This window comes from Gekko japonicus, unplaced genomic scaffold (genome assembly GCF_001447785.1).
Source record: "Gekko japonicus isolate JY-2015 unplaced genomic scaffold, Gekko_japonicus_V1.1 scaffold316, whole genome shotgun sequence".
NCBI lineage: Eukaryota > Metazoa > Chordata > Lepidosauria > Squamata > Gekkonidae > Gekko > Gekko japonicus.
This window is the reverse complement of record NW_015169784.1, coordinates 332,441-404,529: the sequence shown is the minus strand read 5'-3', so window position 1 is coordinate 404,529 and position 72,089 is coordinate 332,441. Positions and strand designations below refer to the sequence as shown.

The window sequence follows — 72,089 nt, the reverse complement described above, 5'->3', positions numbered from 1 at the left end:
GGGGGGGAAGAGAGAGAATGGTGGGAAAGAGAGAGACTGGCCCCCTCCCCGCGAGTATCGCAGGTCCCCCCCTTGCCTTCCTCTAATGCAGTGGTTTCCAACCTGGGGGCCAGGGAGCAGGGGTCCACAAATCCATATACGCATCAAGCATTGCCATTTTTATCTCTTTGTCATTATGTATTTTCTCTCTTTTTTGGTATTTTTGCATTTTGCTTGCGTGCATGTGTGTGTGCCCATGCCCGGAAGTCATGGAGACCTCTGGCAACTCCTACTGGGACATGGGGTACATTCAGAGAAATGGCTTGATAGCCTGCCTCTGCCTCCCAGCCTTGGTATTCCTTGGAGGTCTTCCATCCAAATACTTGCCCGGGTCAGCCCCTATTAGCTTCTGAGATCTGACGAGATTGGACTTGCCTGAGCTATCCAGGTCAGGGCTTAATTATGTACTTTTTCAATCAATGGAGCCAGTTTGGTGTAGTGGTTAAGTGCACAGACTCTAATCTGGGAGAACTGGGTTTGATTCCCCACTCCTCCACTTGCAGCTGCTGGATGACCTTGGGCAGGCCATATTTCTGTCAGGCAGTTCTTGAAAGAGCTCTCTCAGCACCACCTACCTCACAGGGTGTCTGTTGTGGGGAGAGGAAGGGAAGAAGAAGGAGAAGAGGATTGGATTTATACCCCACCCTTCACTCAGAGTCTCAGAGAGGCTTACAAACTCGTAAGCACTAGACAACAATGGAGACATGTTGGGATTCTTTTGAGTAAGTCAGCAGCGTAAGTAGTAAGAGACTGAGTCCATGGTGTGTATTAAAATATAAAAGTTTACTATAAACCTAACATGGCGAAAAGGTACACAGGATATAAAATAACAAAGAGCTAATATGCCTACATCCTTACAGCTAAAAGGTAAAACGGGAATGGCCGGCGTCTTCTTCCACAAAGAGAGAAAGAAGAAGCCAGTATGCTAAATACTTGACACATTGGTTTCCAATCAGACTAGCAAGTTAGCTCCAAAGTTGCAAACAAACATGTGACTTCCTGTTGATCATAACAAACATCATTAAGCCTGTAAATACTGAAGTGTTTTGACTTGTAACTCCCAACAAGACATCTCATAGGTGACATATGAATCTTTAAAATACAGACGGTTAAATCCAGGACTTAATCTTATGTATTACATGTCCTTTATTGCATGTTCTTTGTTCTAAAAAGGAAGTGTTTTTGCTAGGGATGTCATCCTCCAGGTGGGACCTGGGGATCCCCCAGAATTACAACTCATCTCCGGACTACAGAGATCAGTTCCTCTGCAGAAAATGGATGCTTTGGAGGTTGGACTCAATGGGATTGTACCCCACTGAGGTCCCTGTCTTCCCCAGGCCTCATCTCCAAATCTTCAGGAGTTTCCCAACCTGGATCTGGTAAAAAAACCAACAACAACCCCCATCTCCTGCTGGTGGCCAGTGGGGACCTGGCAACCCTTATTTTGGCACCTTTCCCATCTTTTCGAATGAATAGGCCATGATTTACCATTTGATTGTCTGGTTGCTTTATTATGATACTGTGTCTGACTCCAGAGATGGATTGTCTATTAAAGCCACCGGGGAATGTCTCAGTGGGCTGATGCCCTGGGGGATCGACCCCATACAAAGTGGGCAGGAACCAGCACTACCACAAGCTGGCTGCCTCCATGAAGCGGATGGGAGCCGCTGCCATCACAATCCAGTTACCCCTACCCCACACAAGGCCGGTGAGCAAGAGCCAGTAAGGGCCGGGGGCGGGAGCCTTTCCAGAGCCATTTCTGCCTCCCTGTCCGACCCTGCCTGCCTCAGATAGACAGCTTAGAATGTAACGTTCTGTCGGAAATTCTCTATGGCCCTCAGTATTAATGGCTGGATTATAAGTGTACAGAAAATTGCTCTCTTTTCTAAACTGGCTTACCAAAACAGAATTACGAATTGAGAAGAGAGAAGGGCTGGTAATTTTACAGAAAGGGGGGATTTGTTTAGAACAGGGGTCCCCAACTCTACTGGCCTTACAGGCACCTTTGGACTTCTGACACAGTGAGGTGGGCGCAGCCACAAAATGGCTTCCACAAAATGGCTGCTATAGGAGGTGGAGCCAGGCACAAAATGGCAGCTGCAGCTTACTTTCAGCCACACAGTGAAGATCCTTGTGCAGTCAGATTTTTACAAATCTGCAAAGCCAATCAAATCTCCATTGACCCCCCCCCCCAAAAAAAAAGCCTTGTTTGGCAAAAGCCCCACTTGGCCCTGTCCATTTTCTAAAAAAACATGGTGGGCACCAGGAGAGGTGTCAGCAGGCACCACGGTGGCCGTGGACCCCACATTGGGGACCCCTGGTTTAGAATATTTTCCTACCTAACCAGGGGTTTTCTTCTTTTGTTTTTTTAAAACTTTGCAATAAATGTTCCTTTTGTATATTTCCTCCCTTTTCTTTTTTCCTCTCGTTAACAATAAATATACTTTTTAAAATATTATAAAACACATAAGGTTGAAGCATCAGCCTGGGAAAATCCTTGAGACTTGGGGGCCATTCCAGTGGAGAGGAAAATCTGGGAATTTGCCTAGAATCTATGGTATACCATAGAGTCTGCCTTTTGAAAGGTTGAAGCATCAGCCTGGGAAAATCCTTGAGACTTGGGGCCGTTCCAGTGGAGAGGAAAATCTGGGAATTTGCCTAGAATCTATGGATGCAAAGGTCTGTATAGAGTCTGCCTTTTGAAACAGCCATTTTCTCCAGGGGAACTGATCTTTGTTACCTGCAGATGAATTGTAATTCCACCTGGAGGTTGGCAAACTTATTGAAGGGCACATGACAGCCTATCCTTGCTAAGGTTCATCAGGTCTAGGGCTGCTCAGTGTCTGTGGAGGAGACATTCAATTGCCTAAAGCTCCATAATGAAGAGAAGGTAGGCCAGCAGCACCATAATTAAGTAAATGCCCCATTTACTGTGGGCTGTTCCCAACTGGTGATGAACTGACAAAGCAAGCTGAATAATGTAGATATTTGTACTCCTTCTATGTTGGTCTTATATTCGAATCCAGTGGCACCGTAGAGACGAACAACATTTTTGGAAACTAAGAAAATAGTATTTTAAAAAAGAGACAAAGAAAAATTTTCAGAGTATAAACTTTCAAGAGCCAAGGCTCCCTTCGTTTCTTCTAACAAAGGAAGGAGCTTTGACTTCCAAAAGTTTATACTCTGAACATGTTGGTCTTTAAAGTGCTACTGGACTTGAATCTAAATATTCATACTCGAAAGGGACAGTGGTACTTTCAGACATGCTACATAATGCCGTTTCAGTCCACTTCAGTGACTGTTTGCAAGTGGGTTTTGCCATTTCACACAGTAAAATCCAGTTGCAAAGTGCACAGTGCCATGGAAGCTTACTGGGTGGGTGGCCCCATTGGGTCTGTCACTTACTATCAGCTTTTCCTACATCACAGGACTGTCGGTAAAATGGAGGAGAGGAGAATGATGTAGGCTTCTTTGGATCCCAAATGGGAAGGAAGGCAGGGTATAAATGAATGAAATAAAAAGTAAATACACAGAGCGAGCGAACCATTTTGTGTCCCTATTGAGCCCCAGGTTAATTATATCAAGTCTGCAGGCAATTGCAACTCAGCAGGTCTTTACGGGGTAGCTATGCATCTAAGGAAGTGGGCTGTGAGTCATGAAGGTTTATGCGGTAATACATGCGAATGTGATAAAACGCTTTCTAGTTTTACCTGCGATGGCCTAACACAGCCACCTATCTGGAAATGGTTCCAACTGTTTTTTTTGTCTTTCATCTATCCAAAAAAAAGACTCTGTGAATTTTTTTTAAAAAGGGAAAACCAAATTAGTTTTGTGTTGGGTTGTGCAGGAGATCAACCTGGTTGGTTTTACTGATGCATTTTTGTTTGGTTTTAATGGTTTTTAATACGTGTTTTTATTACGTTTTTAACCACCTTGGTGGTCCTGATTAATTTTATAAATTTGCAAGGAGCTTGTTGGTGTTTTTTTTTTCTAATCCCCCCCCCCAAGGAGGAGCATTCAAGAGGAGGGTGCCCCGCCACTAGCTTGAAGCGGTACAGTCCGTCCTCAACTATCTACCACCTAATTCTGCTGTGTGACCCAGCTGAGCTTGGATCCGACTTTAATGTGTGGCAGGCAAGGCAATTTCCCTGTGCAATTTCATACGAGCTGAGCTTGGCATCCCATTTAAACAGCAATGTGCGTTTTGTTTCCATGTCAGATAGCTGTAGCCCTTGCTGATTCTCTGCTGGCATGCCAACAAAGTAGCTACGTGTGCTTAGCAGACACTGCAGCACCATTTAAGCAAGGCACTGAATTTATGCAAAGCCAAGCAGGGAACTTCTCTGCCTTACCAGCGTCATATTTAAAATTAAATCAGGCCTTTACATAGTCCAAAAAGTCAACGGTGTCAGGATTACAACAAAGCAAGGCCTGCAAAGTGAAGAGCTGCAGCTGTCGCTCAGAGGCCGAACAGCTTGGCATGCAGAAGATCTCAAGGTGCAATCTCCAGCATGTCCTGTTAGAAGGATCAAAGGCAGCAGGTGATGTGAAAGACCTCAACCTGAGACCCTGCCAGTCAGAGTAGGCAATACTTCAATAGGCCAATGGTCTGTCTCAGTATAAGGCAGCTTCATGAGTCCCTGGTGTAGTTTAAAGTCCCTCCAAATGCCCTGCCACCGTTACTGTTCTCTCTTCCCCTGTAGACAGAGGCTGTTTGTGAGGGTACTGAATTCCCAGGAAGGTGGATAAGAACTGATTTGTAGTGCCAGCTTTGGGGCTTTGGATATCCTGTTTATTTGCTGTATTTATCCCCACCCCCTTTTCAGCCAGATTGGCTCCCAAAGTGACACAGAATTAAATTCTATCACCATTTTTAATTAAAGCCAGATGCTGAAATTCACAGGTTCTCTTTTGTTGTTGTTGTTTTACACAATGACAAGAGGCTTCGCTGAATACTGCAGCACCAGCTGGGACTTTGCAGAACTCTTGGGAAATGGCGGCGGGGGGAAGATCCCAGATTTCAGGCCTTCACTCTCAGCCCTGCCTTCCAGCCGGTCTCGTAGCTTCTAATGGCTGGACCCCCTACACTGTCCCTGCTGGATAAAGGCGTCCCTCCTGGCAGTGTGGATCAACCAAATAAACTGGGTATCACAGATGACCTTTCACAAGATGGATCCTAGAGTTCTTAAGGCCCGGTGCATTTTGCCACATCCCTCCTTGGCAAACGATCGGGAAACTGTGCTGCTGTCAGATAGCCCTGCATGGGAGACCTAAAGGTGAAATTGCGCCCATAGGGCCACCATGCAAAATCGCACACAACACGGAAAACTTGCGGGCAGGGCTTAGCTTTCTTCATACACTTTCTGTACGACATCTAGTTGGGTTCAGACAGTACTTTACAAAATATGATACTGAGACTGAGCTGCAATGTCCCAGGTTCCATTCTTACATCAAGGAAACAGCAAAAGGGGGAAGAAAACAACCACAGAAGCAAGTCAGGAACCTAAAAGGTTGAGCAGCTAAAACACAGAACAAAATACATCTATTTATTACAAAATGCACAGTAACTACAGATTAAAAACATAAAACACAAAAAAGCAGAATGTAGATAAAAACAGACAGGTAGTGGGTATCACATTACATCCACATAAATAAATGTAAGTTGCATGTACAATAACTAAGACCAAAATATTGGTTACACATACAATAACCACTAGACCAAATGTGTTTCAGCCCAGAGGGCCTTCTTCAGTGGTCTAAATAATAACCACACGCACTAGAGATGTAAAATATGAAATATCTACTCCAGGCCAGGTGAGTTGTGTATAAATCAAAAGAATAGTGTAGCCCAAATAATAAAGTATTGATGTCAGTTAGGTGTGCATATTTTGAGGAGCCCACACCCATCAAAGATGATAGCTTTATACAGCCATTCTGCCCTTGGCCACTGCTGTATATTTGTTGCTGTATGAGAGAGCCAATTTGGTGTAGTGGCTAGGAGCACAGATTCTAATCTGGGAAAACCGGGTTTGATTCCCCACTCCTCTGTATGCAGCTGCTGGTGAGATCTTGGGTCAGTTACAGGTTCTCTCAGAGCTGTTCTCTCACGAGCAGTTCTCAAAAGAGCTCTGTGACGACCCCTTATCTGGGGAGGTCTGGTTTCCCTTTAAAAGTGTTATTTATTTTGTTCTACTAGGGTATATCCGGCTGCTACCAGGAAATTTAAGGCTTTCCAAACCTTTATACTTTACTTTTGCTATTACTGGGTAGGTAGGTCGAGTGTAAGGCTTATGAGGTACTATATGGTCCTAAGGAAGTATTTATTTCAGAGTTGGCATACTTGAATAAAGAAGATTTATTAAAATAATTCATAAATAAAAGAACAATGTAACCAGTAATGTGAATATTTTCAACAATTGCTTGGTGTATCACACACAATATGCTCCTTTACTGACCCCTTTCAGGTAACTTTGTAACCCTTTAACTCAAGGTCATATTAGTTCACTGTTTTCTCCAGTTTATCAGGACCTATAACTTGTCTTCAATTTAACTTTCATTTATATTTTCCTATTCTCTCAGAACAACCTCAGCTGTTCTTAACTGCTTACACACAGAACTGCTTCTAGCTTCCTTCATACACAGAACTTAGCTCTTATCTCACACACAAGACTGCTTCTCTTACAGACCTCAGAACGAACTAACTTATCAACTGTCTTCATCAACTGTCAAACCTGTAACTGTCACTCCTGACAGACATACATATTCATCCACTCATTTTCATTTCTAAAATCCCTCCCCCTCTCTGTCAACCACCAATCATACCACGCTTGCTTCTCTCAAGCACTCTAGTCTACTTACCACCGTCATGCAACTAAACTTTTAAAGACACACACACACATATAAAACAAGGAATCATTACAAGCTCTATCAAGCTCAGAGTTTCGTTTGCCATGGTATTCTTTGTTCTTGGGTTCAGGGATGCTTTGACTGACCCGAAGGGGGGGGAGGGGGATGTGTCTGAGTGAATGTGTGGGAATGTGCTTTGCTAGACGCCTGGAACTGTTTTTTAAGGAGCCTCCCGAGAAGGGGAATGTGTCCTTGAAGCCTTTACTTCCAGGAGTGCTGTCATAAAGTACTGTGAATTCACAGGTAGGAGGGGGGATGGGCATGCAACAGCTTGGTGGGACGAATGAATGGGATGATTGGACGGGGCAATGGGGGGCAGTTCGAAGTGGGTATAATATTGGAGTTGGCGCCAGTAATCATTCGTTCTGACACAAGTTGGCTTATACCTGTCACCACTTCATATCTCAATAAACAAATCTATCCAAAGAGTGTTGTTGAGAGTACCGTGTTTCCCCGAAAATAAGACACTGTCTTATATTTATTTTTTTCTCAAGAAGATACACTAGGGCTTATACCACAAATGCATAGAAATCCTGCTAGGGCTTATTTTTTGGGTAGGGCTTATTTTCGGGGAAACTGAGTATGTAGGGGGGGTCTGACAGCCCTCTCAGCCCCACCTACTTCACAGGGTGCTTGCTGTGGGGAAAGGAAGGGAAAGGAGATTGTAAGACACTCTGAACGCCTTCGGGTAGTGAAGGGCAGGGTACAAATCCAAACTTCTCGTCCTCCTCCTCTTCTTCTCCTCCTCCTCCTCCTCATGCGATGTGGATGTAATGTGATACCCACTACCTGTCTGTTTTTATCTACATTTTACGTATGTTTTTAATCTGTCGTTACTGTGCACTTTGTAATGAATAGGTGCATTTTGTTCTGTGTTTTAGCTGCTCCATTCTCACATCAGCCATGAATTATTAAGAGTGTGTTAGCCTCCCCCCTACCCCGTCTGTGCGGCCACAAGCCAACGCAGCAGGATCCTAGCAGGGCGAGGCAGATAAGGATTGCAAGGTGAGATGCATGAAGCTCTGAACACTCCAAAGCACAACGTAAATGCTAAACACAACTGGGATTATGGCTCCTTTAAAAGAGGGACATCTCTAGAGTCCACATTCAATGGCTTCAGTTTCCCCCGGAAAAAGCTGTTCTTATCTCAGCAGCTGGGAAACCCCAAAGAGCTGCAGTTTAGCTGATAGGGATCCAGCTGTGTAGAAGATAACAGCACAAGTGTTCTTCTCCTCTCCCTTTTTTTTTTTTGAAGGGCCTTGACAGTCTGGCAAGGGGGAAGGGCTTCCGAAGCAACAACTGCCAAGAAAAAGCCAAGAGCCGGCACACATCTGGCACCTGCGGGGTGCTGTTTTTCAAATGACTCCCTGCATTCCAGTCATTTACAAATGAAGCATAGGCTACTGAAAATGCAATCTTTAAGTCCTTTATTAACACTCCAAAACATCACGTCCTAAAAGCCAGAGGGCATCTCCCTTCCCCCGCAATACAAATACACAAACAGGTAAGAGGCACTCTGGGAATACAAGGGGAAAAGATATGCATAGATACAAAAGAACTGTTCATGCAATTATAAAAAAAAGGATTGCAGAATGTTCACAAGCACCATTAGAAAGATCCAAGTAAATAAAGATACAATCTGTATTAGCATATTATGATTGAACAATAAGGTTATAGTTCATGCACACACCTTACACTGCGGGGGGGGGGGAATACTGGATAACGGCTAGAGCTACAGCTTATAAAAGCCCACTTTGTTTCAGTCTTATACGTGCAAACTGTCTTCCCAAATAAATAGGATTACATTTCAATGACACAGATAACAGTCTCCTTAATTTTAAACATAATTGCCTCTGGGGTTCCTTTCCAGGTTCGTTAGGCAACAGGATATAAGGAGGGAATGCTGCCAAGAGAAAGAAGCAGTCTAGTCATTAATACTGACAACTTTTTAATCAATAGACGTGGTTACCGAAGTAGAACATTGCGGCTTACTGTCTGTACTTCTGCAGTTACGTAAGATGCCAAATGCCGGAGAAATGATTTGGTGGAAAGCCTGTTACATTATTAATCATAGCTATTTGATTGTCTTCAGGTTGGTTGAAGCATACAAGTGGCCTATTATCCATCATATTTTATGCAAGTCACACACTGGAAAATGCAGAATGGGCTTCCTGAGAATCTGGTTTCAGTTTCCTTTTCGGTAAAAGTTCCTAGTCCTCACTGTATTGCAGTACTGAAGATGTGTAGTCAAGAGGTTGGAAGGGGTTGGGGGCATGTCACTTTTGTGCACTGCACAATTCTCTCCTCCCACCTTAATGGCCTGTATATTAAAATGTAAAGAATGCCAGAGGACATAATTCAGCCTGAGTCATGGATTTGGAGGTTCACAGCATACAAAACTAAGTGCAGGCTACCAGCATGCTTGTCCTTAAGTAAGACTTTGTGGGATATGGCAGAATCCACGATATGAAAATCATCTATGTGCCCAGTTAGGAATATCAGCCTCCTCCTGGCAGCCTATCATTCAACGGGCCTCTACCAGCCCCATAAACGCAGGGTACTTGGTTTGTGGAAATGGTGTTTCCTCCACGTAGCCCTCCAAAAATTATCTGCAGAATATCTGTCCTTCAGGATACCCGGAAATCCAATTGAGCAATCTGTGTTAACTAAGCCCACTGCATGCCCACTGTTCTACCAGCCACCTGCGCATGAGACAGATGATGTCAAGGGGTGGTCGGTAGTCCACTGTAGTTTTACAGGCCTGTCTGAGCCTTGCAGTCTGAGCCTTGGGCTACCAACCTCCAGGTGGGGGGGATGGAATTCTTCTGGAATTACAGCTGATCTCCAGATTACAGAGATTCGTTCTCCTAGGGAAACCAGCAACTTCTGAGGGTGGACTCTAGTATACTTTAAGTTCTAGAAAGGCACTGAATCCTAACTGAGCTTCCTTGCCTCCCCAAATTCTGTCCTCCCCTGACACTACCCCAAATCTCTAGGAACTTCCCAAGCTGGAGATGGAAACCCTAGCTTGGCTGCACCTCAATAAACAGCAAACATTCCCCCTATCCATGTTTGCGACCTGTTTATGGATCCAACTATCTTCCAATGCTGCCAGAAGGCTGTGGGACTCTAAAACTTGGAAGGGCCACTGATGATCTTGCTCTCCCCCCAGACAGCGTCCCCGTCTGAAATGCATATTAAGGCTACTCTGGGCCACTGGAAAATTAAGGCAAGGGGGAGAAAGAAACCAAAAGGAACGGCTTAATGCATGACTAGGTTATTGAAGAGTGGCAGCCACACTGGGAAAGCTGCGTGCCAGTATATTCCCATCAAGTACAACTCCCAGTAGTTAAAATGCTATGTTTTATGCGCTTTAACATACATAGAACAAACACATTGATAGTCTTGATTACCAAGAAAACTACACATTTTGCCAAAGACATTCAATACATAAGGAAACGCAAGCAGCTAATTTCCATATCTATCAAGTCATAGCTAAATATATGTTCTCTCACTTGCCTTTTCATTAAAATTAATGTAGTTCTAGGAACAGAGCCTTAATTCAACCTCAGAGCTACTGTTTCAGAGCATGCACAAGGCCCTGTTCATATCCTGCTTGTAAGATTCCTCAAAACATCTGGAGGGTCATTGTCAGAAACCGGATGCTGGATTAGATGGACCCTTGGCAGAGTCTGGAAGGGAAAACTGTCATATGTCTGTTCCCTTGTATTCTATCACTGGAACAGCTCTCTCAGTAGCAACTGCCTGAGCTCTGTAATCCAAGCAGAGTCAGTGGGCTTAGAAGGGTGCTAGCCCTGCTTGTGATAATACTAGAAATCCATCAACTGTAGTTGCCAGGGACTGGATCTGGGTGCAAGCAAACCATGCTGCCCACCACAAAACTCCCAGAACAAGTTCCTTTATTCACTAGAGCTTCTTTTCAATTTCACAGAGGTAGAATGCTAGGAAGAACCCAATAGAGCAACCAGCCCAAACCCCAGCCTGGAAGAGGGATATCCTGCATATAAAGTGGTCTGCTCACATGAATCTGTGTTTAAGGAAGGAGATACCAGAGCTTTCCCTATCTAGCAGATATCACAACTGGGCAACTGCAAGTAGGATGTTTCCCCATATGTCAGATCATGTAACACCATGCCCTGTTGTTGGCCCTCCAGAATAACAGGTAGCCCACTATATGAGACAGGACACTGGACTAGATGGCCTCTGGTCTGATCCAGCAGGGCTCTTCTGATGTTTTCCTGTCTCCAAAATATAACCTGCACTCCCTGCTTCAAAAGAATGGAGTCCGAATCAGGATGATTATATACCCCTGCCATTCACTTCCGGTGTCTAGCAAGCAAAAGTTTTCAGGATCCCCCAAACACGACCACTTCTGGCTAACCGTTGCTGATGGTTTCATTCCTCATTTGATTGTCTGAGCTAACTAATGGGTGCTAATGGACTCACAACGACTGCAGCCAGAGCACAATGATCAAGCCCATTTCAAGCAGGGAGAACTTTTCTTTTGCAAGTTTTTAGGGCTTTTAGCACACAGATGCTAATAGCTTTCAGAGCACTTAAAAAGGGGGGGAATAAGAGCAATGTATCTTCCCACTCGTCAGTTTCACTATGTGTCGCTTATTAAAGTCATTGCTGTGATTAGTACTGTTCGAGCTGCCAACTATGCAGATTTTCATCTTGTCAGAATTCACCTGTGTGCAGTAGCAAGCCAGCAACTGCAAACCAGCAACAGCCCAGGACACTGACTTGCAAGCTGCAGGTGTGCAGTAGTATGTACACAAGTGGTACTCCCCCCCAACTTGGCTTGAGTACATAGAATCATAGAGTTGGAAGGGACCTCCAGGGTCATCTAGTCCAACCCCCTGCACAATGTAGGAAATTCACAAATACTTTCACAAATATTCCAGGGCACACATATTCACCCAGTGGCAGCCAAGCACCACTTAAGATGCTGTTTGGCTCTCGCTCTCTGACAGCAACCCTGTAATTTGGGAGGGCCCATAGCTCAGTGTTCCAGCACATACTTGGCACCCAAAGGCCCCAATCCCCACTACTTCAAGTTAAAGGGCTCTCCGGTAGCAGAGCTGGGAAACACCTTTACTTGCCCAAGACCTTGGAGAGCTGCTCCCACTAGGCAATAATGGGTGAAATACGGACTGATGGTCTCACAGGGCATGACAGCACCTATGTTCACATATGTTCAATAAATGCCTTTATCGGATTCCCTTTCCAGCAAGAGGTTTCTTGCTTCTTCCAGCACCTCACATTTATCTGCAAGAAACTGACATCTGCAGCCCAATCTCCTAGCTGGTCCCCTTTAAAAAAAAATAAAAGAGCACCTAATAATCCTTAAATGCTTTCCCATCCTACCCTCTCTGCTCCCATCACCACAATTAGAGGGTGGATTTACTTAATTTCCTCTCCCCCACGGTTCTAAAAACAGTTCTGCACATTTCTCTTGCTCTCTGAATGGTGCTGCAGAACACTGCTGCATGTCAAACAGATTAACAGGCTGTGACAGGAAGCCTTCTCCCCTCAAAGTGCTCTCCTTGTTTACATCAGAATGCTGTCCATTTATCATTTATGATCTGGTGGGGGCAGGTCTAGGGTATGTAGCTTGCTAATACTGGCTTCACAGAAATACCCGTGTGTGTGTGTGTGTAAGTGGCTAGGGCAGGAACTAGGCATATACATAAGAGTCTTGCCGCCCCAATTCAGCTGCAAGGCAGACTACCTCTCCTTCCCCCCCCACCCCCCAGTACCTTCCCCAGATCATGTCGCAGCAAAATTACGAAAGAAGAAGACAACAGGTTGGATCCAGACTAAATTTGGCATCAGTGGAATGGAACTTCCTTGCCTCTCTCCTCCAACTGCAGCCCAGTGGTCGCCCACTAACACTGCTGCTGCAGGACAGAGTGACAGGAGAGGAGTCTGCAGCAGGGAGGAGGAACAGGCAGAAATCGTAAATTTAGGCTGGATTGTAGCCTGAACGAATTTAGTCCAAAATTTGAGGGTGGAAAGTGCCACCAAGTCACAGCCGTCTAATGGCGACCCACAGGGTTTTTACACAAGAGATGTTCACAGTTGGTTTTTGCCATTTCCTGCCTCTGCATAGCGACTCTGGACTTCGTTGCTGGTTTCCCATCCAAGTGCTAATCAAGGCTGACCCTGCTTGGTTTCCAAGATCTGATAATATTGAGCTAGCCTGGGCCATATGGGACAGGGCTGAAATTTAGCCCAGGGTTCCCCCCCCCCCCGGAAGTGGATAATTTCACAAAATGCCATTTTTTAAATCCAGTTCTACCAAGCTGTTTCTTAAAAACAAAGGGATCCTAAGAAAAACAACCCAAACCCTGTCAACTAACATGGTGATAGTGACACTATGCCACACTGTCACTCTTCCGTTTCCTCCTGGAATGAAGCGGCAGATGCTACAACAGAACATGAAAGGTCATCTGCCTCATGCTTTAACTACCATGGCTTCAAAAGGAGGCCCGCTAAGGTGGTGAAGATTCCTCCCCAATGCCTTGATGGGGATCAGGAACAGAATGCTTCTTGGCAAGCCTTCTACAGCCATACATCCACCCATCTGGAAGGGAAGGAGTTCCACAAAGCATTCTTCACAGGGTTTTCTACCTAGAGGCCACACCTCAAGAAACCACCAAGAAAGAAAGCTGGAAACAAGACACTGTCCTTTGTTTTGCCTTAATTACCTTACAGACCAAAGGTCATTTCGGGGGGGAACGCGGGGGAACGAAGTTCCCCCGGGTGAGGTGCAGGGGGCGGGGCACATGACGGAGCCCCGCCCCCTGCTTCCGGCCGCTCCGCTTCCAGCCCTCATTCAGCCAGGAGGAGGCAGGAGAAGAGGGAGGGTAAGTTGCTTCCTCCCCGCCTCTCCCCACCCCTGCCTGCCTGGGGCCAGGGAGGGCCTTGGCGGGGTTTCCTCGCACTCCCGCTGGCCTTGCAGGTCCACCGCCGGGCCCCTGATGTCAGGGGGTGTGGCATATGCTAATGAGTTATGCTAATGAGTTCCCCTAGCTCTTTTTCTACGAAATGACCCCTGTTACAGACTGATAAGAGCTAGAATGGATCCAGTGTTTCCAAACAGTGCTGAACTGCAGAAAGTAGTCATTGTCAATATTCTCACAAAATTAAGTGTTTGCCTGATCAGTAGGGTTGCCAAGCTCCAGGTACTGGCTGGAGATCTCCTGGGATTACAACTGATCTCCAGGCAAATGAGATGAATTCATCTGGAGAAAATGTTCGCTTTGGAAGGTGGACTTTATGGCAGGCATGTCCAACTTCGAACAGGTAGTGATCTATTTTTTCTGGCCAAAGGTGCCGATGATCTACCACCATGAAAATAAAGTTTCAAATTAGATTTTAACCCACTAAAGTTGGGTTCCACTGCCCCCACCATTTAAGATGCACCTTCTGTCGTTTACTGGTAAGCAAAATAAGCAAAAACAAAACAGAGAGGCGAATATCCAGAAAGCACTGCAAACATTTTTTACCACCAAACAATCATCAAAAAAACCCCAAACACCTGTCCAGCAAACCAGGAGACCAAGTGGGGCTGGTGATCTACCTCTGACCCCTCCGCAATCTACTGGTAGATCGCGATCTACCTGTTGGACATACCTGCTTTATGGCATTATACCTCGTTGAAGTCCCTCCCCTCCCCAATCCCCGCCCTCCTCAGGCTTCACCCCAAAAACTCCAGGTATTTTCCTACTCATAGCTAGCAACCCTACTGATCAGGGGAAAAGGGAAGTCTGAGCAGGCTTATAACAGCTTCAAATACTACCGAGGGAACTGCAAGTCTCCTTAAACAAGGGTCAGCTATTGATACTCTTGCCTCCCACTTTAGACACTATGTAGGCAAGAATGTTTTTCCAAATTTACTTTCAGATGCAGATTATTCACTGTCACCACCTTACCTGTGAAGAGGTCATGAGACACTGTCCAAGAAGCTCTGCTGGTGAGATATCTTGAAGAGCATTAGTTCATTGGTCCTCTTTTTAGCTAGCCATTTTTGACTCGCTGTTTCTATAATGAATTGGCACATTTTCTGAGTTGCTGATCCTCTACTAGCTGGCTACTTCCCAAGTGCAATGAACACTTCTCGCTTCCACAGAGAAGCTTCTGCCTCTGATGTTTGCCCTCTCATAGCCTTTCAAGATGGTGACTCAAAAAAACACAATGTACGTTTTTATCTGGGAGGCAACACATATCAGAACAAGCCAGAACTGAGCATGACCCCAACGTTCCACCACCTGCCAAGTGGTTTTCCATGTTGGCAGATGAAACCAGAATAAATACTACATAGTACATCGATCAGATCCTGAACCCAGCTCAACATGAGACGGCAGAGGACCCACTGGTTTAAACCGGAGTCTGCTCTAAACATGTAGAAAGCAGGGGGCGGGAGCTCAATATTAAGCACAAAAGATGTATGCATGAAAATGAGAGTCGAGAAGAAGAACATACCATGGAGTTGCAACCAACTCGTGACGACCCCATACATGGGGGAGTTCCAGGCAAGAGACAAGCAGAGGTGTTTTGCCATTGCCTTCTTCTCTGTAGCAACCCTGGACTTCCTTGGTGGTCTCCCATCCAAGGGCTAACTGTGGCTAATCCTGCTGAGGAGGCCATGCTTTGCTGGGTTAAAACCAGGGGGTCCGCTGCCAGCTCATGTAGTTTTAGAATCAGAACCTGGAAGTGGCACTCAGCTGAACGGACAGCTGATCACAAAGGCATTTTTTTTTAAAAAAACCTGTACGCACCATGTCTTTTCAGAAAGACAGAGTGGAAATGTTCAGGAACCATGTTTGATTTTTGCATACATCAAAATAGGAACAGCTTAAGTGCTAAACGAATACAATAATAACACATGCTCCAGACAATATTATAGAAAAAAGCAGCCCTTTCCATCTTTGTCAAGAATGGCATGTGGCACTTGAGAATGGCCTGTTTAAAAAAAAACCCCAGCTAAACCAAGAAAAAATAACCCTCTATGAACATCTAAACCCTACTTTAAATTAAGCATTTTGCAAAATACAATGTTTTTTTAAAATCTCCAAACGTAAAATGTTGCAACCATAGAAAACAGTATAAAAAATAACCAAGTACTTAATTTTATACATAGTTCACTATGGGATGGCAAGATCCCCTCCTAACTGGATAAGATAAACCAATACTAAAACTCTCAAGAGCAGTGACTTGTTACTTGGCAGACTCCAAAGCATGAATAAATGAGATCTGTGCAGGAATTTCATTTGGTGAACCAGTTGCAGCCCTCTATATTTCCACTGCCACCATGAAGCTAGTTAACAGACAGCCGCATGTCCATACGGGAGTTTCCCATGCCGTTTGTTTGGCGTCTTACAGTGCAAACCTATGGCGAGTTACTCCACTCTAAGCCCATTAAAATCAATGGATTTGGACTACAGTAACTCTATGTAGGATTTCACTATTGGTGGATTTTTTGTTGCTGACATTTTTCATTTAAATCTCTTTTCCCTTGAGCTTCACAAACACATTATTCACTGTCTTTCTTTGGTAAGCAATGAAGCAAAGGGGACTGCTTCGGTTCATGTTATAGACTAGAGCATAAGAGCCCACTCTCCAACACTTTAACACTGAATGCGTATGCGGGAATTAGCGAGTCTTTGGTGATGGCAATGGTAGCTTATTCACAAGACATAATAACGAAGTAGCTAAATGCAGTCCTCTTTAAGTGCTATTCCAAATGATCCCAGACAGTCCCAAGGATTCATCTATAGCTTATAGACTCTTCCCCACCTCCCGAGACACTGGAGCCAGGCTCAGAGATATGACCAGGGTCGTAAAAGCACAAACCAATTACGGCTCTCTTAAGGTCTGGTTCCCAGTGTCTGAGCTGAACCACTTCAGACCACAGGAGGAAAGCTCAAGTGGTGGAGGGCTCCACCATACGGAAGTTTCCCTGTGCGGAGAAAAGAAAAGTAGCACGTCGGGGAGAAAGCTAGGCTGGAATCCTTTCCCCGATATGTTAGTTTTCCATGGGGGTGAGGGAGAGAGGAAAAGACGTGTGGAGAACAGTCAGGTGAACCTTCATCTGCACTGACGCTGCGCATTCCAGATGCTGGTTGCCCATCTTTGCAGTGAAAATCTGGACACTCAAGTCGGGCCATTTTGTCCGCCACTCAACAGTCTTTGTCGCCAGTGGTAAGGGGCCTGTTTTACTTGCATGCGTTTGGATGTTGCACTTTGAGCAGATTTGGTCATTGTTTCTAGCCTGTCATTTCAGAGCTGAAAAAGTTAAAGGGTGAGTCTGCTGCACAATCCTCAGCGGAACAGCTTCTGGGGTCTCTGAGGCAGTCAGCCAAGACATGCTGGGGCTCCCTTAAAAACACCACCAGGACGGTGATGTTGTCGCTGGAGCCACTCTCTTTGGCTGCGGCCACCAACCTCTCAGCAGCCTTGAGGCCATCCCCTTGGCTTTGGGTTAAGTGCTCCAGAACGAGGTCCACCACCTCAAAGGGTCTGATGGCATCAAAGAACCCGTCACAGGCTAGAAGCACATAATCTTCGGCACCCGTCAACTCAAATGATGCACCGTCCGCACAGCCAGAGATATAAGGTTTCTGGAACAAGTCACCTAATAGATGGACGAGGGAGAAGAGATGTCTAAATTCACACATGGTATTGCTTTCTGGCCACCCCCATTACTCCCCCCCCCAAGACATTCCTTTATTTAAGATGAAATATGAGAAGAAAAGATAATTTCATACCATCATACTCCCCATTACTATGTATGGGTGTGAAAGTCAGACAATGAAGAAAGCTGATAGGAAGAAAGTTGATTTCTTTGGAAAGTAGTGTTGGAGGAGAGTTTTACAGATACTGTGGACCACCAAAAAGAGAAATAAGTAGGTCCTAAATAAGCCTGAATTTTCCCTAGAAGCTAAAATGACTCAACTTAGGCTATTGTGCTTTGGTCACATTATGAGAAGACAAAGAGTCACTGGAAAAGACAATAATGCTAGGAAAAGTTGGAGGCAGGAGGAAAAGAGGAAGACCCAACATGAGATGGAATGACTCAGTCAAGGAAGCCACCAGCCCTCAGTTTGCAAGACCTGGGCAAGGCTGTCAATGATACGATGTTTTGGAGGTCATTCATTCATGGTCACCATACGTAGGAAGCGACTTGACAGCATCTAACACACATACACACGAACAAAAACCTCTCAAAAGAAGGCAAGTTTGAGTGACAGATGCAATGCCAGAAGCATTAGGACACTCACAAAGTCACCAGAGAAGTCTCACTGAGAAGGGGTATAAGAAATATTTTAAGGCTTCCCTTAAATTCCTCAAATTTTTAGCTCAGAAAACAGCATCCAGATTTTCCCTTGGATAGTACTTTAGTCAAATCTGGCCGCAACCTACGAGGCCGTGTGCAGAACCCACTCTTGCCAGGTCTCTCCCTCAACACTCCTTGAATGTTCTACCCAAGCCACCTTGGATTTATGATAGTTAGAAACTAGAACATTCATGAATACACCCACCCACCCCAACCTCTGTTGGATCTCTGGGAATCTCAGATTTATTTTTCAAGATCTCACACCCATGAGGCCAGAGTGGGTATGATCCATGACATTAAACACAGGTCTACTTTCACCATCATGTCTAAAGTGGGTCCACAAATGTGATTCTGAAGTACAAAATGGGCATCTGGGTTGGGATGGTGAACCTTCACCAGACACTCTCCCTTCCCAGGGTTGTTTGATTCAATGGGCACAAGGCGCACAGACCAGACAGATGAGCTCTATTCACAACTGTGAGGTTGGTATTTGTGTGCATATGATTTCTGCATGTGTAGGATGCAGTGCGCACATTTGGGCAAATGCGCGCAGCAGGGGGTGGGGGCAGCACACTTGGTCACAAACAGGGTGAAGTTGGTCCTACTCCATCTCTCTAGGCATTGTCCTGTCCACTCGCTTATACTTTGTCCACGGCTCATCAGGCCCAGAGCAGCACTAGTTCCTGGGCACTAGCCCTGGAAGCGAGCCTGGCTGGGAGCTAAGCCAATGGGGAAGAGGGAATGTGGGGAGGGGGAGCAAGAGCATCCTTTGCTCACCATCCCTTCTACGGAACAAAGCTTGAGTCCAGGGGTACCTGTAAGACCAACAAAGTTTTATTCAAGGTTTAAGCTTTCATGTGCATGCACACTTCTTCAGATACAGTGAAACAAGGCGTCTTGTTTCACTGTATCTGAAGAAGTGTGCATGCACATGAAAGCTTAAACCTTGAATAAAACTTTACTAGTCTTACAGGTGCCCCTGGACTCAAACCTTGTTCTGCTGCTTCAGACCAACATGGCTACCTACCTGAATCTATCATCCCTTCAACAGTTTAAGTCATATCCCTTGCTTTATATATGGCTGGGGCCAGGGCTTTTTTTTGTAGAAAAAGCCCAGCAGGACCTCATTAGCATAATTGGCCACACCCAACAACAGAAATGTATTAGCATATTAGGCCACACCCCTGACAGCACAGCTCATTAGCATATGAGGCCGCACCCCCGTGTTACCAGAAGTGTGCTCATCCAGCCACACCCACCTTTTGCTTCTTATTCTGTTTACCTTGTTTGCTGTCAAAACCCAGGGCTTTTTTTGTAGCAGGAACTCCTTTGCATGTTAGGCCACACACCCCTAATGTAGCCAATCTTAATGAGTTCCTGTTGTTGGGTGTGGCCTATTATGATAATGAGTTCCTGCTGGGTGTGGCCAACTCAGCAGCCAGCCGGAACTCCGTTCCTGTGCGTTCCTGCCCAAAAATAGCCCTGGCTGGGGCATACCTATGTTTAAAAGACATGTGGATGGGAAGCAAAGAAAGGCTTTAAAATGTGCGGAAAGAAGAAAAAGGAACAGGCAACACAAAGCTCGTGCGTGATGGCCACATTGTGGCCTGTTATGTATTGTGTTGGAACCAGTACAGCATTACTCCAATCTAAGCTCATTCAGTTCAATGGGATAAGACTGGGGTTGTGCATTGCATTGTTCCCTGAAGCTCTCCCAGGCGCTGTTGCACTGAGCTGTCAAAAGAGCAGCGCTCCGCTTGTGGAACCCCCTGCCAAAGGTAGCCTGTCTTGCCAGTGTTTTATTGCATAATTAAAAAACAGTCCTTCAGTGTGATGCTGGAGTCTAGAGATGAAGGCAGTACCTTATTATCTGGCTGACAGCTCTTGTTATTGACTAATGATTGATTTTTTTAATTGATGGAATGGCAGAACGGAGATGTTGTAATGTTGGGAAGGGTCAGTGGCTCAGTAACACAATATGGACCCAGATTCAATCCCTAGCTCCTCCAGTTAAAAAGGATCCGGCAGCAGGTGATGTGAAAGACCCTCTGCCTGAGACCCTGGAGAGCTGCTGCCAGTCAGGGCAGACAAGACTGACCTTGATGAACCAATTGTCTGATTCAGTATAAGGCATTCAATATACATGAATAGATGTCACATTTTTAAATTGCACCCTTCCTCTGAAGAGCCCAGGGCCACACAAATGGTGTTCTCTTCCTCTGTTTTACTCTCCCAACAACCCTGCAAGTTAGGCTGAGAGAGACAGACAGACCGACCCCGGGTCACCCAGTGAGCATCATGGCTGAGTGGAGATATGATCCTGGTTCTCCCTGGCCCTAATTGGACACACTAGATCATTACGTCACACTGATTCTTACTGCAGGCATATTTAAATATTCAAACATGCAACTGAACAGTAGCCATCGACACTGGTTTCAGATATTAACACACACCTGGGCCAGCCAAGGATGCAGAACTGTATTATTAGAGATGCTTCAGGGAAGGAACCAGAAAAGCTCTCTTCTTCAACCCGTACTGTCAGGTGTGTGCTGCTATGGCAATGCGCTCCACAGAGCCATTACTAATGCAGGAGCAATAACGGCAGCAGCCGAGTCCAAGGTTAACAAATGCTGCCGTCTCTGTTAATAAGAAAACTAAATGGCTTTCTGCAGATCTGGGAGAGATGTGTGTGCCTCGTCCTGTTCGTTTCAGACTTCCACAGAAGCCAGCTGATGTCCAAAAACTATTTCCATCAATTTGGAAGTCGTTTGCGGTGCAATCCTACACTGTTACTCCAGTCTGTCCACAGAAATCAGTGAGCTTTGACTGGAGTAACCCTGCATAAGATTCCAGTTTTTAGTTTTGGATTGTCTGGAGTTTGAGAGTGTTTTTTTGACATAGTTTATTTGCTATGAAAGTTGCAAAATATGTGGTGGGGGAAAGACACACAGACACACACACACACACCCTGAGTCACACTGGACAGGCTAGCAATGTTCCATCAAAGGGTCATTCTATGATAGGCTGAGCAGCTTCAAGATCTTGCTTACCAATCGCTCTGGAAACAGCCAGGGTCCCGTTGACACGCCAGCAGTCCATATAGGTCACACAGCCTCCTAAGGCTTCAATCCGTTGTCTCTCATCCTGCAATCAATCAATAAAAATCCCATCAAGCCACTCCTGTGGAGAGTGAAAAAAGCCAGGAGGGGCCAAAGTGCCTGAGCCCCCAAAAGCTAAGCAGATATAGTCCAAATCCTACTCAGATCTACTCAATGGGGCTTTACTCTCAGGCAGGGGTGTGCAATTTTTGCACCAGCGGGGAGCTCTCACCTCCCCGCTGACCCAGCTGATCTTGGGCTGGCTTCTCCTGCAGCCCAGTTTAAACTGGGCTACGAGAGAAGCCAGCCAAAGCCCAGGCAGTGGGGAGTTCTCAGTTGACAGCTCCCCACCACCTTGACTGATCCTCAGGCTGACTTCTGCAGTCCCTTTAAAGTGACTGCATAAGCCTGCCCAACAAACAGCTGTTTTTAGATCTACCCAAAATCCCCAAATATATCCAGGATTTTCTCAGAATTTTCCCCTGGTTTTCCTGAGAAACCCCCGATACATTGAGAAGCTGAAATATACCCGAAAAGTCCCAATAAGGTATTTCTTGGGTATATTTTCGGTGCTGGTAGATCTGAATGCACACCCCTACTCCCAGGGAATGCAATTTTCTCTAGCTTTTCCCATGGGGCTATTGCGAGGATAAAAGAACAGGATCCTGTATGCTGTTCTGAACTCTTTTGGAAGAACAGGTGAGATAATAATCTCTAATCGGTAGTTTTGAAGAATCTGAAGAAGTGTGCACGCACACGAAAGCTTATACCCAGAATTAAACTTTGTTGGTCTTAAAGGTGCCAAGGGACTCAAACTTTGCTCAGTAGTTCTTTAGCTTCCTAGAGTGCACTGGAGACGGAGGTGCTGAATCAGCTGTCATACAGCTACTCCGGGCATACATTAGTATTATTTACTATTTATATTGCACTGCCAATGGAGATGGGGCTGTAACAGGGCAAAACAAAAATCCCAAGGAAATGACACTGTACGTATGGGTGTGCAAAAAAATTGTGTCCCGCCTCCCCCCCCCCCCAATTCGGGTCTATTGGAACCCAAAAAATACCGGTATTTCGAATACTTCCAAATACCAGTTCGCTTTTGTATTGGAATTCGGGTATATCAAATCATTCAATAATTAAAATAATATTGAATAATAAAGGCTTTTATTTGGGTGAGGCTATTTCGTTAGCCGAATATAGATCTCTGATCTGTATATACTGAGCACAGACCCCTAATTGTAAGTTCTGATTGCACTGGAGAGAAACATGCAAGAGCTCTTCTTGTTCACTACATTTTTATCCTGTCCTCCTTTGGTTGTGAATGGTTGTGTGAGTGTATATGAGTATGGTTGTAGATCACCGAATGATTGCATCTTAATTTCGTTGTACTATGTACAATGACAATAAAGTATATTATTATTATTATTATTCTGAGGAGTTCAGGGCAGCATACATAGTTCTCTTCTCCTCCATGTTATTCTCACAACCCCCCTTGGGAGGTAGGTTGGTCTGAAAGAGAGAATGACTGGGCTCAAGGTTATCCAAAAAGCTACTCCCAGTCCTAGTCTCCAATTAGTACATGACACTGGTAGTGTTTTTACTGTATCTGTAATTAACTAGAAAAAAAGTATTGATTTATTTAATTTACTTTATACGCCACTTTTCTCCCAAATAGAGACTCAAAGTGGCTTTCAACATTCTCCCACTTGTCCATTTTATCCTCACAACCACCCTGTGAGGTTAGGTTAGGCTGGGAGTGTGACTGGCCCAAGGTCACCCAGCAATGAGGTCCCATTAATAACTTTGAAATACATCTCTCGCTACTAAATGTTTAATGCACACACTCATTTTATGTAATGATCTGCATCCCCTATTTCTACCATTTTGTTCTTAAATACCACCACTTTCAAAGGAATATCTACACACACAGATAAATATATTTAGAGTCATGTTATTTCCACATACATGGAGGAAAGATACCATCAGATAAATAAGCATCAAAATCCATTCAAAAGAGCTGTGGCAGGCAGAGGAGCTGCAGTTACCTCTCTCTCTGGCTTATGAGGCTCCATCAGGGTTACAGCTTTCCCCTTCTGCACCAGCATGACCTGGGAGTCCCCCAGCCAAGCAACGTGTAGCTTGTTCCCCACAATCAAGGCAGCCACACCGGTGCTCCCACTGCGCAGCTTCTGTGGAGCAGGAAGGGGAGAACATGTCTTAAAGAGGGCCTGAATGTCTGAAACGTAACTGCAGAGGGGAAATCAGTGCTCGTTATTGAGCCCTCAGGTGCCCGAGACGTTCCATCAGGGATGCAGAAAAAAAACAGTTACAGCAAATTCACACAGTGTGATCAGCTCTGTCGGGTCATTCAAAATACCTGTTAAGGAATAAAATGCTAGTTATTGTTAGATGCAAGTCCGGTAGCATTTCAGAGGCCAGCAAGATTTTGGGGGTACGAGCTTTCAAGAGTCAAAGCTTCCATCATCAGATACAAAGGAAGTTTTGACTCCAGAAAGCTCATACCTTGAAAAGCTTGTGGAGGTGCTACTGGACTTGTATCCAGCTGTTCTACTGCGGACCAACACGGCCACCCTCCGAAGTTAGTTATTGTTACACACTCTGTCCTCCTCCTCCTCCCCCAGTTCCACTGTTACAGCCCAAATCTCATGGTCAATTTTCCAAACTATTTTATTATTTATTTATTTACTTCATTTATGCCCCACCTTTCTACCCAGTGGGGACCCAAAGCAACTTATATCTCCTCCATTTTATCTTCACAACAACCATGTGAGGTAGGTTAGGCTGAGAGTATGTGACTGGCCCAAGGACACCATGTGACTGGCCCAAGCTTTTCAGAGAGTGGGTGGGGCTCTTGCCCAGCATGGTTTCTGATTAGCTGTGCAAATTAAAACGAAGTTGCTCCAGTGGGAGCTGCCACCACAGTGTCGGTACTATTCTGTCTCTCTCTCCTGTTTCCTAGTGGATTGTTTAAATTAACACTCTTATTTTCTAGCGTCTGTGTGGCTCTGCCTCTGGCAGCAGCCATTTTGTGATTGCACCCAGCATCCTGTATTAGTATTTCAAAGGTGTGCACAGGCTCAAAAAGGTTGTGGATTGTTGCTCCAGACAGTCACACACAACCACCCAGACTTGGGGCTGCCTGTTTTTTACAACATGGAAGTGCTGGCCTGATGTCTCCTCTTTGATTTAAGTTTTTTTGTTGTTCAGATTTACTTTTATTTGATTTTATTACAAAATGTTTCACGCATTTTGCACAGAAGAGCATTTTATAAATAATACACAGTGTTCTTAAGATCATTATCTGAGTCTAAAGGCAACTGTGTTGGAAGAAGGTACTAAAGATCGTGGCTGGTTTTTACAAACATTCCTTCATGTTAAACTTCATGGTTACAAACACAGTAGCAGCCGGAAATAATGGGTACAAACAAAGTCTTAGCAGTGGGATGGAAGTGCTTTAAAAAAATGATTGGAGAGTGTTTAAGGATACCATGAAGGGAGATGCGAAGTTATGTGCACGCACACACACACACACACACAAAGAGTTCAAGAGAAATGCTATGAAGTGAAACTGTGGAGAATCTTTGTCATCTGCCTTGATCTTTAACCCCAAGTGAGAAGGGACAGGGTGGTGGTGGAAAGTGTCGTCAAGTCACAGCTGACTTACGGCAACCCGCTATGGTTTTCAAGTCAAGAGATGAACAGAGGTGTTTTCCTGTTGCCTGACTCTGCATAGCAACCCCGGACCCCCTTGGTGGTCTCCCATCCAAGTACTAACCGGGGCCGACCCTGCTTTAGCCTCTGAGGTCTAATCAGATGGAGCTAGTCTGGGCCATCCAGATCAGGGCAGCAATCCCTCAGTTATGAGTAAACGGCACTCTATCGAAGCTCACAGACACTTTTATCATTCCATGCCTGCTCTGTTAACGATGGCACTAAATGGTGGTGCTTTAAACGAGGGAGGTTAGGGCTGCAAGAACAAAACCCGTAGTACTTACACCCACCTGATTACAGAGAAAGATCAAGTTCTGTCTTTCTATTACAAATATAAAAGGGCATCCATCACACACTAACACTCCAGTGCTAAGCTCATCTACTTGAAATCACAGAATAAATTGGTGCCGCCTGCAAGAGGGCCACCATTTTAACTCCAAAGGCCCCCGATTTACTCTCTGAGAGAGCCAGTGGAACAAACCCAGCGAAAACCAGGCAGAACACTGATGGGATTTCCCACTATGTTTCATGTCATGGAGGGGAACCCCATCCTCCTGAGAAACAATAAGATCTTAATTTTGGAAAGTTTAAGTAATTTAGTCACCAAATAAGTTGTTTTGCTTTGTGTTCTTTTAAGAGTAAAAAGAGATCCAAACAGCAATCCATTCATTTCACAGCTGCTCAACTTATATCCACACAGATAAACTTGTGGGGTAAAAGACATGTGGACCACATATGTCCAAAGTTTTGGATTGTGCTCTATATAGTCTAAGGGCTGTTTAGTTGCAAACCAATATTTTGTTTGTTGCATTCTCTTGTTCAGGAAATAATCACAAAATCAATTGAAATCAATGACTTAAATTGGTCTTTTTTCCTCCTTGGAGATATTGGTAGAGCAATTACCGTGCTTGTATTTCAAGCTCCCTCATTCTCCTGAGGAACAAAGAAGAGATCAGTTGTAGCAGCCAAAACCCAGCTTTAAGGATTGTGGTTCTCCTAATTCTTGGCTTGCATATTATATCTTGTCAACACCCCCCTCTCGGTCTGAAGTGAAGAAGGGAGAAAACACCATTTCATCAGCCTAGCCAGAGACAGATGGCTACTTTTCTGGAAAGGTCCAGCTAGAGATCTGTGCTGACCTGAATTTAAAAAATTCATTTCCTCAGATTTCTGGAAAGTGATTCATAGGATAATGTGTATTAAGTGAACCAATAAAATATTTATATGGGATATCCAGCAAACTAATAGAAGCTATGCTGTTACAAAAGAGTAATTGTCTGGGGATGCACTTACCGCTCCCCGTCTTCCCTCCCACCACCCAGCATGCAAATAATTGTTCAAAACTATTGTTCGCTTGCTTCCAACCACTCACCTCCCTTCTGGCTTTAGAAAGGAACATTTCGTCTGTTTTCTGGAAAGAATCTTTCAAGGCCTCTGCTGGGTTTTTCACAATCTCCTTGTGATGCGCGATGTTGAAATGCAAATGAGCTGCCGCATAGTTAGCGGCGTCGACTCCACCGTGACCGTCAAACACAGCAAAGTATGCTCTCTCCACGCCATCCTTTCAGTGGGACATGTCAAGAGATGAGAAAGACTCCTTGAACACATGAAAATGCCCCGAGCTTTCTAGTTTGCTATCATCTATCCTGACTTGCAGTGGCTCTCCAGGGTCTCCAGCGGAGAGAGGACTTCCCCAGTTCTCTACCGAAGATCCGTTACATGCCGGAGATTGAACCTGGGACTTTCTGCACATATTACATGAGCTCTCCCTCTGAACTTTGACCTCCACTGATCTTATTACTTTTAAATAGTTTTGTACTTTATGAGCATATGTAGCAGCCTTTTACTGAGTCAATGACTGATAGCTCTGATTGGCAGCTGGTCTCCAAGTTCATAAGCAAGTCCAATCCAGTAGCATCTTGAAGACCAACAAGATTTCCAGGGTATACGTTTTTGAGAGTCAAAAGGGAGCTTTGACCCTTGGAAGCTTGTATCCTGGAAATCTTGTTGGTCTTCAAGGCGCTACTGAAATCTTGCTCTTCCAATGCAACCCACCTAAAACTAGAGTCATAAGCAGAGAGCTTGCCTAACACCTGCAAACTGAGATGCTTGGGATTGAATCAGAGCCAAAAAACCCAACCCTCCAGTTTACTGGAACACAAATGGAATGAAACTTGCATGCGTAAATGCAGCTGTGATTGGAGCAGAACATCCCTAGTGGCTGGGAATGTGGAGGCATAATCCCACTCACTGATTTTTCAGCAAGGTACCCCTTAATCTCTTAAAGCTATGATTCCCAACAGCCACAATGGCTAGAAAAAATGCAAGCAAGGTTCTGTGGTCATGTACAACTGTTTTTCCACATCAACAACTGTGAAATGATAGCCCACTTCACACATTTTCTGTTTAACATGGCCGCAAAAAGAACCACTTGCAAGGAACTGGCTCCTGCTCATTCCAGTAACTATCAACATTCATTTATCATTCCCAGAGGTCATTTCGGGGGGGATCGCAGTTCCCCCGGGTGAGGTACGGGGGCCGGGGCACATGACAAAGCCCCGCCCCCTGTTTCCGGCCGCCCCGCTTCCGGCCCTCATTCAGCCAGGAGGAGGCAGGAGAAGAGGGAGGGTAAGTTGCTTCCTCCCCGCCTCTCCCCACCCCTGCCTGCCTGGGGCCAGGGAGGGCCTTTGCGGGGCTTCCTTGCACTCCCGTCGGCCTTGCAGGTCCACCGCCGGGCCCCTCATGGGGCTCGGCAGTGGAGCTGCAAGGCCGGCGGTGGCGGCCGGGACCGTTGGGGGCGGGGTGTGTGGCCTTATGACACACTTCCGGTGATGTCAGGGGGTGTGGCATATGCTAATGAGTTATGCTAATGAGTTCCCCTAGCTCTTTTTCTACGAAACAACCCCTGATCATTCCAATTATCTCATTTTTATACAGCAAATCATCTGATATTAATACTGGGGGGGGGGGGCTTATTTCCTCGTGCGTGCCTCTGTGTTACACTTTCCTGCCAAAGGTTCCAGCAGAAGACAACAACTGTGAGGTACATGTATATATTGATTCTACAGCATTTCCTTTGCAAATCTTAGGAATTCAACATGATCCAGGCTTTCCTTGCTCACATTTGCCTGGCTGACATGGCTTGGTTAACCCCACACCACACTGATCTGGCAAAGGAAGCAGTCATGGAGCTCCCCATTTGGAAGCTCCAATCTTCTATAGTCCCATCCCATGGTATCAATGCACTGAACAATGGGGCTTGAGATTGGCTACCAAATAAGCCAATGAGAAGCTGCAACATGGCTAATGGCAGAGGAAATGCATTACAGTTGCCGCTTGCTGACTGACTCTCTCCACTGGGGCATGGGGAAGAGTGTTTTTGGAGGGAATGGCATTTGTCAGTACCTATTTCGGCCCGAGAAACAAACAGAACCCTCACCGTCATGCCAAAGAGCTGATTAAATTCCGGAAGGGAAACGTGCCTGTCCTCCATCTTCCGGCGGGAATTGCGTGTTGCATGGATGGAGATCTGGAGGTAGCGTTCCAGAGGCTTCAGTGGTGGTAGCTGCTTCTGCCATTTGCAACAAACATCCCAGAGCTTGTTAAAGAAACAGTGCTGCAAAGGTCCTCCGTCAAGCACTAGCACAAAAAATGAAACATAATAATTTGAAGCAATTCTCAGAATGCTGAGCATTTGGGGTAATCTATCTTCAGTCCCCATCAACAAAAGGCCTTGAATAATAAAAGAGAGAAATGACTATTTTCTAGGAAAAGCCACATATCCTGAAGTCCATATTAACCTTGAAGAGCCACTGAAAATCACAGTATACTAAGCTAGATAGACCAGGGACCTAACTCAGGGGTCATTCTCAATGCTATTAAATGACACGCACTTTTCATCTGTCCCAGCAGATGGAGCCAACATTACTTCCCTTTGTTCAGAGGGAAAAGTAGCCTCGAAGACTACTTGAGCACAAGAATAAGTCCTTTCTAGCATCTGCTAAAACCATGGTGTTCTTTATTTTTGTTATTTGTTCACTATCACTTATGTACATATTAGCTTTCACACAAGCAAAAAACACAGGTCCTTTAAACACGAAATTTCAGCAAGTGAGACGAGAGAGAGGAAGGAAGGTGACTGTAAGTGTGTAACTTGTTTTAAAACTTGTATCTGTATTATTGTTCAGAGTCAGTATTTACATTTCTAATTTTTAAACACAGCTCTTGCTGAAAACGGATATAATCTCTCTACTCCTGTAAAATACTGCTCTCTACAGGATGTTTCCTGAGGAAGAATTCCATTTGAAACGTTAAAAATAAATCAGGAAACGATGCCGAATAGGATTTTTCTTATGATCTATTGATATTGCATTTTGTGCATTTGTGAACTGTACACATTTCAAACAAACATTACCAACTGTATTCTGTACATCTGTGAATTGTATGCACCTCAAACAGACACTAGCTTATACTTCGACTGTTGGTACTTTGGGGTCTGATGTTCACGGATGTTTTTTCGTTTTGTTTGTCAGAATTCCAAAGGTGTCCACAGGCTCAAAAAGGTTGAGGATCCCTGGTCTAAAGTCTCGTGCTCCTACTCATTTTCTCTTTCTCACCCTCTTCAATTTTTTCAGTACCACCATGATGTGTAAAACCCAAAATCATATCTGCCACGCCTCAGTAGCACCCGTTCTCCCTTGCTGTTCCTCATAATCAGAGCTCTTCAACAACGGGTGGGATTTGACAGAGGAGAGACAGGTGACCACCAATGCTCCCTCTAAGGTGTGGAGTCTCGTGAACAGAAATTCTACTTTGTGAGCTGCTGGCATTAAAGTTGTGAGCGAGTGATTCGGCCGCTGCATAAATTAGTCTGCTCTGGAGCCATATCCTTCCAGAGAGGAGACAAAAACGTGTGAGCTGCAGGCTAAAAAACTGTGAGCTAGATCCCACTAACTCAGCTTAGAGGGAACTTTGGTGACCACACAGATGTCCTGTGAAGGAGTCTTGGGCATCAGGGGCATCAAGAGAAAATGAGCAAAGATGTTTAAAAGAGAAGACTTGTTGGCAACGAAGGGTATGAGAGTTGGGTGAGTGACGTTCACAGGCATGGATCTCAGAGGCAATACAGACAGAAAGATGAGGTATGAAGAGACCACTGAGAGCTTTAAGGGTAAGAAAGAGAAATATGTGCAGGCTTGCAGAAAAGATACAGGAAGCCAGCATAATTATATGAGGAGGGGGAAATCAGATGATCTGAGAGGCAAGAGGGGCTTTTATCAGTCACTTTGTGGCAAATTCACTGGCTCATCGAAAACAGAGTGACCCACGTTGTTTCAGCTTCTTGCTGTTCCTTGAACAATAAAGGACTTCCTAGTGTGAACAGACGAATACTGCTAATCATACCGGCCAGAGTTGCCTCACAGCTTCCTGCAGACCTGTTGCAACCATTTGTCAGTTCTTATCAAGATTCAGGTTTGCTCTTCTCCTAGACCAGATCTTGCACAAAGGAACTGCCATGTAATCGTGTACTACAAAAGCAGTAGTTCTAAATCTGCACCTTGCATCAACAGCTTAAACCTTTTTGAGCCTGTAGGTATATTTGGAATACCGACACGGCATAGTGGGTGCAACAACAAAATGGCTGCCACAAAATGGCTGCTGCAGGAGGCGGAGCCAGCCACAAAATGATTGCCATAGCTTAACTTCAATAACACAGCACAGATCCTTGCGCTGTGGTGGCAACTGCTGCCAAAGCAACACTTTTAAAAAATCTTGCCAGCCAATCAAATCTCCAATAGTCAATCAGAAGGCTTACAGGGCGAAAGCCCTACCTGGCCCCTCCCACTTCTTAAAAACACTTGGTGGGCACCAGAAAAGGTGTCAGGAGGCCCCAGAGCGCAGTGTGAGTTCAGGATTCATATACTGCAGGTTTTCCAGTGTAAGGGAAGCGTACTCACAGAAAGCTGTCCCGGGGTCTCCGGCTTCCTCCCCTTCCATATGCTGCTTTTTGAAATCACGAAGATCTGTCTGCAGCAGATCACTGATTGCTGCGTTAATCAAAGATGCTGCAAGAAGAGGTGGCGCATCCCTGATAAGAAAAGGAAATGATGCTAAAAGGGGGTGCTTGGGGAAGGGACACCGAGACAATCGCTGGGTTGTGAAAGCTGTCGTCAGCTTTAGAAAAATGTCTAAAATGTATCAGAAGTTTCTATGGAATGACTGTTTTCTGTGCAGTGTCACAAGAAAATACGTGAGCTTTTTAAAAAAAGTTGGTGATTTTTTTTACAAAGCATAAAGAAAAACGAAGTGTACAAATATACTAAATGGTACAATGACACCAAGCTCATATAAATAACCACATCAGTTGACCATGTCAACTGAATGGTGACCCTTAAATCTTAATATCTAAACACTGTCAACCTTCATAACATCTCCTAAATTCAGTATATCAAATTTATTAGGCAAGGAAATGCTGGAACCTAAATACATAACAGCATCTCAGCTTTCACATCTTTCTCTGGTTTTAGCTTATTCCAGTAAGTAACGAAAGTCCTCCATCTTTGAATGAATACATGCCTCCCCCCAATTTACATGTTTTAATTTCATCCATAATCATTTTTTTTCACCTTTAAAGACAAGAATTCCCAAGCTTTGGTGAGCAACAAAGTTGTGCCTGACACAGTTTAAAGGGATAAAGGCAAGAACTTAGGCAGGGTAGAGGCATCAGGTTGGCAGGTGAGAAAACCATGACAGGTTCATATTTCCCTAGCTGTGTGTGTGTGTGTGTGTGGGGGGGGGGAGATATAAAAAAGTCATACTAAGAACTCTTGCCCCCCAAGGACCTTGGCTAAATAAACATCCCCCAACTCCCCAAATTGCAGCTGGTCACCCTGATTGCTCACCAGATTTCAATGTCACCTGTCTGTCATCAGGAAATATTAAACAGGTGTCAAGACCCACAGCAAAACAACCAAGTACACGCTTCCAGGAAGGTTTTACTTTTATTGAAAAGCTATAGATGCAGTAACATGAACACTGTTAGGAATGGCGGGTGATCTATGCGCATAATAGGTTATAGGGCATTCGTATACACCCCCCCCCCCACGTAGTACCCAATTACATGGGTTCCCGCGCGGGGGCATTCAGCTGAGAACGGCTGCAAAAGCAAAACAGGTAAGATGCTTCCCACGACTCTTTCTGTGTTGAGACATAGCAACTCCTCCAGTGGACTTGAGAGATATGCGTTGCAGCGAAGAGGCAATTAAGCAAAAGGGAAAGAATGCACATGAAAGGGAACCACACACCACACTATTGGCAGCTTAGCTGACAACAGGTTTTCACTACAAACTAGTAAAGTTGGCAGTTTTAACAGTTTTGTGCACAAGCTCATAAGGGCACAGTTAAAAGGTGGCATTGTTCACTCTCTACACCAGAGCCTAGTTGTGTTTGGTTCAACAGATACTTGACCATCAGCTCTGCATTAACAACTTTCTGCCTTTACTGAACACTGCATCCACTGAAATTTAAACTAGGTTGTGGAAAGTCAACAATTTAACAGCTGGAGTGCTAGAGAACTCGAGTCAGTAACTTAAGTTCACTGTAGACAATATACAACCAGCAGCTACACTGCATGTTAGAATTTGTACACACAAGCCTGCAGTGTGCCAAGCCTCCCATCAGAACGCCATGAACCCTTTGGATGCAGTGCCAATCAAAATCTTTCTAAGGAATTCAGCTTTCTACTGGGTCAAAAACCTGCAAGAACCCTAGTGAGAGCACTGAAAATCTGGCCCTTGCAGATGTTGGTATACTGCACCCAAGTAGATTGCCATTGTTGGTAGAGCCCCAACTTGGAGTTGTATATGCCCTTACTATTATCCAGTCCACAAAGATCTATAATTGAATCTATGGTTTTCAAGTTGTGCTGTGCTCCAGGATTCTTGGATAGCTTATTAAGTGGTCTTCAATGAAATTGGTAAGGGCAGGCAAGCCCCCATAAAACCACTACTTTCCTTGCAGTTGTGACAAGAGGGGGATAGCAGCATGTTAGAGGCATGCCAAGAGTAATAGAGAGTCCAGTGAGCATCTACAACACTCCCTACAACCTTCTGTTACAATGACAATACAAGAAGAAGAAGAGGAAGAGGAGGAGGAGGAGGAGGGAGGGGATTTATACCCCCCGCCCTTCACTCAAGAGTCTCAGAGCAATTTACAAACTCCCTTCCCTTCCCCTCCCCACAAGAGACACCCTGTGAGGTAGGTGGGGCTGAGAGAGCTCTTTCGAGAACAGCTCTGACAGAACTATGGCTTGCCCCAGGTCATCCAGCAGCTGCAAGTGGAGGAGTGGGGAATCAAACCCAGTTCTTCCAGATTAGAGTCCGCGCACTTAACTGGGTCTTGGGTTTCAGCATAGTAGGAAGTATGAAAAACCACTGATCCATATTGTCTATATGGTCTGCCAAACTTAAAAAAAAATAAGTTATGAGTCATAACTTAAAGAGAAATGGTTGCTTGAGCAACATCACACTTGCACTCTTGAGCAACCTGATGGCCCAATCAATCTGGCAGCAATGCAAAAAATCAGCCAGCTTGCAAATGCATTCACTAAATATATTTTGATTTTTTTAAAAAAATGTTCAGCTGTGCTCATCACAAACTGTTGTAAGCTGCCCTGAGCCCTGTTTTACAGGGGGAAGGTGGCCTAAAAGTCAAAATTCATAAATAAATAAATAAATATTTAAAACACCACCTTGGCATCAATGAGCAATTAACAAAAATAAAAGTGACATGATTCTTATGATGTGCTACTGGCTAAGTAAAGGGGAGCCTGGCTTTAACATGACCATTTGGTGTTACTGAACACCGCCCCCTAGAGTCGGTTTCAAGCAAGGGAAACCTTTACCTTTTTACGTATTTGTTAATGCAATCTCTGTTGGACAATGAAATACTGGAATGAAATCTGATGTGCATATTTTATTGTATGTATCTCATCTCCCCATTCAAAGGAACTCAGCACAAAATCATACACTTCAAATTTGACCTGCAGATCACAGCTTGTACTTGTTACATCCTGAGAAATCAGGATATATACAATGTATACTATTTATATAATATCTCCCTTTAAGATTGATCTATATATAAGGAAACACAGATGTATAAATTTACAGCATAATTCTGTTTGCATCACAAAACTTGGGTTAACTAGTACACCCATTTTAAGGGAGAGGAAATACAATATATATTATATTGAGCAATCTAAAAAGAGGTCTCTCAAAAGCTGTATTGGAAAAGTACAGTTGCTTTAAGGTGCTTTATGATACCATTTTCAAGGTCATGGCTACGTTTTTCACATTCTCAGTATCCCTCCCATACTGTCTGCTTATTTCTATGTTGTACCTGTCCCATTTACCAAATTAAAAGGCTATGCCTAAGAAAAAGGAATAAAATTTTCATTACTGTTACTTTAAATGCTGTTTGCTGCTGCTGTTTGGAGGTGATTTAATATTGCAAGGTATTGTGACAGCAGTGAGGAAAACGGATTGCTCTCTAGGTATGGCATAACACCAACATAGCCTAAACAATTTATCAATGTTCACATTCCTTCTAAACAGGATGAAATTTGAGAAATGCTCCACATGCATTCACATGATGTGTACAGCTACCAATCAGCTGCAAATATCTTCATGGTTAGTCCCATTCATTTAGTCAAACCCAACTTCTCAACATTTTCATTGTAACTGGAAGATATTACACTCAGACATTTATAAAACATAAGATTAACACAGTCAGGTATAGGGTTGGACCCAACCAGCCTTCTGACTGGTGAAAAAGGGAGGAGAGGGTCTCCCCTGACCACCAGGAAAGGCAAGAGTGAAGCTCATGGGACCTACATGGAGAAAAGACACACGGGATGGAGGCTGTAGTACGAAAGGGAATTCAGTGAGGCTGTGTGGAAAAGCTGGCTGGATTCAACTCCTGGTTTCTAAATTTGTACTTGGTATCCAAGTAAATTCTGGCGTGTTGGGAGTTTTCAGCAGAGACTGAAGAAAAATCCAGATTGTAGACTCCTGAAAATTCAGTAAGTTCAGAGGAGAAGGAAGCCCATCTTCCTAGAACTGCCTGCTGAAAAATGGCTTGAAACACACTGGATGACTTTACACAAACACATTTATACTCCTCTTTCCTCTGCTGTTTGATGAGGTGTCCCATGGTTCTTTCATAAAAGGTCTGTGTGGCACGTGATTAGCATACCTGTCATTTGCACTAAAACCCATGTATGAATGTGTGGCTCAGACAAGTACCTGTGTGTGCATGCATTCCTGAATGCTGAGATGGTTATCAACACAAACAGGGGTAAAGACGTATCTATTACTATTTGTTATCCAAATCTATAAACAGTAACAATATTATACCTACATGAAATCACACAGAAAACTTCACAGAATACAAGATTCACACTAGCGGAACAGATTTTGACAATCCATCAGAAGCATATGCTTTACAAGTCAGAGAACTGCACTTCCATTCCTCATAGTTTACACAGCCGAACTCATCTCAGTTTTCTCCAGCTTCTGGAAAACTGACTTCATATAAATACAATATTTTGAATATCACCGTTAATACCTTTTTGCCAGCTGTATACAATAAATAATATTATTTTTACATGTTGTAGTTATTTTGGGCTGTGCCAAGAGCAAAAATGCATCTGATGAAAAATAGGCCCCTAAAACATTTATGTGAATTAATTCTAAACACTGTCAATCAACGAAACAACAACGGAATACCATTGGTGGTCACATACAGCTCTCAACTCAAACCCGTTCAACACATCATTAACAATCTATAACCTATGCTGGACAATGATATCTGTTCTAACCCAACCACTCAGCAATTTCATTGATTGCCCACAAGTTCTTGTATTGTGAGAAAGGGAGAAAAGTACTTCTTTCTCAACCTGCTCTATCTCATGCATAATCTTATAAACCTCGATCATGTCACCCCTCCGCCGTCATTTCTCCAAGCTAAAGAGCCCCAAGCACTTTAACCTTTCTTCATAGGGAAAGTGTTCCAATCTTTTTATCATTCTAGTTGCCCTTTTCTGCACTTTTTCCAATGCTATAATATCCTTTTTGAGGTGTGGTGACCACTTTCCCTCTCAATCTTACGGGACTGTATACCCTCTCTGACATACAGAGCCACCCCACCTCCAACCCTTCCCCCCCCATCCTTCCGATATAATATATAACCAGGAATCACCGTATCCCACTGATTTTCCTTATCCCACCAAGTTTCTGAAATACCCACAATGTCTATTTCCCCCCAACACCAAGCACTCCAACTCCCCGATTTTACCTCGGACACTTCTAGCATTTGTATAGAAACACCTATAATTTCCCTTACATGTTAAGCCTGGAACCTTCCTCTTGCTCTCTCGAAACCTTGTCACGCAGTCCATATCACTAGCCATGGTCTCAATGGACAATTCCAATCCACCTCCCTGTAGAAAAGCAACAGCTACCCCCTCATCTCTCCAAGATGAGCCATCCCGAGTCAGAGACTTTTAATCTCCTGTCAGCTTTCTCCCAATATTCAGTTTAAAAACTGCTCTGCCACCTTTTTGATTTTAAGCGCCAGCAGCCTGGTTCCTTCTCAGGACAAGTGGAGACCGTCTCTTCTGTACAGCTCCCGTTCCAAAAAGTATCCCAGTGTCTAACAAACTTGAACCCTTCCCCCCTACACCGTCTCATCCACACATTGACTCCTGATCTGTGCCTGTCTCTCTGGCCCTGCACGTGGAACAAGTAGCACTTCCGAGAAGGCTACCTTGGAGGTCCTGGCCTTGAGTTTCCTGCCTAGCAGCCTAAATTTTTCCTCCAGGACCTTGCGATTGCATTTCCCCACATCGTTGGTGCCAACATGGACCATGACCACTGGCTCCTCCCCAGCACTATCTAATGCTTCTTGCCCATATTCTGCCTCCAAACCTTCTCACCCACAGCAATATCTTTCCAGACGTGGACATGTACTCTGTGACTAGGGCCTAAAACAAACCAGCCCTGTAGCTGGGGATTTTTTTGGGAGGGGGCTGCAGCCAATTAAATCAATGTTAATTTAATTAATTCAATTTGGGGCCAGCCCAGGAGGGAGGGCCCCCAGAAGAAACGCTAGGGGGCTGGGCCCCGCATTAGCTTTGGGCCTGCAACAAACCAAAATGCCCACTCTGTCTTCATATCCACTCTGACAACACAATAACTGGAACAACAGCAGCCATATATCGTCTCAGGTTCATTCGCCTGTTCATCTTCCAACGTTATGTATACTATTAAACGTCAGCAATGCCCTTCCTCTCTACATCAGACAAATAGGTCAGAACCTATGCAAATAATAAACAGACATAAAACTGACATTAAAAAATGCAGCACTCAAAAACCAGCGGGAAAACGTTTTAATCTTCTGGGTCATTCCATTGCTGACCTAAGAGTGGCAGTCCTAAATTAAAAACACTTCAAGAAGAAAGTACAGTGCAAGATCACTGCAACGCAACATTGCTGAACCTGAGTTCATTCACAAGTTCAGAACAATGAATCACCCAGGCTGAACAGGGACACAGGATTCTTATCTCACTCCAGATGCTAAATTTCTGTCCTCCAGCGTTTCCCCTCTTCTCTAATCAAGCTGATTACAATATGCATTCTACCTCTGCATCCTTCCCAGGCATTCTTTACAACACTCCTCCCAGCTTCTGACTGGAATAAATGGACTCAGAGATCGCCATTCCTACTCATCTCTGACAAAGGGATCTTTGACTTTCAAAAGCTTATATTTATTTATTTTATTGGATTTAAACCCCGGCCTTCCTGCATAGCAGGCTCAGGGTGGGTTCCATCAAACATAATAAACAATATAGAGCATACAAAGAATTAAAAACAGTTAAAGCCCCAATAAAATACAACAACATTCCTCTGGTACAAGTCATAGTTAAAGTCTCACAGATGCCATCTATTTCAAGTTTTGATCCTTAGATGGTAATGCAGATCTGACCCGCTGACGGGAGACCCAGTAGGGAGGGAGAAAACACCCACTGCCCTAACTAAAAGCCTGGCGAAAGAGCTCCGTCCTGCAGGCCCTGCGGAATAGTAAAAGGTCTCACAGGGCCCTAATCTCATATGGGAGCTCATTCCACCAGGTAGAGGCCAGGCCTGAAAAGGCCCTGGCCCTAGTCAAGGTGAGACTGACGTCCCTGGGGCCAGGGACCACCAAAAGATGTTGGCTGGCAGATTGTAAAGCTCTTTGGGGCACATAGAGGGAGAGACGGTCTCGCAGATTGTAAAGCTCTTTGGGGCACATAGAGGGAGAGACGGTCTCGCAGATATACCCTGAAACTCTTGTTGGTCTCTAAGGAAGTACTGGACTGGAATCTAACTCTTCTGCTGCACACCGCTACCTTCTGTCAAACAATTGTAACTCACAATAATGTATTCTGTAACATTATCTGTTTTGTTTTAGGGTTTATCCTGTCCAATTTTCATTGTCCCTTCCCACTTGCTGAAAGAAGGTCATTCCCAGTTCTTAGCTACATTTAAACATTTCCTGTCATTCTCTCTGACCAAAATAAATTCTGCACCAGACCTGTGATGGCAACACGGCATCCATATTCCTCCCAGAATTTCCTTCAATACAATCAGCATCTCTTGGTATGAGTAATACTTGGCTTCCTTGTAGGAAAAGCGAAGCAAAAACAACATGAACCAAAAAAAAAAAAAAAGTTCCCAGAGTCTTTCCGGATGATTTTGTTTTTAAAAGCTAAAGTGTATTCTTAATAGGGCATTTGTACTTGCTGCAAGCCAGCAGAAGAAACAGGATATTCTGTCAAGTACAGCTGGGTATGGTCTTACTGCAGCCACATTTGAGCTCACTGTTTTCTTTTGAAGAAGGGGGAAAATTCGTATCATAGCCCTGCAAAGGGCACGTGGAGTTTGAGGAACTACATAAAAGGAGTGGCAGAGAGAGTGGCGGGGCACTGTTTCAGAGAGATATCACTGTTGCTTCAGAATATCAGCAAACACTCCAGCACAGAGAAAGGATGTTGGGCTACAGGAATTCTGAATTTGCACCCAGGGCCAAATTATACTATGTTGGAGACCCGTGAATGTTTCCCCAGTGTGTTTTTTTAACCCTAAAAGGCAGCTGGGCCATGATTCTGATTCAGTTTACAATACCAGCAAACGGATGGTTTATCTCTTTCCCCCGCAATACTGCTCCCAATAGAAATAGTTCCCAAGGCTGCGTAGGAAGGGTTGCCCCCATTGCCCTGTGCTAGATACCAGAGCCCTGGCTGCTCATTTCAGAAGGTAACCACGCTGGAGTGCAGGAGAACAGTTAGGTTTGACTCCAGTGCCACCTTAGAGACCAACATGAGTTTCAGGGTACAAGCTTTCAGAACAATGGATTCCCCCCTCCACCGCCGCCAAAAAGGGACATGGGATTAATGTTCTACCCCCAAGCCTTTCCCCTCTGCTCTAACCAAGCTGATTACAATATACATGGTACCTCTGCATCTTTTACAACACTCCTCCCACCTACTGACAAGGATAAAAGGACTCAGATCTCCACTTCTAGTCTACTGTGTCTGATGAAAGGAGATTTGGCTCAAAAGTGTATCTCCTGAAACTCTTGTTGGTCTCTAAGGTGCTACTGGGCTCAATTCTAGCTGCTCCTTAGAATCAAATACATGTTGGGAGATCGAAGCACAGACCTCTAATGTAACATGGAATTCAGTCCCAAGTGTAGTTTGAGAATGGGAGGGAGGGTATTTTCAGGGGCAGCCAGGAATGGACCTATGCTTGCAGAATGTATTCACTGGCAATGAAATAAAGATAGAATCTGCTTTACAGTTTGCTTTCCACTAGGGAAATATACAATACCCTCAAGCTATGTTTACAGATATCAGATTATTTTCCCCCCAGTCAGAACAAAGAAGAACCAGATTCAGAATTTGAGGAGGAATTCTTAAGTCACGGAACCCAGTCTCTTCTGTATCCATCTATTAATTAAAACTATTTGTAGTAACATCTGGGTTGGCCCAAGAACAAAGTGCTTATCAGCGTATGCAAAATCCGTCTCTCCCACCATCAAGTAATCACAGCCAGCCTACGGGCACTTATTAGCAACATAATATATGTATGTTTACTCAGAAGTAAACCCCACTCTGAGATCAATGGGACTTGCACCTAAAGACTTGCACACTGGGTACTGCAGCCAACACCCTAGTACGCAGGGATGTCAGGAAAGTCCTGGTACTAATGTCTTGCTTTATAAACTAAGTACTGGACAAGTTCATAAGAATATCATACATGAGCTACTTACCTGCCAAGAAAATAGAAGGATGTGTTACATCTGGGAAGGGAAGATACAGATGGGATTTTTGGCTGGAATTCCAATCAAAATGCCACTTGTACGTCCCCTTTTGGACGTACTCTATGGAAACTTCCAGCAAAAGCTTTTTTGCAGATCTTATCACTGTGATTTGGACTGAGGTTGTATTTTGATGTGATGTGGCAATGTTTTAATGTATACACTACAGCATGGTTTATAAATCTCGTTGGGCCCACTTACTGGGGAACTGGAGTTCATCAACATTTTTAAATAAAACAAACATTCAGTTCAGGTCTATTGGTAATGTTCCAACACAAATCTGGTCTAGCCATCACTTTTTCTAGTACACACAGGCAAAACTTGTAAGGAATGTCTTTGGATTGCCAGAGTGAAGTGGTGGTTAGAGTGGAATAGAATCTTGAAAACCCAGGTTCAAATCCCTTTTATGCCATGAAGCTCACTGGGTGACTTTGGACCAGTCTCTCTCAGCCTAATCTACCTCACAGGGTTACAATAATGTCTCTCTAAACTCCACTAGCTTCATGCCACTGCCACACTGGGCTCCTCTGTGCACGAATACCAAGCAAGATGAAGGAAGTTCCCAAAGTAGCATGAACTCAACTACTACACAGACTGTACTTAGGAAAGGGGGGAAATAATTGTCTTGCCAAACAGAACACTGAACTTTCCATGAAGGTTCCTTCTACTCAGACAATGGGATGGCATCTTATCAGGGGTGATTCCCACTAACCAGTCAGGCGGGTCAACTCAAACTTCCCATCTCTGGCAGTGTGTTCATCCAAATCCTCAGTTCATTTCCTGCCCAGGATAGGAGTGCAGATCCCAGAGCAGCTCTGCTAGATAGTCTACTTCTTTGTATACTCCCCTTTTCCTATAAATGAAACCATTTTTACAAGCCACCATACAGTAATTCTTTGCTTATTATAAAAGGATGTGCTGAAGTCACACATCAAACACTATGACCACAAAAATGCCAGTTCTCTTTTGCATTGCTTTTAGTACATATTTGGGGCAACTGGAAATTTTGTCTGAAGAAGGTGAAATTTCATTATGGTGCTTTAAAAATATATATTGTATTAGTTGGGTTGTGGGGTTTTTCTGTAAACTGCTTCAACCTGAGAGGAAACAGAGCACAGGTTTTTAAATATCTAAATGCAGAACCATGCTATAGTTATTTTCCAGAGACCACACATACATCCTGGCGCAGCTGTGGCAAAGTACATTTATGGTGTTCCAGTTTAAATCATGCCCATTTAAGATGGCTGGCAGATATTCATTAAATTAGGCAGTAATAATCATGGAGGCGTTCAAAAGAAGCCACACGTCCACCAATTAGTATGATTACTGCCTGGCCAGAGGATGTATTTTAAGCATGGATTGACAATTCGGCACTAGCAATCTCATGAGCACTCTTACTTCAGAATAAAAGTAAAATAAGGACTCTTCTGCATACAAAGTCAACACTGACTAAGTCTGGTTTAGCTTAAAGAACTATTGATTGTATAACCAACTTTGACTAGGCAAGGAGAGTTTGAAATCCATCAAAGCACATTTCGGCCAAAGACAGTTCAGTCACAACTCTTGGAACACTTTTGCACCACATCCTTCAGCATTTCACATGAGAGACAAATGTTCTATCCTAACACTGCAATTTATTATACATTTTATTCCCAACCCCAGAAATAACTTATTTAACTCATTCATACCCAGCATTTTTCCCCTAATGGGGACCCGAACTGACTTACATCATTCTCCATTTTAGCCTCACAACAACCCTGCCATGTAGGTAAGACTGAGAGTGTATGACTGGCCTAAGGCCACCCAGTGAGTTTCCATGGCACAAGTGGGGATTCAAACCAGGGTCTCCCAGATACTAGTCCGACACTCTTAAATATTACACATTGCCTACAGAAGAGCACAGCTGACAGCCATGGGTTAAAAATAGCCATAACATTTCCTGGATAGGCCCATATTTATCCACTGGGAGCAGAGCGATAGGGTAGTGGGTAAACAACTTAGCAGTCTTCCAGCATAACAGCATCTAGGCCAGGGATCTTTTTTGAGCCTGTGGGCGCCCTTGGAATTTTGAAAGGGGTAGTGAATACCATCTCAAAATGGCTGCCACAGGAGGTGGAGACAAACCCAAAATGACTTCTGTAGGAGGTGGAGCCAAACAGAGTACCTTCCTTTGCACACCTCCTAGGAAGAAGGAAAGCCTGAAGTGGACAATGGCACTACACACTAAGGAAAGCCTAGGTGCTTACCAGTTCTCCTCGTCTGCCAGTGAAAACCTCCTGGTATCTGAAGGACCATCTTTTCCCATATGTCCCTGCCCAGGAATTAAGATCACAGGGAGAGGCCCTCCTGACTGTCACATCAATCCAAGAATCCCATCGAGTGGGTACATGACAGGAGGCCTTTTTGGTGGCAGCCTCAGGATTATGGAACCACCTCTCCACTTCAGTCTTTAGGAGGCAGTCGAAGACAGTTTTATTTAGGACTGCATTTTATTAATTTACTGGCAGCCCCAAACTGTGATTTTAAATTGGGATTTTAATGTATTTTATGTATTCTATTTTATGTATTTTATTTACATTGTAAGCCACTCTGAATTCCATAAGGCAGAAAGGCAGCTAATAAATGTTTTAAATAAATAAATCTGAATGAGGGCAGCCAATAAGAAGCCCTGCTCATCTTCTGAAAAGCTGGGTGGGCACATACCCCACAGAGCGACCTAGACCACAGAAACCCTGCCTTACTAGTTAGTTTCCATTTTCCCTCTCTTCCTCACATCAGCCACAACGGTGTGCCCTTTTGTAAGGTAGGGAACTGGTTCATTTACTATTATTTACTTTACAAGCCAATGCCAACAGACATTCACTCACATAAAGATGACTTGCATTCCTTTCAGACTTTTAAAATGCCATTTAGACCTGACAAGTGTAATGGAAGGGCTTGGATTAAAGTGACTAATATGAAACATAAAATAGAAATTATGCTTTCTGTGGCAAAGTAATATGAAAAGGTCAAGCTATATACAAATGTTAGGTGTCTGGGATTTTTCTAGCCTCAATCCTAGGTATAACCATGTTTTTGCAAGATTTACCCAATGCATCTACACCTTTGAAATTATGCTGGTTCAAGAGAAAAAAAATTATAGCACAGATGCAATAATGGAAGGGCCTATCAAATTCTCTTGGAAATGGAAATGAAACCTCAGACCTTGTGTCCTTCTTCCACACCAGCACACAAAGAAATCTGAATGCAGAACTCGCTACACCCCCCACATTCCCCACAGAAATGAAATAGTATGCAGTCGATTAAGGGAGTGCATGCCTGCCTCAGCGGAAGCACGCTTAATTTCCTCCCTCTCTTCACTTCATTGATCTCAGACTGCTCTGACAGCACAAAGCTGGTCTTTCACATAGCAGAGTTCTGACGGCCTGCGTTACATTCCAAATAGCTGACAATAAGCATTATTTTTAAACAGCACGTGAAACACGGTTGATACGTTCTAAGATATATGCAGCATGGTTCCTTTGACTGGCACATGCTCTGCCTATACATAAGAACATAAGAGAAGCCAATGTTGGATCAGGCCAATGGCCCATTCAGTCCAACATTCTGTCACACAGTGGCCAAAAATACCAGGTGCCATCAGGAGGTCCAGCAGTGGGGCCAGGACACTAGAAGCCCTCCCACTGTTGCGCCCCCTCCCACAGCACCAAGAATACACAGAGCATCACTTGCCCCAGAATGAGAGTTCCTATCTATACCTTGTGGCTAATATCCACTGATGGACCTCTGCTCCATATGTTTATCTAATTCCCTCTTGAAGTTGTCCATGCTTGTAGCCGCCACCACTTCCTGTGGCAGTGAATTCCATGTGTTAATCACTCTTTGGGTGAAGAAGTACTTCCTTTTATCTGTGCTAGCCCAACTGCTCAGCAATTTCATTGAGTGCCCACGAGTACATGTCACTTTACAAGAATTGGGTGGAAAGGTGTGCCATTTAACAAGTATCAATATTTACCACCCTCCTCCAAATTATGGTTTCATCAGAACAAAACCCAAGATTTGAATCAAACAGATGTACAAAAAATTACCACCAGACCTGCAACAGTTACTAAAAATGCTCATTTAAGAAAATGAAATTATAGGATGCTACATTTTGTCTCTTAAATTAAAATCTAAGGATAGCCAAGGAAAAAAGGAAAATATTTTCAATTTGTTAAAATAGAATTTGCAGGGTTGTAATGCAGGAGTATCTGTGAAAGATGAAAGAAAGTATGGGTATCTACTCATTTTCTTTGATTTTACATATTTTATGTATTTAGATTATTCAATGCTTCTCCATAAAATATGCCCAAAGTGCCTTATAATAAAATCAAACACATCAAAATATTTAAGGACCATTAAAATAGTCAGTATTAATACAATGATAAAAATAAATAAAGTTCAACAAGGTACTAAAACACATAATAAACTCTAGCGATTCAAGAAAACTTCAGCTAGGGCCATCAACATCCATGCTATATTAGCTATTTTGTACTCCACAGAAATCCTGCTGCAGCTAGAAATGGCATGTTACAGTATAATCTTAATCATGCTTATCTGGAAATTAGCTTCAGCTGAATTGATTAGATTTACTTTAAGAAAAACATATTAAGACCAGCATGCAAGCCATTATCCTTCGTATGCATTAAGGGAAGAGGAAACAAAAATGGTTGAAGATGAAACTTTTGAACCTAAATTCCGTTTAGATAATAGATGGCACAGGCCACCCCAGATACCTTACAAAATTAGCTATGGTTGCCAAATGCCTGGAGAGAGGAAAAAATGTCAATTCAATTTATTTATTGTCCATTCAATTGATCAGAGGCTTTATGGGATGTTATTTACCAGGTGATGTTACTTAACTCCATACCATGAAAAGCATCAACTGCCACTTTCCGCACATTAAGCCTCTGACAAAGGGACAGGACATCTTTCTATAAATTGTCTGCATAAATTCGAATATGAATAAAGACATAGTTTTGAATAAAATAGCACCCAAACATTACCTTACAGGACAGAAAGTATGTATCACAGCATTCCCTTCCTGCACAAAGGCAAATGCCCTCTCCCAAGATGGCACCTAACGCCTACGATTTTAATAATATTTAAATTTTGTGTTAGTAACATCTTCTATGAGTTGTTCATTAATAAGATACCTTTTCAGTCAATCAAAACATTTTGTTGATTCATCCAACAGACTGACTAAACATAAAATAGACATAGCTGGTGGTACTCAGCTTTCCTTGCTCGCTCAAGGATTCATAGCTGAGGTGTTCCTATGCAAGCTCAAGGTTGTGGTGGTGGCCAAGAGCGACTTTCATGAACTTCACAGAATGACAAGGATGAAACTTACTTTATTTATGAGAAAGAAGACGAAGAATATGAAGAAGACGAAGAAGAGGAGGAGGAGGAGATTGGATTTATACCCCACTCTTCACTACCTGAAGGAGTCTCAGATAGGCTTACAATCTCCTTTCCCTTCCCCTCCCCATAACAGACACCATGTGAGATAGGTGGGGCTGAGAGAGCTCTCTCGAGAACTGTTCTTTCCAGAACACCTCAGAGAGAACTGTGACCGATTCCCCACAAGCAGCTGTGCTGCCCTCGCTCTTCTGTTTCCCCCGCTTGCATTGGTCAATTTCACACTATTCGCTGCACGGCCACATTTTGACCTGCAGCTCCCCCTGATTCCCCCCCCCCCACATCTTTTTGGTCTCAAAAAACAAGGATCAAGAAGACGTGGGGGAAATCGGGGGGAGCTGCGGGTCAAAATGTGGCCATGCAGCGAATAGTGTGAAATTGACCAATGCAAGCAGGGGAAACAGAACCAGGGCGACACAGCTGCTTGTGTGGAGTCAGTCTGTGACTAACCCAAGGTCATGCCAACAGCTGCATGTGGATAAGTGGGGAATCAAACACTGTTCTCCCGGATTAGAGTCCGTGTTCCTAACCACTACACCAAACTGGCTCTCAGTTTGCATTTATATCCCACCCTATCCCATAATGGGCTCAGGGCAGCTCACAAAAGAGACAAAACAATAAATATATGATAAAAAAACAATTAAACAAAACAGGATGGTAGCAAAAAAATAACTTCAGTCCAGTGCAGCTTAATATGCTTTCTATTAGGTGTTAGCAGAATAGTAAGCATCTGTAGGCCTCGACTGTGCGACTGAACAACGACAACAGGCCCACTATGGCCCGGGGAGGCCAAGTGGCTATTGGTGACTAGCATTTATGCTTTAACAGACCTTGAGACTAGTCAATGGGGCTGCTCTTTGCTACCCAGAGACGCTGGTACATAATAGCTTTTCTTGTGGATGGAATGAATGAAAGATAGCTATCAGCTTCATGATCCACTTGTGAGCATCTGTTTAGCTACTGCAGGCAGAGGGCATGGACCCTTGGTCTGATACACAAGGCAGTTCTTATGTTAGACATCACAAATCATTTTATCCATTCAAGCAGCAATGCACTAAGACTGCAAACCTCGTCAAATGCTCTTCTTATGCTTTATTTCATCAGGCAGTCTATAGCATTAGATGTCCTTACGGCCACAAGACTTTCAGCTACAAAGTGACAGATGGCAATGGTGGCAGGCTTTGTTCTTGCTAATAATTTTACAGCCGATTATAAACTGCAGGCCAGTGAAGAATAGTGTGGCATAAAAACAACTGGGAAATCAACACTTCGCAACCCCTGAACCAAATCTCTTTGGTCTAGAATATCATGAGTTCGTAAGGGTGTGAGCAGACCAATCACCCCTTCAGTTTTCTTTGGGCCTTCCCACCTTTAACCAATGTTAAACTGCCCTCAGTACTACACACGTACCTCCCAAAGCATGCACGGTCCTGGTCCTCAGCAGCCCATTTCATAGGTGGCCATTTCTTTTCTAATTTGAATAGCAGTGTCTTCTGCATCCTTAGGGAGTCCATCAAGTATGCGGAAACCCCTGCCTTGTCTAAGGCTGGGCTCATAGTGAGGCCTTAAAGATAGTGACTCTACTCAGGAGTGATGGTAACAAAGATACAAAGTGCCACACCATCCTTCCCTTGCCTATTCCTCTCAATATTATGGAGGTCTCTATTAATTCTGTTTTAGAGATGGGAAACTGAGGTTATCATAACTTTCCTTTGGCCAGCTGATCCGTTCATGGTTGATTAATGATGATTTCCATGATAATCAACACCCAAATTGAGCATTAGTTATGCTGGAACCTGTACCATGTGTGGTACCAGAACAAAGCTTAAGGCCTAGACAAACCCGATCTCATCAGATCTTGGAAGTTAAGCAGGCCCGACCCTGGCAAGTATTTGGAAGGGAGACCTCCAGGGAATACCAAGGCTGGGATGCAGAAGCAGACAATATCAAGTCACCTCTCTGAAACATCCCAGTCCCACTAGGGGTTGCCAGATGTCACCATGACATCCAGGCACACAAGCACACACACACACACACACACACACAAAGAACAAAACCTATGAGAAAAGTGGAAGAGCCCATCCTTATCTCACCTCATCAACTATACCTCACCCTTCCCCCCAATGGGGACCCAAAGTGGCTTACATCCTTCTCTTCTCAGTTTTACCCTCACAACTACCCTGTGAGATAAGGCTGAGAGACTGTGACAGGCGACAGGCCCAAGGTCACCCAACAAACTTCCATGGCAAAGTGGGAATTTGGACACAGCCTAGAGCAGGGGTGTCAAACTCATTTGTTATGAGCGCCGGATCTGACATAAATGAGACCTTGTTGGGCCGGACCATGTGTGTCATAAAATGTAATGCCAAGTAGTGGAGATATAAACTTTATAAAGAACACAAACACAAAGGGTTTTTTCTACTTAAAATAAAAACATGCTTAAAACATTAGCACTCTTGCGATATTTTGTTTATTTAACAGTGTCTGATAACTGACACCTCTTGCTCTGAATTATTGCATCAAAATGTCTGTGCTGTTGCAATCTTGAGTATGCTGTTCAGGTTTGTATCTGTAAGCTGCAAACCTATGATGACGCAGCAGCAGCAGAACTGGAAGAAGATGCAGACGACAGCCAGTTCCACTGCAGGCCTGATAGAAACCCTTCGGGGGCCTGATCTGGCGCCTGGGCTGCATGTTTGACACCCCTGGCCAACACAGTGGCTTTCTTGATATTGTCATTCCTTGCTAGCCAAGAATAGTTTTCACAGATTTCTCATGCCAAAGGCTTGTACTTCCCAGCATTTCATGCTTGGGTTTGTTAACACATTAAGACTTTATGCAACTGTACCATACACCTTTCAACACATTTTAAGTAACAGAATGAATTAAAAGACTCCACCCCTCCTCCAGAAAAAAGAGGTCAGGGGCTTACGAGACAAATCGTTTCAAAGAAGTCAGAATTTTACTCGTCTGCTGGCAGCCAAAATGAACAAGGTAGCTATGTAAAGGGGAACCCAGGTACAACAACGGTAAAATATTTGATTCAGAAAAAGGACAAACATTCAGAAGGTGAAGAAGCAGAGTTATGACAGCAGCCAAGAACAGACAAAAGATCCTGGATCATGTCAATACCTTTAATGAGGTAAGGGCCGGTACACTCACATGTGTAAAATTCAATCAAAAAACAGAAATACAGATCTGGCTGAGGTGAACATAAGTGCAATTGGCTAGGGATGCGTAAGACCTTGATGTTTGAAAAACACTGGCCATAACTTGGTAAGATTTGATCCATTTTCTGGGTGCTTGTAATTTAATCTGAACATTTACAGTCAAGAACTCTCAATCATCTTTTCCCCTTGATAGGGATATCCTGCCTTTTCCAGCCGACGACAGAGGCTCTGTATAAAAAGCCCTTGACAGGCTTCCTGTCTTTCACATGAAGGGCTGCGGGCCCAACCCAAGGCCTTCTGAATAATGAAAAAATATGCACTTCATGATTATCACATCTACATATTTTTGTCCAAACAGGTGCTTCCTATCCACACTTCCGGATCTCTGTTCTAGTGAACCCTGCATGTGCCTGATCTTAATACAGTCTTATGTTAACAACCAAAGTCATGCATCCGAATGTGCACTGTAAAGTGGGTCGCGAACTTCCTCCTCGCTGTCTGCAACTTTAACAGAACTTAACTAGACAATGTACACAGGCAAGTCCTATATTTACAGCATTTATATCCCCCAGCATCTCACATTAAAGTGCACCCAAGTTAGCAAGCCACAGCACATAGTAAGAGACATATAAACTGCAACCAACTAAATTAAGTTCAACACAGAGCAACTTAAAAAAATATATATATCAAGGTCAATCCAGCCAGAACAAAACACAGTATTCCTTACTCCCACCCTGTGCCATTTCCTCTTCTGTGGACATATGCACTGGAGGTGAAGCTGTAGCTCATTAAAGTATCTACTTTGCATGGAGAAGGTCCCCAGTTCAATCCTCATACTGCTTTAGAAGCTCAGGTAATAGGTGATAAGTAGAGGTCTTCCATAAGACCCTCAACCAAGAGTCCAACCCAGTAATGGAGCCAGCATATTTCTCCCATCCTGCAGGTACTTCACCGTCAGTTACTGGGCTCAATTTAAGGTATTAGCTATCACATACAAAGCCTTTCACGGCCTTGGATCCTCAAATCTGCAAGACTGCCTCTACCTTTACATTTCACCAGAACTTTACTCATCAGAGACGGGTGATCTGCATGTGCCAACTGGCAAATGGGCAAAATCAATAACTGCCAGTACATATGTCATATGAACATAAGAGACGCCAATGTTGGATCAGGCCAAAAGCCCATCCAGTCCAACACTCTGTCACACAGTGTCCAAAAATACCAGGTGCCATCAGGACGGAGGTCCACCAGTGGACCTTTTCACTGTGGGCCCCCACCTTCTGGAAAAAGTCATGAAGGCTTCCATTCTCCTGGTTTTCCGCAAACTATGCAAAACTGAACAATTATTCAAGAGGACTTTTCTACACAGGCAATAGAGTTGCACTGTGCCAAAAGATTCAGATAGTTTACTTGGATAAAATATATGGGGCTGTGGTTTATACAACTGTGTATGGCTTGCTGAAACTAGGATCCTACAATGGTAGGGTTACCAGGCAGCCTCTTTTTTTGAGTCCATCCTCTTTGGGGCTCTTTTTAAAAAACTGATGAAAATGTCCTCTATACGGGTTGGAAGGTTAGGAATATTCCTAGGTAGTAGCAATTATCATCGCTTAAATAGTTTCTTAAATATTCCTAGGTAGTAGCAATTATCACCGCTTAAATAGTAGGTGTATTTAACATGAGATTTGTCATAGTGATCACTTGTTTGAAGTAGCAAGTCGGGAAATATGTCCTCTTTTTTTGCTTTTCAAAATGTGGTAACCCTATACTACAGAATTTTACGTCGCTTAATGCATCATGTTAATACTTTATGCTTCATTTCTGGTTGGTAAGACAACCCTAATCCTATTGTTTTGTCAATTGTATTGAATCACTCTATCTGCTTTGAGTCTGAGAAAGGCTTAATACTTTATGCTTCATTTCTGGTTGGTCAGACAACCCTAATCCTATTGTTTTGTTTACTAAATGTCCCATCTGTCAATTGTATTGACTCACTCTGTATAATCTGCTTTGAGTCTGAGAAAGGTGGCCTATAAATAACATAGCAAGCAAACAAATAAAACCCTACTTGCTTCAAGTATCCATGGAGTGTCCCCACACTTTTCGGCTACATACACTAATCACGCATTCCCATTTCCAACAGCTGGTGGGGGGACTTACATTTTTTCTGCAGACACAGGAAGTATACTGACTATGTAGGAAAAGCTGTTGGGACAGAGTGAGCTTCCTGTTAGTGGAAATAAGTATCCGCACACGGTGCCCTCTGTTGGAAATTAGATATACAAGTAAGGGGACTCGCGATACTCGCGGGGTGGGGGGCGAAGAGCTCCATCTCTTCCACCCCCCCGCGCGATCTCCACTAAAAGCCAACCCTCGAAGCAAGCCGCAATGCTCCTTTACTCCACACACAACTAATCGTCCTTTACTCCCTAATCCACAGGGGGTTTCTCCGCGCTTCTCACACACCCCTTGACCCAGCCCACACGCGCGCTCGAATGCAACAGCCAACCATGACACCAAAGGAGACGGATCCCAGGAAACCCGCGGGAATGCTCCGCAGGTGACCCCCAAACTCCCCCTCCCTCCCTCCCAGCCTCCCTCACAGCCAACGATGAGGTCCCTTTCCCACACTGCAGAACGCAGCCTCCTCTCCACCCGAATCGTTTATCTAACTGGAGCTTTCTCCCCTTTTCCTCTCTGCCTGGGACGGATCCCGACACCAGTCGCCGCCCCCTTTCCCGCGAGGGCTGCAACCTGACGCACCCTTCCCCGGAGAGTGAGCCCCCACCCCTCACACCGTAACGGCCGGGCACCGGCTGCACAACACAGGATCCACAGGTGGGATTAACTATTAAGACTCCCTTCTCTCCCCTCCCGCCCTACCTGCTGCCCAGGAAGCTGCGGGCCAACTCCGCCATCTCCGCAGGCGCCTCGGCCTGGCTGAGGGCGCCACCCCTTCTCGGAGGACTCCAAGGCAGGGCGTCCTGCGCGCCCAGCGGCCTTGGGAACTCCCGCAGGAGGGAGGCCAGGAATCCCCGCGCCGCCTTCGTGTTCTAGCCGGCCATGGTCACTCCCGCCGCTGTGGCCGTTGGGCTGCCCCCCCTCGATTTCCCCCCTCTGGCCTCCCCCCCGGCTCGCCGCTCTGCCCCCCCACTTGCTGCTCGCCTTCCTAACGGCGGTGGTGGCGGCGGCGTTCTCAGAGCGTTCCCTGCGCATGCGCAGGGGGGGCGCTGTCAGTTTCGGGGGGATTTAAACATCCCCCCGATATTTTTTCCCAGGTTTCGTATTTTTGTGCACACCTGGGGACCGCCCCAAGTGTGCACAAACCTCTCCCTCCCCCGCAAGTGCCCCCGGAGCGCGGATTTAGATATCCGCACTCACGGGAACACTTCAGTATTAGTATAAGGATAGATATGGAGCAGAGGTCCATCAGTGGCTATTAGCCACAAGATATAGACAGGAACTCTCAATCTGGGGCAAGTGATGCTCTGTCTTCTTGGTGCTTGGGGGGGGTCAACAGTGGGAGGGCTTCTAATGTCCTGGCCCCACTGGTGGACCTCCTGATGGCACCTGGTATTTCTGGCCACTGTGTGATACAGAGTGTTGGACTGGATGGGCCTTTGGCCTGATCCAACATTGGCGTCTCTTATGTTCTTATGTAATCCATTTTCTTAATCTCTAGTCAAATTCAAAAAACCCATGCTATTTCTTCTAGTCTTCACTCAGAGAAAAGTGGGCATCCTACATTGAGAGGCATGGAACAGCCAGTGGTTATTTGAGTTGATCCATCAAGACAGTATTGCCTATCATCTAAGGTCTTGCTACATAAATCTAGAGTTGTAACTTTAACATGAAAAAGGCATAGATTTCCAGAAGTATCTTCTTAGGGAGAATGTTATGAATGATCAGGCCACTCTAAGTCTAAAGACTGTGTAAATGGAAATCTGATAGGCAGCATCTCTTATTTTTATTTATTCTCTGCCATTCCCTTTGTGGTTCAAGGCACCTTATGATTCGTAATTAAAACAACATGATTCATTTAAAAAATAAAACCCCTAGAGAACAAGCAGCTAAAATCCCACTGAACACCTCACAAATAAAGCCACTTTGCAATGATGCCTCCTAAAACTCTCCAAGGATGGCAACCCCATCATCTCCTCAGGGTGCCTGTTCCATAAAGTAGGAGCCACTGTTGAGAACAAACAGGCTCTAGTGGATGCCAGACGGGCAAACCTAAGCATGGGGATGATCAGACGGTGGCTTCCAGAGGACTGTAATTGGAGCACAGGGACAAATGGAGAGAAACAGTCCTTCAGCTATTATGGCCCCCAGACCTTAAAGGTTGTAAACTGCAACCTGAACTGAACTCAAACAAACTCTATAGACAGTCAGTTTGGCTGCTTCCAAGAATTTACCTTAAGTCTAATCAGTTTCAACCCGACTAGGAGTTCTCCCTTTGTAGGCTGAGTGCTGATGAGAGATTATTGTAGTTCATTAGCAGTGATTTTATTGGTACAACTACAGAGGGAATAATTGTGTTTTCCTCAAACAATACTATATTTTAATTTGATGGGAAAATGCAATATTCCCCAACAGAGGCACTTATCTTAAACAACTGTGCCATGCAACAAACAAGCAATCATTTATAGCTCGTTATGCTAAACTCAACCATTCAGAAGATCTTTGCCCTCTAAGGGGTCAGAGCATTTGTGGTCTTCTTCCTCTGAGGGATTTTTTTACTTTGTCATGCCATGTTAATTGGCTCTTCTTTGCATCCCACATTACCGCAAGCTTTTGAAACAATAAAATACCAATGTGTGACACTTTAGCAGGTTTGGTGTAGGGGCCAGTTCGGTGTAGTGGTTATGTGCACAGACTCTAAGCTGGGAGAACCGGGTTTGATTCCTCACTCCTCCACTTGCAGCTGCTGGATGACCTTGGGCAAGCCATAGTTCTGCCAGAGCTGTTCTTGAAATAGCAGTTTCTGTCAGAGCTCTCTAAGCCCCACCTACCTCACAGGGTGTCTGTTGTGGGGAGGGGGAGGGAAAGGAGTTTGTAAACTGCTCTGAGACTTCAAGTAAAGGGCGGGGTATAAATTCAATCTCCTCTTCTTCTTCTTTAGCCTACAAACATAAAGACTTAATTACCTAGTACTGAGGAAAAACTCTTGAATAACCTCTGGCAGTCTGCCCTGGGGTTAATAGATATGCTGGTGAGCAGGAAGGTTCACTTTTGGCAAAGAAGAAGAAGAAGAGATTGGATTTATACCCGGCCCTTCACTTGGAGTCTCAGAGCGGCTCACAAACTCCTTCCCCTTCCCCTTCCCACAACAGACACCCTGTGAGGTGGGTGGGGCTGAGAGAACTCTGACACAAACTGCTCTTTTTCAAGGACAGCTGTGCCAGAGCTTGTGACTGACCCAAGGTCACATCAGCAGGTGCAAGTGGAGGAATGGGGAATCAAACCCGGTTCTCCCAGATTAGAGTCCGCGCACTTAACCACTACAAGGTCCATGGCTGTCACCCCGTAGCACAATCCCAGTGCTGAAAATTGCATTTGTGAACAGGACTAGGTATTCATTGACAAGCAGAAACCACTGCAACCCTCTTTGATTTGAGTTTTGGGATCCAAAAATCTGCACCTGGAAACTGAACCTCTTTTCTTGAGAACACTTAGGAGAAATCAAATGCAGAAGTACTGCAACTTGGCATGAAATTAATGTCACTCTGCGCATCAATAGCCAGAAGAGAGACAATGGGAGATACTGAAGGACATTCAGCGATTTGATTTGTCAGAGCAAACCACAGGCTTCCTGGTGCCTTTCAGGATGTATTCTTAATGCCTTTGTTTAAAAACAAAACAAACACAAACTCAACTCTGCACAGTTTGCCTATCCCAGGTCTTTTATTTTGTTCAGATTGGTACAGATTATTTTCAGTTCTAGCACTTAAAATAATTTAATTGCTCCTGATTCTTCAAGGGGCCTATTATGCACACACAGTTACTGCAGATTTTCTGAGCAGTAAGGCTTTACGCTTGACTTCGGATTCTATTCCCGCCTTATGTACCATTCTTTTTGGCCTGCTGTATTCATCCTGCAGCTACCAACCCCCACCCCCCCAACCCACAGTTTTTCTAAATTGGGGTGGAATGTCATTTGTGTGATGTGACATGTGCGGGGTGCCATCCACAGTTGTTGTTGTTTTAATTTACACAGCTGCTGCCCTATTGCAGCTGCACAGTAGCATCCAGCAAGCACATTCCATTTAAATCCTCATGGTTCAGGTGTTGCACACACATTTTACTGTTAGTTCCTTGAATGAAAGGGAACAGAAAGGAACACGGGCAAAGGGGGAACCACCCACTGTTGAAATTAACCATCCTTTCCCTTGCAACTGACAAGCAGCTGTGAAGCCCAGTTTTCCATAGTGCTGAGCAAGGGGTTGGGGCAGGACCCAGCCCTCAGAGGTATTCTTGGAGAAAGTGCAGCAGCTTGATTTCATAATGCTCCCCCGACTCTGGGTAGCAAATACCATGTAGCTCATTCAGGTAGACCTGTAGCTGATAAGGTTTCCTGGCACAGCTGAGCTGGAAGGTCAGGAAACTGGTGCAGAAAAAGTGCACCTTTTCATCCAGAAACCCATGGAAGATCAGCAGCCAGTTGGGTTCATTGGGGAGCTCGTCTACATGCAGTGCCACTGAACCTGTTTATAGCCTTGCTGGTTGTTTTCCAGGACATCAACGTACCTTTCTGTGTAACCAGTGTCATAAGCCATCCAGTGTCATAAGTCGATAGCTCCCTGCAGGCGCAGCTCTGTGCTGCCTCTTCCCATTGTCTGGTTTAAACTGGGCGGCAGGAGGGGGCAGCCCAACCAGAAATTATTTATTTTTTGTTTTTACAGCAATCTAAGACTAGCATTAATCTCATAATGCTAGACTCAAGCTGCTTGTAAAATAAAAGTTTAAATGTAAAACAATGAGGGACAGACTGATGAATGGCGGAAGATACAGAGTGGGCAGAACAACCTGGATGTGGGCATGGGAGTGGCGTACAAGGGGCAGGAAAAGGGCGGGGGAGAATCCGAGGGAATCTGTATGCTTTTGAATTTCCTTCGGCTTGGAAGTGATGCAAAGGAAAAACCAGCACAAAAGCACCCTCAGAAAACCTGGGAAAACAGCGAACAGAAACTGGACTGAGCGCTGAAGGAAGGAAAAATGCAGGACTAAAAAGAAAACCCAACAGACATGCATGGTGAAAGCGAGGCAAAGCACCCATGCATAATAGACCTTTAAGAGTGGATTGCAGTAATTTCAAAACATATAAAAGTAGAAAGCATCAAACAAACGGCAGCTGATAGCCTACAGCATCCCGTATTCCCAGGTGGTCTCCCATTCAAGTACTAACCAGGCCCAACCCTGCTTAGCTTCCAAGATCAGACAAGATCAGGCGTGTTCAGGGTGGTATGGCCATAGGCACAGCTGATAGCCAAAGGACTGCTGAGTCATCCATAATTCTTGCGGCAGGGGATACAAGTCAAGCTGGGCCCGGGCACCACCATTCTTAGAATCCCGGTGTAATCTAAATCAAACTCCTGGCTCTAGGGAGAGCTTAGCCAGGAACTAACAAAACACGTGATGAAGCGTTTGTATAACAAGCAGCATCCTCCCTCATCGGGATGCATAAATCTGAGAAAGGTTTTAATGAAGGTATAAGAGCAGCAAAGGTAGCTATATGGAATATCATTCCTTTTGTATTCCTGTAGATGTGATACAGTCAGACTTACTAGGTCTATACATGTTAAGTCTGAAGAAGAAGAAGAAATTGGATTTATACCCCGCCCTTCACTACCCAAAGGAGTCTCAGAGCGGCTTACAAACTCCTTTCTCTTCCCCTCCCCACAACAGACACCCTGTGAGGTGGGTGGGGCTGAGAGAACTCTGACACAAACTGCTCTTTTTCAAGGACAGCTGTGCCAGAGCTTGTGACTGACCCAAGGTCACATCAGCAGGTGCAAGTGGAGGAGTGGGGAATCAAACCCGGTTCTCCCAGATTAGAGGCTGCACACTTAACCACTACACCAAACTGGCTCTCTGACTGTATCACTCCTACATTAATACAAAAGGAATGATATTTGGCTCTCTTGCTTGAGTAGAAACTGTTTGGAATGCACATTTGCGCAGCAGGTTAGCTGTAAAAGTAACTGACATCAAAGCAGAGCTGAAAGAAGTGCCCACGCTCTTTAAGTGCTATGTAACTACCAGTATAAATAGCCACACTGAAATCACCTGTGGGAAGATAACAGAGATAATCCAGACCTGTTAGAGCTACTGAAGTGGGTAGCAGAGCCACCCTCATTTTAACAGACGTCTCTTACCTGCGATGGATCATCATTTCTTTCAACTGGGTTCCAGCTGCCATGATTTAATAAGTGAACACATGTAGAGGGATACTAAACATATTAACTAAGAATCAAGGGAGACAGATTTGATGCTCAGTAGCTTCCATTTGAGTTTTTTTCCCTGTATAAAATAAACAGGACACAATTCAGCAGGGGTTAAATCTTGCCCTTCACACTGGATATGAGTTATCAGGGCAGAAGACACATTTACTTTTTCTCCAAATGAATCAGAGGTGTATCACATGAGGCCCAGCCCTGACATCCAGAACTTTGTTTGTTTGTTTGACATCTAGAACTTGCCCTCTTTGCTGTGGAAGCAGAACATACTGTGGAGGCAGAACAATGCAGCTGCTATAGCGCTGCAGCACATGGCTCTATGGAGCGGCACCAGTATCAAGCAGAAATCAGTAGCTCTGTGGAACCGAGACACTGACAATTAGCTGCAATGCCACATTACAGTGGGGACCTGGGCTCTGCTGAGAGGCACCGATTTCTTCTTGAAACCAGCACCTGCCAGAGGAACCAAAGTGGAGCCAATTGGTCAGAAAGTGGTCACAAAACCAACTCCCAGTTGAGAGGCAGCATCCTTATACTCCCCCTCTGACTGGGAAACTTCTGCTCCTTCCAGAAGAGAGGTGCAGCAAAAGTTTTCTAGGCATGGTGGGGATGTTCAGAAGACAGCTACCCAACCAAGAGACAGCATTCTGACCCTGTCATTCCCCCGCCTCCAGATTTCTCCATTAAGACCCAGCAGGGCTTTGCAGAGCTCCCCCAGTGGCTTCATATAGACTTTAAGATGCATAGGAGATAACTACAGAGCCCTTTGGGACTATCCAGATTCCAGAACAAATGCTGTGGACTTGAGCAATCATCTCCCAGCGCAACCTTTTTTGGTTTTGGTCAGCCAGATAGGACCAGAACTAGCAAAGCACTGTGGTCCCTAACCCCATTCTGTTATCTGCTGTTTGGCAATGAAGACTGGATGGTATCAGAAGCTGCTGCAAGATCCAGGGATGCACTCCCTCATCTCTCACCCAGGGTGGGTCATCCAGTAGAGCAACCAAGATATTCCCTGTGCCAAAATGAGGTTTGAAATGATTGAAATTAGTCTAGATCACCAGGTTCACTCAAGAAAGCCTGGAGATGCCCAAACTCTGTTTGCACGGATGACAAAAGCCTTCTCCTGCACCTTCTCTCATTGAACTCCCATTTGTTTCTCTGCTTTTCTCTCAAGGCAGGTTGACTTGTGTTATGAGTAATGGTCAAGCAAGGGGGACCCAGGATCTGCAGGAGACCATATGGGATGAGTAGTCTGGCTTCTGACGTGGCAGGTCTCCAACACCAGATGAGGCTTCAGTATGCCTTTTCACTTGTTGGGTGGGATCTCCAAAGAGGACAAACCAAAAAAAAGAGCATCAATGTACATCGGGACAAAAAGCCCAACTTCAAGTATAGGTTAATGGGATCTGAACTTGCTGACCCTGAGAGGGAAAAAGATCTTGTGGTCATAGTGGGTAGCTCAATGAAAGTGCCAACTCAGTGTGCTGCAGTGGCAAAAAAGGCAAACTCTATGTTAGGGATTATTAGGAAAGGGATTGAGAATAAAACGGCCAATATTGTAATGCCCCTGTATAAATCTATGGTGCAGTCTCATTTGGAATACTGTGTACAATTCTCGTCACCATATCTCAAAAAGAACATTGCAGAGTGGGAAAAAGTGCAGAGGAGGGAAACCAAGAGGGGGTTGGAACACATTCCCTATGAGGAAAGGCTGAAGAGTCCAGGACTTTTCAGTTTAGAAAAGGGACAACTAAGGGGGGAAATGATAGAGAATTTTTTATCCCTCTCCCAAAATACTAGAACTCGAGGGCATCCAATGAAGCTGATGGGCAGTAGGTTCTGGACAGACAGAAGGAAATACTACTTTACAGAGTGATTAAAATGTGGAATTTGCTGCCAGAGGATGTAGTGATGGCCACAGCTTTAAAAGAGGATTAAATAAATGAAGGATAAGGCTGTTAATGGCTACTAGCCATGGTGACTGTGGGGAACCTCCACATTTAGAGGCACTAAACGTCTTAATCCCAGAGCCAGGAGACAACATTAGGGGAAGGCCTTGGCCTCTATGCCCTATTGTTGGCTGTCCAGAGGAACTAGTTGGCCACTGTGTAAGCCAGCACGCTGGACTAGATGGACCACTGGTCCGATCCAGCAGGGCTCTTCTTAGGTTCTTACCTCTTCAAGAAACTGAAGCCAGATAGCACAGAACTGCAATAACTGGCAGTCAAGAAATCTTCCATCGGCTCTTAAATGTCAGAAATAGTTCAGAGCGTTTTAAAACTTTTATTAAAGCTACCTAGTGAATTCATGGTAGACACAAGATTTAGACTGAGATCTGTCCAGTTCACAGTTAAGTCAATATTTGCCATGCTTCAGTATCCTGCTAGACTGTCTGGATTAGTAACAATCAACACCCTGAATATGTGGATTTCGAAGGACCGATGATTGGACTCAGAAAACTGATCCCATGAAAAACACTGTTGCTGGAAGCAGGACATACTAAAACTAAGGACAAGCAATTGCCCATAGGGAATACATGAGTGGACAGCGATTGCCCATAGGCAATACATGAATGCCAATAGGGAATAATGAAGAGTAGGCTTGCCCATAGGGGATAATGGAGTACATAATTGCCAATAGAGAATCCATAATAGCCAATAGAGAATCCATGATTGTCCATAGGGAATAATGGAGAGTAGGCTTGCCCAGAGGAGATAGTACAGTACATAATTGCCAATAGAAAATCCATGACTGCCCATCGGGAATAATGGAGAGGATGCTTGCCCATAGAGGATAATGGAGTACATAATTGCCAATAGAGAATCCATGACTGCTCATAGGGAATAATGGAGAGGACACTTGCCCATAGGGGATAATGTACATAATTGCCAATAGAGAATCCATAATGCCTATAAAGAATCCATGCCTGCCCATAAGGAATAATGGAGAGGACACTTGCCCATAGAGGATAATGGAGTACATAATTGCCAAAAGAGAATCCATGATTGCTCATCTCTCCTTATATATATTTGAGTTTTGGTATGAACTCTTCCACACGCCTCCCCAGGCTTTGGGATGCTGATCGGTCGATCAGGAGAGGGGCAATTCCCCTGGCCGCCTTGCCTCCCTCCCGCCCACAGACCCGCGGACTGGTGTCTCTCCCTCATTAGCCGGGAAGCCGTGGGTCGGGATGGACGCTTTGCCGGCTGGATGCCTTCCAGGCCCACCACCTCCCCACCCGGCCTGCAGCCTCATGGGTCCCACCTGGGGAACAGGCAGCCAGTGCAGTCGGGCGGCAGGGTACGGGTGGTGGAGGGAGGAGGGCTGCGGCCTCCGATGCGGCAGCCACCCGAGCCGCAAGTCGCGCCCCGCCGACCCCGCAAACCTTGGCTCCACGGCCCCGCAACTCCCACCACCCCATTTGCCTCAGGGTCGTGGCACAGCTCAGCTCCTCACTAGCCTCCACCACCAGAGCTTGGTGCTCCCTCTGCTCCGGGTTCGCCTCTGAGCGGGATGGGAGGCAAGGAGCCCGAGCTGCGTCCCCTGGCTGCCCTCTCCTACTGCCGGCAAGACGCAAGTGCCGTGCCCTGCCCCGCGGTCTGCCACAAGCCCGAGCTGCGGCCAGCGTCGCTGCACCACTGGCAGCAGCGCCAACGCCTCCGCAGAGGGGAGACAACCAGGGTAGCACTGGTGAATGCCGCAGGGGGGGGCACTCCGCCACTAGGAGCCTCCTCACGCCCGGCCTTGGTGCTTGCTCCGCTCCCGGGTTCGCCAGCGCGAGCGTCGTTGTCGGCCATAACTATTTAAAGAGCCCCTATCTAGAGCTGGGAGAGCCAGAATGACCTCTGGCGTGTGATGTTGCCGTTCGGACATCACACGCGAGAGGTGGAATTTGCCCCCAGGAGTCTGGGGCCACCCCCCCGAGGCTCAGGGAGGCAGGGGAACGTTTCTCACCCCACCCCCACCCTGCGGCCACTGCAGCTGCCGGGGGCGGCAGCGACCACAACTATTTAAAGAGCCCCTAACAAGAGCCGGGGGAGCCAGAATGACCTCTCACGTGTGATGTCCGAGTGGCAACACCACTCGGACATCACACGTGAGAGGTGGAATTTGCTCCTAGGAGTTAAAGGCCACCACCCCAGAACTCAAGGAGGCAGGGGAACGTTTCTCGCCCACATCCCACCCCGCGGCCATCACACGCGAGAGGTGGAATTTACCCCTAGGAGTCCAGGGCCACCACCCTGAGGCTCAGGGAGGCAGGGGAACATTTCTTGCCCCCACCCCCACCCCGCGGCCATCGCAGCTGCTGGTGGCAGCGGCCATAACTTTTTAAAGAGCCCCTAATGAGAGCTTGGGGAGCCAGAATGATCTCTTGTGTGTGATGTCCGAGGAGCAATGCGAGCGGCACACATGAGAGGTGGAATTTGCCCCTAGGAGTCCAAGGCCACCACACTGGGACTCAGGGAGGCAGGGGAACATTTCTTGCCCCCAACCTGTGGCCATCGCAGCTGCTGGTGGTGGCAGCAGCCATAACTTTTTAAAGAGCCCCTAATGAGAGCTTGGGGAGCCAGAATGATCTCTTGTGTGTGATGTCCGAGGAGCAATGCGAGCGGCACACATGAGAGGTGGAATTTGCCCCTAGGAGTCCAAGGCCACCACCCCGGGGCTCAGGGAGGCTGGGGAACGTTTCACACCCTGCAGCTGCTGGCGACAGCAGCGGCGGCCATAACTTTTTAAAGAGCCCCTAATAAGAGCTGGGGGAGCCAGAATGACCTCTGGGCAATATTGCCTTTGGGCAATCATGGATTCTTTATTGGCAATTATGTACTCTATTATCCCCTATGGGCAAGTGTCCTCTCCATTGTTCCTTATGGGCAGTCATGGATTCTCTATGGGCATTATGGATTCTCTATTGGCAGTTATGTACTCCATTATCCCTTATGGGCAAGTGACCTCTCCATTATTCCCTATGGGCAGTCATGGATTCTCTTTTGGCAATTTTGGATTCTCTATTGGCAATTTTGGATTCTCTATTGGCAATTATGTACTGCACTATCCCCTCTGGGCAAGCCTACTCTCCATTATTCTCTATGGGCACTCGCTGTCCTTAGTTTTAGTACATCCGCTCGAAGCGGCCCAAGTCACTGCAGAGCTGTATTTATATGATTGCAGCTCATGGGTGCATAAATGTTAAAAACCTTCTCAAAATGGAAACTGAATGAAGCCAAAATCCCTCTACAAGTTCATTACAACAGCTGGCTGTTAAATCTTCACTCACAATGCATCGATGACTTATAAATAAGAAAAATGTGCCAGTGCCTTTATATAGTTTGAGCTAACTGCTCTCAGAAGTGCAAATCAGTTTCAGCTTGCAGTCTATCACATACCAACTCCTGATGTGACTTCTCATTTCTAACTGCATCATGAGGGTTGTAGAAACTTCCAAGCACAGTAGTCTGAGATTTGGCCGTGGGCTTCCTCAGTTAAGGATGCTGCAATCCAGAACACACTTACTCGAGACGAAAAGCAATTGAATTCAGTGAAACTTTCTTATGATTGTGTATCTCTAAATATATTTAAGCCCTTCTTGGAATGTTGCCAGTTTCCACCTTCCAAATTTGTTTGTTTGCAAGAGCCCTTTGCAGACTAAGAAAGTAGCATTAAGAGACATTCTCTCAATTCCTCTTTACACAATTTCTCCTTGAATTAAAAAAAAAACATTCCCCACCTTTCTCCTCAATGAGCCAACAATTCATTTCTTTTCCTCTTTTTAGGAATGTGGAGTCAGCTTCTAATAGAGTCCATTTCCATCAAAGAGAAATTTGAAGAGCAGAGGGGCAGGCAGGGAGATTCTGCAAAATTTCGGAACACTGTAGATGCTCGTAGGAAGGCATCATCTTCCCAAATTTTCCTACTTCTATACCACCCCTTAGTAGTACATGCGTAACATAGAACTACAAGGGCTCTAGTTACAAAAGGGTGCACTGATTTCTCTACAAAGGGAAATGCAAGAAACCCCTCTTTTCAGAGATGAAATGGAGCCTTTTCCTCCTAGGGAAGACATATTATATTTGTTCGGGGACGCTTTCATTTTCTAAATGGATCATAGCCTCATGTTTGGTGTTGTGGTTAAGAGCAGCGGACTCTTAGTCTGAAGAACCAGGTTGATTCCCCACTCCTCCACATGCCGCCAGCTGGGTGACCTTGGGCCAGTCAGTTCTCTCAGAGCTGTTCTCTCAAGAGCAGTTCTCTCAAAGCTCTCTCAGTGCCACCTACCTCATAGGGTGTCTGTTGTGGGGAGAGGAAGGGAAGGAGACTGTAAGCTGCTCTGAGACTCCGAGTGGAGGGCGGGGTATAAATCTAACTCTTCTTCTTTTTCAGGATCCAGATTTTACTTTGGTTCCAGAACATACTAACAAAGCGTCCACTGGTATGAGGCTTGTCCATTACAAAAACAGGGTACAGTGCCTAGGGCTGTGCAGTCAGACCTACCAGTCACTATCCAATATGAATTATACATCATTCCCAGGATTTGCATTAGGAAGAAAACACACACCTACCTCACAGAGTTGCTGTAAGGACTGAGAACACATGAAGAATGACACTGAAGTGACTTTTCCCCCCTCTATGCTTTAACAGATACATACTCACTTACTGGTTTAGATCCACCAGTGCACTGGCAACATCTTGGACTTTAATTACCAGAACCAAACTATAGTTGAGCGGTGGCGCAGGCTGCAAAAGCCTGCAGTAATCTATCATTGAACAGCCTTAATGGCTGTTCGAGTCCCACCGCGGCCGGGGTGAGCTCCCGGTCCTTGTCCTAGCTCCCGCCTACCCAGCGGTTCGAAAGCCCTCGGGCAAGTAGATGAATGGGTACCCACACCTAGGAGTTGGGGGGCACCTTCCTCCATGAACTGGAATGCAGCAGAAGTGGCAACGAAGCAACGGCGATGGCAACTGATGGTGAATGGCAATCCGGCGAACATGGCAGCGGCTGACGGCGAAAGGCAGCAAGCGACCCGGACAGTGATTGGCCTGGAGGGCGCGGTGACGGGACTATGAGGAGCCTATGAGGACGGAGACCAGCCGCTGCAGCCGTCACACAGCCACGTGCCGCGCGGACCGTGCCTGAAGGAGTCACTGCGAAAAAGATCAGACCTTCACCGGGAAACCGCTGCCTGGAGACTGAAGATCCCTTCATGAAACAAACAACATAGAAGAGCTCGGCTGCTCAGATGCCCGGTAGGCACTCACCCTCCCCTGTACTGTGGCCCTAGTCAGGTGAAATTAAGAATGCTCTGTAAACCGCTCTGAGCCTTCGGGAAAGAGCGGTATATAAATGTAATATGTAATGTAATGTAATGTAATAGTACAAGAAACACTGGAGCTCTCCAAGTGGATGCCCCCCTACAAGAAGCAGTTGCAGGCGCCAGCATGGATCAAAGCTGCAGCACTGGGAAAAGGGGAACCCTCCACATGCCATTTCCCTGACCAAAAAGAGACAGGTGGTGTTGTGCAGTGGTTAGTGTCAAACTAATACATGAGCAGCTTGGCTGTTATTCATCACTGTGACCTGCACGTTAAAGACTACTCTTATTCACAAAGAGACTGAGGTCACAAACTGAAGACTACCAACTTAAATACATAAGAATATCTTTAAAATTTATTTGACTAACTGTGTTATATTTAATATCTGATGTGTTTCTTCTGGACAAAGAGTTGGCATAAATACAAACAAGCCTTTGTGCCTTCCCTAAACTAGAGATAAAGTACTAGGGACAGGGGAACATAACTTCCATCTTTGTATTTACAGTCTGCCTTTACAACTTAGTGCTAGGAATATTTACAGAAAGTACAATAAGAACAAAAAGATCATGTCTTGGCAACATACAGAATTTTATACACAATTGTACATGATTTTAAGCACATGGTATCTCGTCATCTCCTTCCAAGCCACTCCCTGCAAGGACCCAAGTTACCCTTCAAGCGACAATTTCTTGCCATTGCAAAACCCATCACTGAGTTACACCAGTATTTTTGTACACTGTTCATCTGGAATTACAGTCCTATAATCCTCCTGGGGTATATATTCTGAATACTGTATGTGAATTGCATACCTCCCCGGCTGAGAAGTGACTACAGATAATGGGCAGCCCAATCCTCAAGGCACTCCTGTCAGTTCCACAGCCCATGGAAGTCAATGGGGTTGTGTCGAGGACTGGAAGCAAGCTTTGTTTCCTACTGTTGCTTTACAACGGTTCTGCATACAAAATAGGTACTCCCCTCCCCCCAGACATGATTCCCCTCATCTCTCCTCCTGTTTGATTTTTGCTTTGCATTTAAAATCTCCTTGAAGGGCTCCCCCTGTTTAAGGAAGGTGCTTTTCATTTCTTAAAAGGAAACTTTCCACTAAGGTATTCAAACTTAGTGTCCGTATCAAAGTGCTATGAAGATGACAACATTTTACAGCCTCGATTTATATCATAAAGCTCTCTCTTAAGAGGACTGTGAGTGTAATGTCTTTATGATGAAACACAGGTAAATATTTGTAGCCCTAATATTGTATCTCTTCGAGAGAATGAAAATAAATACTACGTGGAAATTAAAATAACTAAATGAAATGGTAATAGGAAACAAGTAGCACAAATAGTAAGAACCAAGGTCCATTCCCACTTCTCTTATTACTTTTTTTTTTTTTTAAATCCTGGAATGTTACAAAACAAGGGCTGGAAATTTAAAAGGTTATCCTGACAGCTCCTTGAAATATGGTATTCTGACATCTCATTTGACTAAACAAGAGCCAGTTTTTCAAATGCAACAGTGTTTAGAGAGATCCTGACTGGAACATTTTATTGCAGGCAGCCCACAGTTCCACACAGATGACAGAAAGGCATCAGTGCATTTGGAAGCCTTCTCTTTTACACAGGTACATACAGACAACCAGCATCTATACAGAAGGACCACATCACACGCAACACCTGGGAGAACACAATGAAAGTAAGCCCTTATGCATTTCCGCTCATTGTTCAGTGCTGTTCGGAGGAACCACGGATGTACCTCCACCTCTCTTAACATTATTATTATTATTATTAGCAGAACCAAAATCATGCATGCAAGTTTATGCCTCGATGCTAAGTCCACATGCGCTGGTAAGTACATATTGGAAGTCAGGAGGACTTACAAACTTGCAAGTGGATTCAGGATAGCATGCCTGTTTGAGAGCTTTTGAAATAGGCTAAATTAAGGCTGCTTCAAGCAAATTATAAAGTCCTGTCAGATCCTGGGGATAAATAGAGACATGCACAATAGAAAGGTGATACTTGTAGCTTTATGGCAGAGTTACTAATGCCCTGAAACGTCACTTACCCAAGAGCACGTCTTTAAATTCGAGAGCATATAATTAAAGGCAATTTATTTCAGATGGGGCTTCACAAACCTTGGCCAAGTTTCTCTCAGTGTAGGTTAAGACACTTTTTTCTCATCTGAGCAACTCAGAAAGATAGTTTGAGCAGTCATTAATCACATGAACTAATGCCATTGATGCAGAGTATGTACATGGTTCAAACAATTATAGCTAATGTTGGCAATTCTTTTTATATGCAGACAATCAATTGTTCAACCACATATATCTAGCATAGGTTTAGTAGTACAATAATGGCATTTAATTCAAAGACTAAATGTGACAGGTCGCATGATGGATCTGAACACTGTCTAAGAGTGAAAGTTGGTTTAGTGCTCATGCACTATTCTATTCCTGGCAAATATTCAGTATCAAGTGCAAGGTGCTATACAAGTGTCGGTACACCCACTATTTTAATCGGCAGCATTATTTCCTATTCCAATTTTGTGGGTTAATTGGTAAGACCACCAAACATGTCAGACTTTGGAGTGATTTTATTCTGTGCCCTTATATTAAAAAAAATAGTGCTAGTTGCACCAAGACTTCAAGCATGGATACTACTCCAGTGTAAGCGGCATGATCCATTGCTCAGTCTTTTACATAGAAGGCCTGAGGCCCTTTGTGATGTTTTTCATGGGCCACTTTTCTCCTTACACAGCCACAATAACATTTTGTATGAAGAAAGGTATCCCCTGTGTTAAGGGAATGCTGCAGAAAGCCAGATTTTCCTTACTATAAGAGTCATGAAGACAGTACTTCTGCAAGGAGCTGTTTTAGAAAACCTCAGTCACGGAAATTAATGTAAAGCTTCCAAATTAACAGTCTGATTCCCCATACATTTTTGCTTCACAACTTACTCCACAACTAGACATGTCTGCTGCTTTGGCCCAATTCAATTATGTTCCAAAGCATTAAAAATTCAGCAACTGAAAGCCTGTTTCAAAAATCTGTTTTCTTATGATCTTAATGATACAAAGGGTAACTTACCTTTGCACTTTATACTGATTCTTCTCACAAGTAGTGTCTTGCATATTAATATTTAGAAATACAGGTCTAACTAAGCAAAACTGTACTATGCAGTTGTTTTCCATATTCTTTACACAAATTCAAGGTTTTCAAAGTTTCCAACCTTACCCACCAGAATGACTGAATATAAAAAGGAAAAGGCACAGACCAGTGGAGGTCAACTGCTTTGCAAATACTTTAGATATGGTTATCAAGAGGAACAGAGTCAATGTTCTAATTCTGTGCTACAGGTATACATGGGCATAGAAAATGAATATACCAAACTCATTCGATTCAGACAATGTAAAAGCCGAAAGACTATTGTTTGCTAACACTGGGAGAGAATTCTGTGTGCTGCAGAAAATTACTGGCCATTAACTCATCCAGGGAAAGCAGGCGCTCATTAACAGAGACGAACAAATAAAAGCAAAGATACTGTATGATCACTTATGAGCCACCTGCTCATGTATTAATTCTGAAAACAAAAGGTAGAGTAGCAAGGGATACCTGATGCTGAGAGCTAGCCACCCTATGGAATTTCTCAGTTATGTTCCTAGAGCAGCTGAAAACATACAAGGATATACTGGCACTTAAATCTTAAAACACATTTTCTATGAAGCATCCCACTGAGCTTGATGGTGCTTCTTTCTGAGTAGGTATAATTAACATTTTAACTGTGGACACCTGCAGCAACTTCCCGCAGTTAAGCAAGAGCACCACAAAGGGTTCTGGCCAACATGCATCACACTGCAGTTAATGGCTTTACAAAGTCACAACAGAAAGAAGTTCCAAAAGCAACACACCAAGCTGGCAACACAGGAACTTAATTCCCGTTGGTTTAAATATTATATGCTTACTTGGAAGCAGGTCCCATTGAAGTCAATGAGATGTACATCTCAAGAAGCATGATAAATGTTTTTAGGATTGGGTGCTTCTGATCTCTGAAAATACTGCTCTGAGAAAGCACTTTCCTCAAGTATGGATTTTATGGATTCTCTTCTGGAAGACTAAAAGGTATAGGCTGATTTTTAAACCTTTTAGCAGCATCAAAGGAGTTCTATTAAAATTGTGGTGTTTTGACTCAGATCTAGATTTCAACAGCAAGAAAACCCATTTTCTCCTTTAAAGCAATAGGATCCCCCCCCCCTCAAAAGCCAGAACTCGATGTGCCAAGGGGCATAGGGTTTCTGCCCAAAACAGCAGTTGTGTGTCTGTTTCCTCTTCAAATAACGCCTAACACAAAACACAGCAACCAATGAAGTAGAATGGGACCAAGGAAACACTTTCATACCAATAGATGGTTCCTTCTGGCGGTGCCAGTTTTCCATCCCTGAATACAAAGATAAGACACATTCCAATTGCATTCTCTTCTGTAAATTACGATTTTACTTTTCTCTATCAATGAGAAATAAAGCTACAACCATCCAGAAGACAAACTTGTAACTAAGTGCTAGTCATGAACTCAATCACAGGAAACAACCACTATACAGGCAACACACCTATAGCCCAAAGCTGGTTAGTGACCCAAATGTCTATCCTTGGCCCAAGGTAGCTATCATCTTCTTTGCTCCCTTCTCCTCCTTCTCAGAATGTTCATATTAAAACAGACCACAGCAGCAGGCAGGTGGTGACAGTAATCTACACTGGTGACCAAACGCTGAGCAATAGATCCATGGTGCAGACACCTTAGATTTTGAGGCGAGCCACTGGGTCTCTCATCCGGGGGGACAAAAAAAGTCTGGCACCAGGACTGGTCATGAAGTGGGTAAGCAAGCAGAATTTAGTGAACTGCACAGAGGCTGCCTTGCAGTTGTTATGGTGTCTGAGAGAACTTGCCCTTGAACCTAACCTGCTTGAGAAGCTAAGTTTGAAACTCCAGACATTAGATCTATGCCCAGATACAGGGCACTTTATGCAACTGTGGGACAGTATGAGCTATGAGAAGCGAAGTTCACCGTCTCTCACTTACTAATATTGTCGACTGCTAAGCAATGCTTGATGGTGAGAGATGTTACAGCTTATCCCTCTGCAGCAGTTGGTGGTGTGGGGCTGTATCCAGAAATTGCAGGGTGCGGACCCAGGTCCAGGCCCCATTTCTTCCTTGCAGCAAAAGCAGAGGTCACGCTCAAGTTGTGGTTTCTTTATACAAGAGTTCCAAGATGGGGAAGGTCGTTTTTTTCCCTTTTCATTACAGAAGACACCAAGCTCTGATCGAATTGTTCAAGGATATTGGTCTAAGGATTGCAGTTTTTTAGCCCGACGTCTTGGAAAAGGGAGGTATAAAACTCCGGCTCCAGCTGTTTGTTCCTGTATTTATTGACAATGTCAGCTATTTTCTGTTTTCGGCGGACATGAGGAAGATTGTACGAGTCACTTTCCAGCCTTTTTCTTCGACAAATGTTTATTACTGTCTGTCTCACTAAGAAGCCTTGGGGGGGAGGGGGGGGAGAAGAAGTTAACAGCCAAGTTAACAATCCTGGGAACATTATTTTTAAAGACAGCTTGAGGCCAAAAGAAAGTATTCTTAGCTCGCTCAAGTCAGTATGACTTGTGAGGGTTTGGATACTTATCACAATTGTCAGCCTTAAAGTAACCACTTAAATATTAAAATCCTACTTATACTTTTGGAGGTTTTCATTTGAGTGCAGAGTAATTGGAATCCTATCATCCCACTCAGTGTCCCTTCTAAGCTGAGTTAGTGTGAGCTAGCTCACAGTTTTTTAGCCTCCAGCTCACACATTTTTGTCTTCGCTCAGGAAGGGTGGCTCCAGAGCAAACTGATTTATGCAGTAGCCAAATTGCTCGCTCACAACTTTAATGCCAGAAGCTCACAAAGTAGAATCTTTCGCTCACAAGACTCCACAGCTTAGAGGGAACATTGATCCCACTCCATTTTGGTGCGGGGGACTTAAGCTCCCCCACCACAGCTCATATTTTTTCCTCTCCCCCTTGGATAACTGGGTAAACAGAAAAGAAATCAAAAGTGTTATATCAGCACACTACCGTCTCCCCGGCCACCAGCTATGCTTCCTCTAGACACAGCTAAAATTTGAGTCCCTCAGCCTCCATCTCCTAGGCTACTCTCCTTCACTGAAATACTTCCACAGGAAGAGCTTTTGAACAAAGGGGGGGGGAGTACTTTTCTAAGTAGAACAAGAGATTCGAGGGAGAATCTTTGAGGTGTATCCTATCAAATATTAGTGGAGCAGAACTGTGCTTGTGTAATCAACAAATGTTCCCAATGCAGCCTGTTGTATTCCAAAAATCATGCCCAAAGGGTCAGTATTTCCCCAGGAACAGGGTGGGGGAAGGCCTGCAGTGGGAGGGGGGAAAGGGAACCCACCCTTTTATGATGGCAGAAGTGTCTTCCACCAGCTAAAACATGGTTCGGATCCACCCTATTCCACTGCATTAGTATCCTAAGCCAGACAAGTAAACTGTTAACAGGTTCCAAGACCTACCTAGAGCTCTTCTGCTCACTATCATCCCATCCACCAGCGGGATGACCATGTTGAATTTCCCAGTAGCTCCTTGCACTTTTACCCTAAATAGGCCAGTGTTTAAAGGATGGATGAAGATCACTGGAACTTCTTTTTCAGGAGTAGAGGATCTAAAACACATAAGAGTTAATTTAAAGATCAAAGATATTGCACTAGCATTGCCATTTTTTAAAAACAGAAAAAAATATATAAGAATTGACGTATATTTATTTTCCTTGGCACAAATGTTCTTCATTTACTTGGCAAATTCATGTCTTACTTTTCTATTTAACTTTAGGCAGATTACAACAAAAAACCCCACACCTAAACTTAAAAACAAAACAAAAAAACCTAGCATCAAGCAACAAAGTAACACACTAAGACAATAATAATCGGCAGGAGAAAATGTAAGACTAACAAAAGAAGCTCCAAATCAATAAAAGTAGGGAATAAAGCCGATCACAGCATCAACAGTAAGACAGAACTAGAAATAAGATTTAAAAGATCAGGAAAGGAAACACTACGCACTTTCCAGAATATATGTGTAAAAGGACCAATC

General features: G+C 44.5%; 1 protein-coding gene and 1 pseudogene across 1 annotated transcript; both read right to left on the bottom strand.

Annotated features, from left to right (window-relative positions):
• Positions 1-16,839: 16,839 nt before the first annotated feature.
• On the bottom strand, positions 16,840-55,960 carry PPM1F (protein phosphatase, Mg2+/Mn2+ dependent 1F). The gene is made up of 8 exons (XM_015416894.1): positions 55,889-55,960; positions 52,068-52,237; positions 31,098-31,228; positions 28,580-28,779; positions 26,513-26,701; positions 23,454-23,597; positions 21,361-21,454; positions 16,840-17,608 (listed from the first exon to the last, which is right to left on the bottom strand). Exons 1-8 carry the CDS (start codon positions 55,958-55,960, stop codon positions 17,241-17,243), a joined length of 1,368 nt encoding a protein of 455 aa, XP_015272380.1. The 3' UTR covers positions 16,840-17,240.
• Positions 55,961-70,285: 14,325 nt separating this feature from the next.
• Positions 70,286-72,089, bottom strand: part of LOC107115236 — an 82,716-nt pseudogene continuing 80,912 nt past the window's right edge.

Coding starts and splice junctions, on each gene's coding strand:
- PPM1F (XM_015416894.1), bottom strand. CDS start 55,960: ATGGCTTATGACACTGGTTACACAGAAAGGTACGTTGATGTCCTGGAA. Junction 52,238..55,888: donor ACCAGCAAGGCTATAAACAG/GTTCAGTGGCAC, acceptor ATGGCCGGCTAG/AACACGAAGGCGGCGCGGGG. Junction 17,609..21,360: donor GGCTGTTTCCAGAGCGATTG/GTAAGCAAGATC, acceptor TCCATCTATTAG/GTGACTTGTTCCAGAAACCT.